Here is a 72,089-nt window from a genome sequence, read left to right as displayed (position 1 = left end):
GTCAGTGGGAAGAATGTCCCATACATTGGTGGTCAGTGGGAAGAATGTCCCATACATTGGTGGTCAGCGGGAAGAATGTCCCTTACATTTGGGGTCAGTAGCATTGGCCCTGGAACTATCAGATGGGAGGCCAACCAGCCCCAGGTCAAGGAACCCCTGGCAACCTCTGAAGGAACCCTGAGCTTCCACAGAACCCATGCTAAGAATGGCTCTTTGGGATTGTCATTAGTGACACCTGGAGAGATCGTAATAAAAATGTTCTCTATATTTTTAATTCCCATCTCGTGAGTTGCCAGTAAAGTCCAGTAATTTTTTGTTTGGGGGGGGGGGGTGTTTTCCCACATTCTAATTTTTTTTTTTTCTTTTTATTATTTTATTTTTATTTTATTTCAATTTTATTTTATTTTATATTTTAATTCGATTTATTTTATTAAATTTAACTTTAGTTTTTTGTTTTTCTTTCCTTTGCCCAAGCGATGACATTGCGAGACATTCACGTACAAATCCACCTACGACAGATTCAAACGCCAACAAACGTTTCACATTTCCTCGTCACCAACTCTGATGTTCAAAAACATTTGAGAACTGCAGCCTTGCGTTAATCCCATCCCCCGTTCAGTCGCGCCGAGCTTTTTTGTTCTAAGTACAATTTCTTTAAAAAAAAAAAAAAATAAATAAAAATGCAGCAAGAGCACAAGTGGCTATAAATCGGCCTTAAGGCGATAAGCTGCAATTAAAACACATTTGAGGAAAGATGGATTTCAAGGAATTCCGACATCAAAAGAAGCTTCTGTCCCGGTATGATGTGCGGAGATGCGCGGTGACTCAGAAAGCCGATCCCTAATCCTCCTGCGACGGGTGCGCTCACTCCAAAATCTCGCAATGTCATCGCTTGGGCAAAGGAAAGAAAAACAAAAAAGGAAAGTTAAATGGAATAAAATAAATCGCATTAAAATATAAAATGAAATAAATCAAAATATAAAATTAAATGAATTAAAATATAAAATAAATCGAATTAAAATATAAAATGAAATAAATTAAATTATAAAATGAAAAAAATTTAAATATAAAATAAATCGATATAAAATATAAAATGAAATAAATTAAAATATAAAATGAAATAAATTAAAATGTAAAATAAATCAAATTAAAATACAAAATGAAATAAATTAAAATATAAAATGCATCGAATTAAAATATAAAATTAAATCGCATTAAAATATAAAATTAAATAAATCAAAATATAAAATTAAATGAATTAAAATATAAAATAAATCGAATTAAAATATAAAATGAAATAAATTAAAATATAAAATAAATCAAATTAAAATATAAAATGAAATAAATTAAAATATAAAATGAAATAAATTAAAATATAAAATAAATCGAATTAAAATATAAAATTAAATCGAATTAAAATATAAAAATTAATCAAATTATAATATAAAATTAAATAAATTAAAATATAAATAAAATAAAAATAAAAGAATAAATAATGAAAAACCAAGAGCTCCGCCGTGCCTCATCCAGTTGTACGCAAACAAAAAAAAAAAGGATGTGGGAAAACACCCCCCCCCCCACCCAAAAAAAAATGACTGGACTTTACTGGCACTTCACCAGACGGGAATTAAAAATATAGAGAACATTTTTTATTACGATGTCTCCATAAAATATACAAAGAACAAAATTCATAAAAGTGAACACCTAAAAGGTGTCACTAATGACAACATCCCAAAGAGATTAGGATGCAGTACCCTATATATTTATATACAGTACAGGGCAGCCATCGGACATTTTGGATCCCTTTACATAGCTTTTGGCCTGGGCCCCACCAGGCTTGACCACCAACATTCCCCGGGGCCCGACCACTGGCCGTCCCACCGAATTCGCCCAATGGCCATCCCACCACTTCCTTCTCTGCATCCACTTTTATTGTAACACTTTTACAACTTAATATATGAACATGAAATGTGTACTCCAAGTTATCAGTGCTTTCACGATTTAACAGTAAGGAATTTTATTTTGGTCAAAAAATATGAAGCCCGCCACCATAAAAGGCTCAAGACTCTTTTGAACCCTACACTAACACTAACTGCACTACCTTTTCAAAGAGACAGCCCAATCCAGCAAAGAGACAGCCAAATCCAGCAAAGAGACATCCCAATCCAGCAAAGAGGTATTCCCATATATTCAGCAGAGACATCCCCATATATTCAGCAGAGACATCCCCGTATTTTCAGCAAAGAGACAGCCCATGTATTCAGCAAAGAGACATTCCAATCCAGCAAAGATACATCATATTCCAGCAAAGAGACAACCTAATCCCGCAAAGAGACATCATAATCCAGCAAAGAGACATCCCCATATATTCAGGAACGGCTTTCAAATCCAGCACAGAGACATCCCCATATATTCATATATGATGGGAATCTCCCGTTCCACCACATCCCAAAGGTGCTCTACTGGATGGAGATCTGGTGACTGTGGAGGCCATTGGAGTCCAGTGACCTCATTATTGTGTCTGAGAAACCAGTTGGAGATGATTTGAGCTTTGGTGCATTATCCTGCTTGAAGGAGCCATCAGAAGATGGGGACACTGGAGTCATGAAGGGGTGGACATGGTAAGCAACAATACTCAGGCCGTGGTGTTTAAATGATGCTCAATTGGTACTAAGGGGCCCAAAGTGTGCCAAGAAAATCTCTCCCACACCATGACACCACCGCCACCAGCCTGAACTGTTGATACAAGGCAAGATGGATCCACCACACCATGACACCACCACCACCAGCCTGAACCGTTGATACAAGGCAGAATGGATCCACCACACCATGACACCACCACCAGCCTGAACTGTTGCTACAAGGCAAGATGGATCCACCACACCATGACACCACCACCACAAGCCTGAACCATTGCTAAAAGGCAAGATGGATTGACCACACCATGACACCACCACCACCAGCCTGAACTGTTGCTACAAGGCAAGATGGATCCACCACACCATGACACCACCACCACCAGCCTAAACCGTTGCTACAAGGCAAGATGGATTCACCACACCATGACACCACCACCGCCACCACCCTGAACCGTTGCTACAAGGCAAGATGGATCCACCACACCATGACACCACCGCCACCAGCCTGAACCGTTGCTACAAGGCAAGGTGGATCCATGCTTTCATGTTGTTGACCCTACCATCTGAATGTTGCAGCTGAAATCAAGACTCATCAGACCAGGCAACATTTTTCCAGTCTTCTGCTGTCCAATTTTAGTGAGCCTGTGTGAATTGTAGCCTCCAATTCCTGTTCTTAGCTGACAGGAGTGGCCCCCGGTGTGGTCTTCTGCTGCTGTATCTGCTTCAAGGTTGGACATGTCGTGCTTTCAGAGATGGTAACGTTGGATGTAACGAGTGGTTATTGGAGTTACTGTTGCCTTTCTATCATCTCCAACAAGGCATTTTCCTCCACACAACTGCCGCCCACTGGATATTTTTCTCTTTTTTCGGACCATTCTCTGTAAACCCTAGAGATGGTTGTGCATGAAAATCCCAGTAGAGCAGCAGTTTTGGAAATACTCAGCCCGTCTGACACCAACAACCATGCCACGTCCACTGTCACTGGAATCACCTTTCTTCACCATTCTGATGCTCAGTTTGAACTTCAGCAAGTTGTCTTCACCACGACTAGATGCCTAACTGCATTGAGTTGCTGCCATGTGATTGGCTGATTAGAAATTTGAGTTATCGAGCAATTGAACAGGTGGACCTAATAAAGTGGCCGGTGAGTGTATATAGGGCCCTGTAATGAAGGAGTCCCAAAGCCTAAAGTAAAAATAATGGGATGGTATATTAACCAGAGACAAACCTTTTACCCCATAGTATGCTCTAAAGCAGGGGTGGGCAACTGTGGCCCTCCAGCTGTTGGTGAACTACAAGTCCCATCATACCTCTGCCTTTGGGAATCATGCTTGTAACTGTCAGTTTTGCAATGCCTCATGGGACTTGTAGTTCTACAACAGCTGGAGGACCACAGTTGCCCACCCCTGCTCTAAAGGAAATACACAGCATGCCTATAGACATATATCTTTTAATTACCCTCAGAGGAAATGGCTGTAAATCATTTAGAACAGCGGTGTCAAACTGGTGGCCCTCAAGCTGTCCCATGAGGCATTGCAAGGCTGAAAGTTACAAACATGACTCCAAAGGCAGAGGCATGATGGGACTTGTAGTTTCGAAACAGCTGGAGGGCCACCAGTTTGACACCCCTGATTTAGAGGGAATGAACATAAGTGTATCCCTCTTTCCCGTGTAGGACTTCCACTGGTCCACACGTTACTTGTCCTTTAAGACCAAATGCACCAAAGTTGACAGCCAGTCAAGCCCACAGAGGCCTTGATAGCAAACCATCCATCCGAACTTCTGTAAAACTACCTGACCTGAGTTCCGCCAGTATGTCTCCTAGGACCACTGACCATTTGGAAACTCGGGCACTGCCCGAGGGCCCGGGGTCAGTAGGGGGCCCCATGAGATGCTCCTAGTACCTTTTTCATAGGCTTTGTGAGTTTGGGCAAGGACACAGGGGCCCCTTGATCTCCTATTGCCCAGGGGCCCCATGAGTTGTCAGTCCACCCCTGCCCAGGACTGTCCCGAAGGGGACCTAATATACCCCCACGAATGCCGATTATGGCAGCCCAATATGGCGCTGGCAAATGACGTCAACACATTATGTGAAAGATGGCACCTGGCAACGATTCACCCAGAATTCACCCTCCATAAGAGCCAATGGATCACGCCCCACCCAAGTAGGGGCAGCTGTGGACACCTGAGAACCCCCAAATGCCAAAGGGGCACTCCACCTGAAGTAGAAACCAGTAGAGTTCCCCAGAGCAGGGGCAGACTGACCATTTGGAAACTTGGGCACTGCCCGAGTGCCCAGGGTCAGTAGGGGGCCCTATGAGATGCCCCTGGTACCTTTTTCATAGGCTTTTTTGAGTTTGGGCAAAGACACAGGGGCCCCATGATCCCCTATTGCCCGGGGGCCCCATGAGTTTTCAGTCCGCCCTTGCCCCAGAGCATAAGCGGCGAGCAAAACCTCACACCCCCAGGGAGCAGAAGGGAGAAGGACGTGTATGGAGAGCATGTGCCCACCCCCAGACAAGTCCACCGATACCAAGTGGTCATTTTGTAGAAGACCAAAAACAGTACCATACACGTATGATATCACATAGTTTGCAATCCAATGGTAGTGCATGCAGACTGATCTCCAGGAGATAACATGTTTGATTTTCATATATCCAATCACGGGAGTTACAAGATCCACGTTTCCAAGTGCCACGAGAGGTTTGAGTTTGCCTCATTCATATTACTAGTTTCAAGACAGCTTTTAGTGACCCTATCCTCGACCGACCGAGCCCTACGGTAAGTAATTTCAGGTTAGTCTTTCACATATTTTTTTTTTGGTAGGATCATTGGTCAGCAAGTACCAATGCTTTTGCAATACGTGGCAAACATGCGCACACAGTCTTTTGAACGAGCTAATGAGCCTGTGTCTGGTGGACTTTTTGTTTTTGAACACTATTTCCTCATGCATCACCTTCTGGACTTTGTTAAATGCCTTCCTTCCTCGACATCGCTCTAGAACAGCCCCTGGTTCAGCTGCCAATTTTTACCGCCCCCTGATGTCCGTGTAAACTGGGGGGTGGGGTAGTAGAAATAAGATGTCATGGTTGTTTTACCATCCCCTGACCACCACTGCTTAATCTAACGCAATGGCTGGGGGGAGTTGTACACAAGCTGTAGCTGTGGTGCTGTGCTTTGTGGCCATGCCAAAAAATTATGGCCCCTGTGGCGTTTGCTGGGGAGTGCCACCCCCGAACATGCATGACCCATTCAGGTGAGTGCAATGCAGTAGGGCTGAGTGGTCTTTTCCCAGCCCCGTCAATCCACTGCAGAGTGCTTTTCATAGGGGTGGCATGGGCTGCTGCAAGTGTGAACGAACCCTGACAGAGAGCATGCATACCACTGACACATAAATCCCTTATAAAACTTGGTGCAAAAAATCCTGTTTTTTGTTAAATTACTTTACAAATCCTCCGGCAAGTGTTATTGGTTTTGGCACCTTGTGAGAAATTCCAGAATTTTGGTTTAAAGGTTAAATTTCTTCCAAAAGACAAACCACTGATTCCTGGAAATGTTTTCAGCATTTGTTCGACACTTCATTAGTACGTGATACGTCCATACAGGTCGATCTACTGGTCACCGATCCATGTCACCGGACAGAATAATATAGAAGAATATGAATCACAGGACGAGAGAAGAAAATGTTCTGCAACAAAGTATCGAAATGTTCACCCTTAGAAGATTCTAGAAATGTTTAAGCCTTCAGCCAGAGTGATCCTCAATGGGGCCTTCCGATAATTCCTCGAAGCTGAGCCTGGTCAAAGAGGTATGATACTCACCTTCAAGACTGCCTGACTGTTTCTGACCTGGTATGTTTTTGACTTCCCTCTTTTGTCTGCTGCTCGCCTCAACCTCTGCTTGACCCTTTGCCCAGACATAGACCACTCCCTTGCCTGGCCCTCTCTTCAACCTCTGCTTAACCCCTTGTCTGGACACAGACCACTCCCTTGCCTGGCCCTCGTTTCAACCTCTGCTTGACCCTCTGCCCCAACATAGACCACTCCCTTGCCTGGCCCTTGCTTCAACCTCTGCTTGACCCTTTGCCCAGACATAGACCACTCCCTGCCTGGCCCTTGCTTCAACCTTTGCTTGACCCTTTGCCCGGACATAGACCACTCCCTTGCCTGGCCCTCGCTTCAACCTCTGCTTAACCCCTTGTCTGGACATAGATTACTCCCATGCCTGGCCCTCGCTTAAACCTCTGCTTGACCCTTTGCCTGGATATAGACCACTCCCTTGTCTGCTGCTCGGCTCCATCTCTGCTTGACCCTTTGCTGGACATAGACCACTCCCTTGCTTGCCGCTTGCCTCGACTTCTGCTTGACCTTGTGCCGGACATAGACCACTCCCTTGCTTGCAGCTTGCCTAGACCTCTTCTTGACCGCTTGCCCAGATATAGACCACTCCCTTGCCTGCTTCTTGCCTCAGCCTCTGCTTGACCCTTTACCCAGAGACAGACCACTCCTTTGCCTGACGCTCATCTCAACCTCTGCTCTACTCTCTGCCTGGACATAGACCACTCCATTGCCTTCCCCTCGCTTCAACCTCTGCTTCACCCTTTGCCTGGACATAGACCACTCCCTTGCCTGCCGCTCGGCTCCACCTCTGCTTGACCCTTTGCCAGAACATACACCACTCCCTTGCTTGCCACTTGCCTCTACCCCATGCCCAGATATAGACCACTCCCTTGCCTGCTGCTTGCCTAAGCCTCTGCTTGACCCTTTATCCAGACATGAACCACTCCTTTGGCTGCCGCTCACCTCAACCTCTGCTTGACCCTTTGCCTAGACACAGACCACTCCCTTGCCTTCCCCTCGCTTCAACCTCTGCTTTACTCTTTGCCGGGACATAGACCACTCGATTGTCTGCTCCTCGCATCAACCTCTGCTTGACCCTTTGCCCACACATAGACCACTCCCTTGCTTGCCGCTTGCTTTGACCTCTGCTTAACCCTGTGTCCAGATATAGACCACTCCTTTTCCAGCTGCCTGCCTTGACCCTTAGTTGTCCTTACTATGCTGGGGTCTGCTGTCTCTGCACTGTAGCCTTCATGTTCCCGCTCACCCCTTGGTGCGGCAATCCTAAGGGATGTGACTTGGTACCAGCATACTGTAAAACCCATCTCTGACATCTGAAGCTCTGGTGAAAAATGGCTGGTGCTTAGACACCGTACCTTGGATGATCCCTTGGACAAGATCTCAGCTCAAGAGGTTCAAAGAGACTACTTCTACCTGGCCAAATGGTATGACAACGCACACTGAGCCGCTGACTCCACTGTATGCAATCCCCATCAGGGTCAGAGACCTGTGGAAGAATACATTTAAGATTTCCATAAAAGGAGCATGGATACCCAATGGAATAATGCCACACAGAGTTTGCCTCGGCATTTCTGAGCAGTTAAAAGAAGAGGTAGCCAGAGTCGATACAGCTGACATTTTGAATTAACTAATCAATCTTGCTACAAAGATTGGCTACCACCTGAAGGAATGCAAGCTGGAAAATATTGGGGTCTACTGCTCCACCTAGGTGCTCAGTGATTTACTACCTGTGTCTTCACCAGCTCCAGTATCCTTGACTCCTCAGAATGGCCAATGACCCGAGCAGTTGAGCCTAGCCCAACCCTCCTTGTCCTCAGAAGAACATAAGCATGGTTGACAAACAAACCTTTGTTTCTACTGTGGGGCTCTGAGCCAATTGCTTTGGAAGACTGTAGACTGTCCAGGAAAACAGTTCAGGAAGGAAAATTCCTATGCCCTTGAGCTTGCCTATGTCCCATTAGTGTCCTCAGCTCATATTTCCTTGCCTTAAGGGGCCCTGACAAAACATCTGAAGCAGTAACCATTGTGGAATCAGGCACCTGCACTTGTTTTCTGGATTCTTCCTTAGCCCAAAAGCTCCACATTCCTTTTCGCACCAAGGCCCAGTCACTGCCTATTCAATTGGCCAATGGCTCAAGCGAGGGCCTACCAAACAAGAAACTTTTTCAATTCTTACCACAATTTCTCCAGATCATCAAGAGAATGTATGTCTTGATATCATCCCATCATTCCAGTTTTCTGTCATTTTAGGTATGCCCTGAAATCCAATCATTAAGTGATCTTCGGGTAAATCTCCTTCCCTTCATACAACTGTTACCAGCTCTGTCTAACCCCAGAAGCCTTCTCCTCATGGATGTGGAAAAGAAAATAATATACCCCGGACATACGATGACTGCCTCAATGTCTTCGATAAGGAAGGGGCAGATACTCTTCACCCTCACCACATCTATGATTGTCTGATTGAGTTTGGACATCTCATTGGTGAGAACCTGAAGAAAAGGTTCATCCATTCCTCTACCTCTCAGGAGTATTATCTTCTTGTAAAAAAATATCACTCCTTTGACCCACCATCAACTACCGGGCCCTTGACAAAGTGACTATTAAGATTAATATCTACTTGTAAGCAAGGGCTCCTAAGAGGGTTCTGAACAGTTCTCCTCTACTATGTTCACGTTCTGAGGTTAGTCGGGTCAACTATGTTCATTTGTCAAAGCATATTACAATGTAGATTTGTTGTACTGTGTCCTTAGGTTGACCTGCTGAACTGGTGGTTCCTGAGAATGAAGGGTTAACGCTGAAGGACAGGTTTCCTCACTCTTTTCAGGAAGGTCACTGTCCCCTGCAGGTCACACCATATAAATAGGGGCTTACTGATCCCCTGTGAGTTTCGCTTGAAGTCGCCTAGGGGAAGCCAAAATGTAGCCATTCAGCTGTTGGCCTAAATCACCCCTTGGGGGGGTTAGCCTAGTCAGGGTTGGTCTGGAACCCTTTAGACTTTTATGGACTTGTGCTACCCTACGCGGGACCCTGTTATGGATTATTGCTACCTCTCATGGATTTACTGCCTGTTATAGACTCTTGCCTTGAGAACAAGTCTTTTGACAACCTCATGGGGAACTATTCAGGGGCACTAGAGAACTTTGTACAGGAAAGAACTGTCTGTTTGTTACCTTTAACTACCTATGTGAAAGTTTTTCGTTCATCTAAAATATCTGGTCTGAAGTCTCTCAATGGGTGCATGTAAGGTGCACCAAAGAACAGGGCTTACAATGGTACAGTACAGAGTCTAACGAGCAGAAAGTTGTCCAGAGGAGGCTATATTGACTGTATGTGCGTCACTTGCTAAGCAGCCAGCCAGTCAGGAAATGGGTGACATGGCAGAGGTGATGGATACTCTGGTAGCAAGGCTGGTGCTAGACTATTTGGCGCCCTAGGCAAGACCAGCTACTTGCACCCCACCCCCCATCAAAAAAAAAAAAACCTGCAAAATTTTTAAAAACAGTAGAAAATTATCTCATATAAGCACACTCCATGCATTCCCCATATACCCCCTATAATCACAACACACACTATGCATTTCCCAAATACTCACTGCACACTCTATATATCCCTAGTCCTCCATTCTCCTTGTTTTTCTGGGGTCTCTCCATGCCCCCCCTGTTCTGTACATTATTCTCTATGATATTTGGGATGTAGCCACTTCGCCCTGACATGGGACCCGCCAGTCACACTCCGCCATTCTGCTGAGCAACTCACAAACTTTTGGAAAGTTTTCCGCTGTTGGAATAAAGTTTTCCCTATACAAACCCTTGCATTCTGGGAAGTGTTGTTCGGAGCTGTGCTGGCCGCCCCTACCCAGAGGAAGATGCAGGCCATGGAGAGCTACATCTCCCAGAGTGCAGTGCGTGGCCCCATGTGGACTGGGTGAGAGAGAAGTCGGTGTCTCTGTGCCAGGAGGGAGTCAGATCTTCTGCCCCGGAGCTAGTGTGCAGAGCTGATTGACTTTTTTTTTGAATGAGTAGGGGTACTATCACTCATTCATCTTAAAGCAGATCTTTGCCTGCCCGCCCCCCCCCCCCATTTTATTTATCCCCCCTTAACGGGTGGTCCATTGTGCACATTTCAAATGCTCAGCAACCCAGAGGATCTGCTTTAAATGGGGCTTCCAGATTCCAATAAGGCCCCCTGCACCCCCCTACAAACACAGGGCCAGGGTTGTGGGAAAGAGGTCCTTGTCTTTATCAACATGGGCCCCTCATTCCATGTTGAGGGCACGTGGCCTGATATGCTTCAGGATTTGCCAGACCGCATGGATTAAGGGCCTGGCAAAGATTTTTTCTAAAGGGGGGGGGGGGCTGTCAGTTTGACAGATTCAGCTCCCATGGACTTCAATGGGGTTCATATTCAGCATCCAAACTTTTCATATGCTATACTGCCAAAAGTAGTGGGTCCGCCCTCCCAATCATGTGATCCAGGTGTTCCAATCCCCTCCATGGACACAGGCGTATAAAATCATCCCCTAGGCATGCAGACTGCTTCTACAAACATTGGTGAAAGAATGGGTCGCTCTCAGGAGCTCAGTGACTCCAAGCGTGGTCCCGTGATAGGTGGCCACCTGTGCAACAAGTCCATCTGTGACATTTCCTGGCTACTAAATATTCCACGCTCAACTGTTAGTGGGATTATAACAAAGTGGAAGCAACTGGGAACAACAGCCACTCAGCCACTCAGCGGTAGGCCGCGTCACATGACAGAGTGAGGTCAGCGCATGCTGAAGCGCACAGAAGTCACCAACTGTCTGCAGAGTCAATAGCTAAAGACCTCCAAACTTGGTGTGGCCTTCAGATTAGCCCAACAACAGTGCGTAGAGAGCTTCATGGAATGGGTTTCCATGGCCAAGCAGCTGCATCCAAGCCTTCCATCACCAAGTGTAAGGCAAAGCACCAGATGCCGTGGTGTAAAGCACGCTGCCACTGGACTCTAGAGCAGTGGAGATGTGTTCTCTGGAGTGACCAATCACGCTTCTCTGTCTGGCAATCCAGTGGACATGTCTGAGTTTGGTGGTTGCCCGGAGAACGGTACTTGCCTGATTGCATTGTGCCAAGTGTAGAGTTTGGTGGAGGGGGGATTATAGTGTGGGGTTGTTTTTCAAGGGTTGGGATTGGCCCCCTAGTTCCAGTGAAGAGAACTCTTAAGATGACATTTTGGACAATTTCATGCTCCCAACTTTGTGGGAAGAGTTTGGGGATGGCCCCTTCCTGTTCCAACATGACTGCTCACTAGTGCACAAAGCAAGGTCCATAAAGACATGGAGGAGCCAGTTTGGGGTGGAGGAACTTGACTGGCCTGCACAGAGTCCTGACCTCAACCCCATAGAACACCTTTGGTATGAATTACAGCGGAGACTGTGAGCCAGGCCTCCTCCCCCGACATCAGTGCCTGACCTGACAAATGTGCTTCTGGAAGAATGGTCCAACCTTCCCATAGACACCCTCCTAAACCTTGTGGACGGCCTTCCCAGAAGAGTTGAAGCTGTCATAGCTGCAAAGGGCGGGGCCAACTCAATATTGAACCCTACGAACTAAGACTGGGGGGGCCATTAAAGGTCATGCGTGTGGAACGGCCGGCCAACTCAATATTGAACCCCACGGACTAAGACTGGGGGGGCCGTTAAAGGTCATGCGTGTGGAACGGCCGGCCAACTCAATATTGAACCCCACGGACTAAGACTGGGGGGGCCATTAAAGGTCATGTGCGTGGAACGGCCGGCCAACTCAATATTGAACCCTACGGACTAAGACTGGGGGGGCCATTAAAGGTCATGTGCGTGGAACGGCCGGCCAACTCAATATTGAACCCTAAGACTGGGATGCCATTAAAGTTCATGTGCGTGGAAAGGCAGGCGGCCTGATACTTTAAGCAATATAGTGTATGTTCGACCAAACCGCCCCAAACTTAGCCTAGGTGTGTTCGACTTATCACCAGGGGCGGACTGACAACTCATGGGGCCCCCGGGCAATAGGGGATCATGGGGCCCCTGTGTCCTTGCCCAAACTCAAAAAAGCCTATGAAAAAGGTACCAGGGGCATCTCATGGGGCCCCCTACTGACCCTGCGCCCTCGGGCAGTGCCCGAGTTTCCAAATGGTCAGTCCGCCCCTGCTCATCACTAGTGACTACCTGCTACTAGATATACCATGACCTGGATAGATGAGAACCTTCACAGACAAATTCATACTAATAATACATGTTTCCATAGGGAAACCAACAACAGTCCATTCACCCCTCTCTGTCGTATAGCACGTCCTTCCTTGTGTGCGTTTCTGTATACTGGAACAAATATTGGATGCCATGAGGTTCCATGCTTCGTTCTCTTTACCTCTTTGCACAGAGGCACACCAGCTAAAGATCAAACCAGGACAATCCGGGAAGAGGGATGACTACCTTGTATCGATGTTCTCTCCTCATTCAGCGATAATGATGTCGGTGGCAGGTATGGGTGAGATGATAGAAGCAGACGGGAAATGCTGATTTATTTATAAAGGTGTCAGAACACTCGGGGAGGAAAGCCCTGAGAGTCGCCGGTACTCTGCGAGGATTTACACCTTTGCCGGAAAGCCTAGTCAACCTGTGACTTTATAGTGGGGGAAGGATCGCACTTCCATCGCACATCAGCCGGGGAGCTGCAAATGATCGTTCGGTGTATTTCAATACTTGGGCAACATGTGAAGCCAGGGGCGGACTGACAACTCATGGGGCCCCCGGGCAGTAGGGGATCATGGGGCCCCTGTGTCCTTGCCCAAACTCAAAAAAGCCTATGAAAAAGGTACCAGGGGCATCTCATGGGGCCCCCTACTGACCCCGGGCCCTCGGTCAGTCCACCCCTGTGTGAAGCATTGGTTGTTACTAATGCAACTAGGATGTTGCAACTCCTCCTGGGCGGTCCTTGGCTCTTCCACGCCGTTAGGGTGCCCATTGACATGGCCTTCAGCCTTGCTTTAACTCTTTCACTGCCAGAGCATAATTTTGCTCTTTTGCATTTTTTCTCTTTTAATAATATTTGAACACTTTAAAAAAAAAAAATCATTTGAGGGCCGGCTCATGCCACGTGCAGCCCAGGGCGTTTTTCAATCTGCATGCTGCATCAAAATCGCATGGACATTGCTTAATATGGATTCCAACGACATGGTTCACACCCGTGCAGTGTGTTCCAGTGCAGTCAACAAAAGTAGACATTGTTTTTCGGCAGTAAAACGCATCAAAACACATTGAAGTGTGTTTTTTCCTGAGATTTTTGTTGGTTGTTATGAGCCGGCACCCACCAGCATCCTAACGACGAGTCATCCCTGCGGTCGGCAGCAAGAATGAGTCATCGGTTGTTAAGCCGGCACCCACCAGCATCCTAACGACGAGTCATCCCTGCGGTCAGTAGCAGGAATGAGTCATCGGTTGTTAAGAAGCTGGCACCCACCGGCATCCTATTGACGACGAGTCATCCCTGCGGTCAGTAGCAGCAATGAGTCATCGGATGTTAGGAAGCCGGAACCCACCAGCATCCTAACGACGAGTCATTGCTGCGGTCAGCAGCAGCAATGAGTCATCGGTTGTTAAGAAGCCGGCACCCACCGGCATCCTAACGACAACGAGTCATCCATGCGGTCAGCAGTATCAATGAGTCATCGGTTGCTAGGAAGCTGGCACCCACCGGCATCCTAATGAGTCATCTCTGCGGTCAGCAGTAGGAATAAGTCATCGGTTGTTAAGAAGCTGCCACCCACTGGCATCCTAACGACGATGAGTCATCCCCGCAGTCAGCAGCAATGAGTCATCGGTTGTTAGGAAGCCAGCACCCACCAGCATCCTAACGACGAGTCATCCCTGCGGTCGGCAGCAGCAATGAGTCATCGGTTGTCAAGAAGCCGGAACCCACCGGCATCCTAACGACAACGAGTCATCCCTGAGGTCAGCAGTATCAATGAGTCATCGGTTACTAGGAAGCTGGCACCCACTGGCATCCTAACAAGGATGAGTCATCCCCGTGGTCAGCAGCAATGAGTCATCGGTTGTCAAGAAGTCGGCACCCACTGGCATCCTAGCAACGACAAGTCATCCCTGCGGTCAGCAGCAGCAATTAGTCATCGGTTGTCAAGCAGTCGGCACCCAACGGCATCCTAACAACGAGTCATCCCTGTGGTCAGCGGGGATTCCCAGAATCTTAACAAAAGAGCTGGGAATAAAATAAAAAATGTGGGGGTCCCCCTCAAATCCATACTGGTCTGCAATGGATTTTGAAGGGGGCCCCACGCAAAAAAAAAAAACGCATTCCCCTCCCCCAAAATCCATACCAGGCTCTTCAGTCTGGTATGGATTTTGAGGGGAACCCCACAGCGAAAATGGCATGGGGTCCCCCCCAAAATCCATAGCAGACCCTTATCCAAGCATTGCAGCCTGACAGGCCTAGAAAGAGGGGGGGAGCGACTGACCACCCCCACCCCCAAACCATACTAGGCCATGTGCGTTCATAATGGGTGGGGCAAAGCACCTTGTCCCCATGTTGATGAGGACATGGACCTCTTTCCCAGGCTGGTGCTTGTGGGGGTGCCGGGGGTTAGCCTATCGGAAGATCCCTAGATCCTGCCGCCCCTCCATGTGAATGAGTATGGGTGTACCTAGTACCCCTACTCATTCCCCCCCCCCCCCCCGAAAAAATGTCAAAGAAAACCAAAAATGCCATTTTTTTGCTAAGTCCTTTATTAAAAATATATGAATAAACATGTTCCCCCGAAGTAAATCCAATGCCAATGATGATGAATGGCGGACACCGACCCGAACGGAAAAAAAAGACCCGCCTCCCACTGAACATAACCGCGCCCCTTGCCGCTCACTGAATGACAGCGCCACTCCCCCTCGCCCAAAAATGACGACAAACGTGCTTTTCCATAGGCGGCGCCTTAACAGCTCCTGCAGGTTGTCACCTGGGAGGTAACAGGCCAAGGATTACTGACCCCAATTCTCTGTAGTGTAATCATGATTTCATTCGTAGCCCCCCCCCTTAACACGTGTGTTTATGTTCATAGGTGGATGTCCGTGTTTTGAGGAAGCTATGTACAGCACCCTAATGGACCCCTCCCACCAGCCATGATCTGCCTGAGTTGGCTAGAGGTGCACAGAGACCCAGTGATGATGTCATTTGGTCTAAAAGAATGGATGGAATAAAAAACGGAAAGGTTTCATCTGTATATACCGTGTCATAGAATATCATTATGGTGGTCGTGTGAGGCAAATAACGGGGCGTTTTGAGGGCGAAGAAGACACGTAACAGCCACGTTTTCGGCTGCCAGTTCTTAAAAATAAAAAAGTAGTGTGCCAATGTGCTCTATGGACCGACCACCCCTATGCTGGTGGGAGGGAGCCTTCAGGGTGCTCTACAGAAAGAGAAATGTTGTGCCTGTGCCCCTCCCTCCTCATCACAACAGCAACCAGATTGAAGCATACACTATACAATCTGATTTTTCAACTCCTCCTTTAGAGTAATATGACGACAAGGATGAACAACATATTCAATTCCTATCTGAACAGGCAGGCTTTTCGCTGTATAGTGGATGGTAGACCTAAAGGAGATGGCACAATCAGATTGTATAGTGTATGGTCATGTTTAAGGAGATTGCACAATCAGATTGTATAGTGCGTGGTCATCTTTAGGGAGATTGTCCAATCAGATCCTGATATCCCATCCTATACCCCATCCTATACCCTCATATCTCATGCTATATCCTGACATCCCATCCTATACCCTCATATCCCATCCTATATCCCAACATCCCATCCTATACCCTCATATCCCATCCTATATCCTCATATCCCATCCTATATCCTCATATCCCATCCTATACCCTCATATCCCATCCTATACCCTTATATCCCATCCTATACCCTCATATCCCATCCTATACCCTTATATCCCATCCTATACCCTCATATCCCATCCTATATCCTCATATCCCATCCTATGCCCTCACATCCCATCCTATATCCTCATATCCCATCCTATGCCCTCACATCCCATCCTATACCCTCACATCCCATCCTATATCCTCACATCCCATCCTATGCCCTCACATCCCATCCTATATCCTCACATCCCATCCTATATCCTCACATCCCATCCTATATCCTCACATCCCATCCTATATCCTCACATCCCATCCTATATCCTCATATCCCATCCTATATCCTCACATCCCATCCTATATCCTCACATCCCATCCTATGCCCTCACATCCCATCCTATGCCCTCACATCCCATCCTATGCCCTCATATCCCATCCCATGCCCTCACATCCCATCCTCTATCCTCACATCCCATCCTATGCCCTCACATCCCATCCTATATCCTCACATCCCATCCCATGCCCTCACATCCCATCCTATATCCTCACATCCCATCCTAGATCCTCACATCCCATCCTATATCCTCACATCCCATCCTATACCCTCACATCCCATCCTATACCCTCACATCCCATCCTATACCCTCACATCCCATCCAATACCCTCACATCCCATCCTATACCCTCACATCCCATCCTAGACCCTCACATCCCATCCTAGACCCTCACATCCCATCCTAGACCCTCACATCCCATCCTATATCCTCACATCCCATCCTAGATCCTCACATCCCATCCTATACCCTCACATCCCATCCTATACCCTCACATCCCATCCTAGATCCTCACATCCCATCCTAGATCCTCACATCCCATCCTATATCCTCACATCCCATCCTAGATCCTCACATCCCATCCTATATCCTCACATCCCATCCTAGACCCTCACATCCCATCCTATACCCTCACATCCCATCCTAGATCCTCACATCCCATCCTAGATCCTCACATCCCATCCTATATCCTCACATCCCATCCTAGATCCTCACATCCCATCCTGGATCCTCACATCCCATCCTATATCCTCACATCACATCCTAGATCCTCACATCCCATCCTAGATCCTCACATCCCATGCTATATCCTCACATCCCACACTATATCCTTATGACCTATGCTATAGGATGCCTTCATGTCTGAAGGACACCTATCCGAAGTCCCCGGTTCAATATTCCATCCGGCCGTCCAGCAGGAGCGATCAGAAGGGCTCTATACCCATTTTTCTTGGTTTTTGGCCGGGCAGAGAGGACTCAATGGATTAAAGATTAGCAGGGATGCTCTGCAGGACTCCTGGTGGTGTAGGATGCTCTGCGGGGACTTAGAGGTAATGAATGACATTTCTCTCATTAGGAAGGCGACTTGCGAATGATGAATCTGTGGAATCAAAGACTTCCGCTTCCAAAGCCGATACGTCCAGGCCGGTGAGGCTGAGAAGGAGACAGATTAATGGAGCGTCCTCTGTACCGAGACCCAGTGCTGGTTCCTGAATGATGCCAGGGGAGGGATGGAGCCGTATCCCTGCGAACATCCGGAGCCGACAAGTCATCCGGCTCCTGTATCCATGGCAACTAGAGGCGGATACCTCCCCACCATCAGCATCCCCCCCCCCAACCATCCTCCCTCCCTTCTCCATCTCTATCCTTCGCTCCCTGCCTCCCCCTCCCCACCATGTAGAAGATGGCTGGTTCCCTTTTGCTGGAGTGGCCTGGAAGGAAAAATCAGACGGGCACCCCCAATAGACCGTTTCCTGGTGCCATCTCCAGCTGGGTCACCGCTAACGCCCAGCAGCCGAGCAGGTAAGGCTGGGATCATTTCCTGCGTTGCTTGTCACATACCTGGAAGGGGTCAAGAGGGACAGGCTTTTCCCCATCTGTGTGTCCGTCTGTCTTCCACCGTCTCCTGTCTAATGAGATCCCTCGTAGACCACCTCTCATCTAGTCCTCCTTAATCGTTACCGGATCACTCTACGGCTAAGATGTGTATGCCTGGGTACCCCTCCCCCCACTCTCCATCGTTTTCTCCATCTACTCTCCGTATCCCCAAGCAGTCTTGTCTACCATCCTTTATTCCGTCTGTCACTCCACAAATGGCAGGAGAGATGGTGTAGCCATACAGTAATGGGGACACCAGGTAGAACGCCATCCTATCCTCCGTCTGGTCAAACACCTTTATTGGTAGCTCGGGGGGCTTCCGTCTGCTGCCCCTAGCCTTCACCCTTTCTCCACCAAAAGGGCCTTGGTGGTGGTCTGGCTTTCTGGCTGTGAAAGGGTTACCGCACCTATGTGTAAGGAGGCAGAAGAGGCTCTAGGCCTCCTTTGTGTGTGATGATGGTCCCAAGCCTGGCCATTGTCTAGGCAGTATTATTGTTGCAGATACATAAAAGCTTCCTCGGAGACACAGGCCTTTCGATTGAATGTGTTACTGCAGCTTCTGCTCCGCTTATTAGCCCCCCACCCCTTGCACGACATAGCCCCCTGTGCTCTATGGTGACCCTCCTATGGGGGCTGTTGACTCTAATGCCCACTTGGAATGGCAAGGCCTTGGAGATTGCAGCCAAGCCAGGGGGGTGTCGGACTTGTTTCTCCGAGAAAGGAATCCAGATCATATAAAAAAGGGGACGTGGCACTGACAGCTGGCATGTGTCTGTGTGCCAAGCATGCTACAGGAGAACTTAAGGGGTAGGCATCCACTGCTTCGGCCTTTGTCACCCATAATGAAGGCAAGCTGCATGGACAGCACTTAGCAGAGATAGGTATTCATTGCTTGCTATGGACTTTGTCACCGACGGTGAAGACAAGCAGCATATACAGCCCTTGGCAGAGGTTGGCATCCACTGCTATGGCCTTTGTCACCAACATTGAAGGCAAGCAGCAGGTATAGCCCTTGGCAGAGGTAGGCATCCACTGCTATGGCCTTTGTCACCAACATTGAAGGCAAGCAGCAGGTATAGCCCTTGGCAGAGGTAGGCATCCACTGCTATGGCCTTTGTCACCAACATTGAAGGCAAGCAGCGCGTATAGCCCTTGGCAGAGGTAGGCATCCACTGCTATGGCCTTTGTCACCAACACTGAAGGCAAGCAGCAGGTATAGCCCTTGGCAGAGGTAGGCATCCACTATTACGGCCTTTGTTACCACCAATGAAGGCAAGCACCACATACAGCCCTTGGCAGAGGTAGGCATCCACTGCTATGGTCTTTGTCACCAACGTTGAAGACAAGCAGCAGGTATAGCCCTTGGCAGAGGTAGGCATCCACTGCTATGGTCTTTGTCACCAACATTGAAGACAAGCAGCAGGTATAGCCCTTGGCAGAGGTAGGCATCCACTGCTATGGCCTTTGTCACCAACATTGTAGGCAAGCAGCAGGTATAGCCCTTGGCAGAGGTAGGCATCCACTATTACGGCCTTTGTTACCACCAATGAATGCAAGCAGAACATACAGCCCTTGGCAGAGGTAGGCATCCACTGCTATGGTCTTTGTCACCAACACTGAAGACAAGCAGCAGGTATAGCCCTTGGCAGAGGTAGGCATCCACTATTACGGCCTTTGTTACCACCAATGAATGCAAGCAGCACATACAGCCCTTGGTAGAGATAGGCATCCTCTGCTATGACCTTTGCCACCAATATTGAAGGCAAGCAGCATATACAAGCCATGGCAGAGGTAGTCATCCACTATTATGGCCTTTGTCACCGCCAACTGAGGCAAAAAGCGCATACAGCCCTCGGCAGAGATAGGCATCCTCTGGTACGACCTTTGCCACCAATATTGAAGGCATGCAGCATACACAAGCCATGGCAGAGGTAGTCATCCACCATTATGGCCTTTGTCACCGCCAACTAAGGCAAGCAGCACATACAGCCCTTGGCAGAGACAGACATCCCCTATTATGGCCATTGTCAGCACCAACGAAGGCAAGCAGCATATTCAGCCCTTGGTAGAGATAGGCATCCACCATTATGGCCTTTGTCACCAACATTAAAGGCAAGCATCACTACAGCCCTTGGCAGAGATAGGCATCCACTATTATGGCCTTTGTCACCAACACTGAAGGCAAGCAACACTACAGCCCTTGGCAGAGGTAGGCATCAACTGTTATGGCCTTTGTCACTGACAATGAAGGCAAGCAGCACGTACAGCCCTTGGCAAAGATAGACATCCACCATTATGGCCTAAGTCACAAACATTGAAGGCAAGCAGCACATAGCGACCTTGGCAGAGACAGACATCCGCTATTATGGCCTTTGTCACCAACACTGAAGGCAAGCATCACTGCGGCCCATTTTAGAGGTAGGCATCCAATGTTATGGTCTTTGTCACCAACATTGAAGGCAAGCATCACATACCACTCCGAAGCCCAACCTAAATCCCAAGGGCTGCATGTGGCTCTTTGTTACTTATTGGCCCTTTGGTACACAGACCCCTCTACTGAATGTGTTAGTACAGCTTCTGCTTGGCTTCTTAACCCTTTTTGCCTACTATCCCCCCTGCATAGAAATAACCCCCTGTACTCCGCAATGACCCTTCTATAGGGACAGCTGGCCATGACTCTCTTGCCCACTTGGAATGTCAAGGCCTTGGAGATCACAGCCAGGCCAGGAGGGGGTATTTGACATGCTTATCCACAAAAAACGTTCAGATCTTATAAAAAAGGGGACATGGCGCTAACAGCTGGTGTGCGTGCCAACCAAGAGAAGGCAAGCAGCACATACAGCCCTGGTTTCCAACCTGCGGCACAGGCGCGGCATGTGGCTTTTGGTACTTATTGTGCCTAACAACCAGTACTGGGAACATTGTAAAGGAGCTGTAATGAAACTGATCTCTACCAATCTAATGTTACAAGTCCCCAGTCTCTAGAGGCCACCATAGTCAAATTTCATCCGAACAATTAGCAGTCAAAGAAAAAATGTGATGGGGCCTCCCAGCTAACTCTGCAGCAACTGGCATTGTCAATTGTGACAATACATATCACTGATCTTGATATAAAGTAAGTCTAAATCAAGGACAGGCAGCAGGAGAGCTGTCAGCATAGTCAGTACATTACTAGGGAGCTGTGCTATGGATAAAGGTTAGAGCTGTATTAGCAATAATAATATTTGATATGACACGACGGTTAATCCTCTTGTACACAAATTTTCTATCACTGTAAGACTTCTTTAAACTTGTTTGAAGAAATACATACTTCAGCTGTCCTATCAGGAGAAACTCTGGGATTGGGGCTGCATTGGGCATATAGAGGTATAGCAGATAGAAACTCAAATATTAGATATACAGGATTATAGTAGAGGAGAAACTCTGGGATCGGGAATGCATAAAACATACAGGGATATAGAAGAGGAGAAACTCTGGGATCAGGAATGCATTAGACATACAGGGATATAGCAGAGGAGAAACTCTGGGATCGGGAATGCATAAAACATACAGGGATATAGAAGAGGAGAAACTCTGGGATCAGGAATGCATTAGACATACAGGGATATAGCAGAGGAGAGACTCTGGGATCAGGACTGCATTGGGCATACAGGGATATAGCAGAGGAGAAACTCTGGGATTGGGACTGCATTGGGCATACAGAGTAGTAGCAGATAGAAAGTCAAAAATTGGGACTGCATTAGACATACAAGATTATAGTAGAGGAGAAACACTAGGATCAGGAATGCGTTAGACATACAGGGATATAGCAGAGGAGAAACTCTGGGATTGGGACTGCATTGCGCATACAGGGTTGTAGCAGATAGAAACTCAAAAATTGGGACTGCAATAGACATACAGAATTATAGCAGAGGAGAAACTCTGTGATTGGGACTGCATTAGACATACAGGATTATAGCAGACAGAAACTCAGGGATGAGGATTGCATTAGACATACAAGGATATAGCAGAGGAGAAACTCTGGGATCGGGACTGCGTTGGGCATACAGAATTATAGCAGAGGAGAAACTCTGGGATTGGGACTGCATTGGGCATACAGATTTAAAGCAGAGGAGAAACTCTGGGATTGGGACTGCATTAGACATACAGGATTATAGTAAAGGAGAAACTTTGGGATTGGGACTGCATTAGACATACAGGGTTATAGCAGAAGAGAAACTCTGGGATTGGGACTGCATTGGGCATACAGGATTATAGCAGATAGAAACTCAAAAATTGGGACTGCATTAGACATACAGGATTATAGTAAAGGAGAAACTTTGGGATTGGGGCTGCATTAGACATACAGGGTTATAGCAGAAGAGAAACTCTGGGATTGGGACTGCATTGGGCATACAGAGTTATAGCAGAGGAGAAACTCAAAAATTGGGATTGCATTGGACATACAGGATTATAGCAGTGGAGAAATTCTGGGATTGGGACTGCATTGGGCATACAGGATTATAGCAGACAGAAACTCAAAAATTGGGACTGCATTGGGCATACAGATTTATAGCAGTGGAGAAAATCTGGTTTTGGGACTGCATTGGACATACAGGGATATAGCAGAGGAGAAACTTTAGGATTGGGAATGCATTAGACATACAGGGATATAGCAGAGGAGAAACTCTGGAATTGGGATTGCATTGGACATACAGGGATTATAGCAGAGGAGAAACTCTGGGATTGGGACTGCATTGGGCATACAGGATTATAGCAGATAGAAACTCAAAAATTGGGACTGCATTGGACATACAGGATTATAGCAGAGGAGAAACTCTGGGATCAGGAATGCATTGGACATACAGGGATATAGCAGAGGAGAAACTCTTGGATCGGGAATGAAAATCTACATAAAAAACAAACAAATGCTACTTCCTGCACACAGGGATCTGTGACTCGGCCAACTTGTCATTGCCCACTGGTCATTTCCCCACTCTCGCCATGCTGTGACTTGTACTACTGCTGCTGTCATGCCAGGCTTGGACTGGTCCTTTGGAGGACTGAAGGATCCTCTGATGGACCCTCCACACCTGCAAAGTCACCTAAAAAGCTGGGGTACCACTACTACTTTTTATGAATGAGAGCACCCTGGCTGATCTACACCCAACAGATCTGAAATAATTGTGGTGCTGCTGTGTCTGGAGCAGGGGCGGACTGACAACTCATGGGGCCCCCGGGCAATAGGGGATCATGGGGCCCCTGTGTCCTTGCCCAAGCTCAAATAAGCCTACCAGGGGCATCTCATGGGGCCCCCTACTGACCCCGGGCCCTCGGGCAGTGCCCGAGTTTCCAAATGGTCAGTCTGCCCCTGGTCTGGAGAGATGCCATTAGAAGTACTGGCAGGCAGTGCGCTATCCTCATCTGGCTCCTGTCCTAAGGGAGTACCGCCACTGAAACCAGTGATATGGGGGGTCAGTCAGCCATGGGGGGCAATATCCCACTCACACCAGAGATATGAGGGCCATTGTCCCCTGAGGAACACTATTCAATTGATACCAGTGATCTGAGAGGCCACTTTCTCCTGGGAGGTGCTGTCCCACTGATGCCAATGATATGAGGGGCTATTCTTCCCTGGGGGACACAATCCCACTGACAACAATGAAATGAGGGACTCAGATCCCCTGGGGGCCACTATTCCACTGACATCAATAATTTGAGAGGCCACTCTCCCCTGAGGGCCAAAATCCCACTGACCCCAATGAAATTTGGGTCTGTTTTCCCTTCAGGGCCATTATACCATTGATAGTAATGGGGGGCTTTTCTGCCCTGGGGGGACACTTTCTGCCCTGGGGGGACACTTTCCCATTGATTCCAATGATATGAGGGGCTAATCTCCCCCTTGCAGCCGTCATCCAACTGACACCAATGAATCTAGGGTCTGTTTTTCCCAGGGGTCACATTCCCAATGACACCAATGCCCTGGGGACTGCAATCTCACTGATACTAAATGATTTGGGGAGCCATTTTCCCACAGGGGCCACAATCCCACTGACATCATTAATTTGGGGAGCTATTCTCCCCTGGGGTCCACAATCCCAGTGACACCAATGAATTGTGGAGCTGTTTTCTCCTGGGGGCCACAATCATACCGACACCAATGGATTGAGGAGCCATTTCCCCTAGATGCAATAAGCCCACTGACACCATTATTTAGAAAGATATTCTCCCCTAGGGGCCACAAGCCCCCTGACACCATTATTTAGGTAGATATTCTTTCTTGGGGGGCCACAAGCCCACTGAAACCATTATTTGGGGAACTATTCTCTCCTAGGGGGCCACAAGCCCACTAACACCAATGATGTGGGGAGATATTCTCCCCTAGGGGCCACAAGCCCACTGACACTATTATTTGGGGAACTATTCTCTCCTAGGGGGCCACAAGCTCACTAACACCAATTATTTGGGGAACTATTCTCTCCTAGGGGGCCACAAGCTCACTAACACCAATTATTTGGGGAGATATTCTCCTCTAGGGGCCACAAGCCCACTAACCACAATGATCGGGGAAGATATTCTCTCCTGGGGGCCACAAGCCCACTGACACCAATGATATGGGGAGATATTCTCTCCTGGGGGCCACACACCCACTGACACCAATGATATGGGGAGATATTCTCCCCTACGGCCCCTAGCCCACTGACACCAATGATCTGGGGAGATATTCTCCCCTAGGGGCCACACACCCACTGACACCAATGATCTGGGGAGATATTCTCCCCTAGGGGCCTCTAGCCCACTGACACCAATGATCTGGGGAGATATTCTCCCCTAGGGGCCACACACCCACTGACACCAATGATCTGGGGAGATATTCTCCCCTAGGGGCCACACACCCACTGACACCAGTGATCTGGGGAGATATTCTGCCCTAGGGGCCACACACCCACTGACACCAATGATCTGGGGCCTATTCTCTTGCATTCCCATTATTTTATAGTATGAGTATCATTTTCTTTTTTAACTGTTGGGGAATGGAGGGTTTTGAAAGCGTTAATCGGGCCCCGGTCCCACGAAGACTGAGAGCCCCTGGACTAAGCGACCCCGAGGTTTGCCTGGAAGCTTCACGGTTTGGTTTTCCTTAATAGCCTCCCTGAAGGCCCCCTCCCCCCATTCCTCCTATCCCCGGTCCCATAGCAGCCATGTGGGCTGCTATAGCTATTCTGACACCACTGTCCCCCATCTCTGCCAGACAGGGTTGTGGTATGTGGCGGGGCTATGTAAATCTCAGGACCGGATGGACAGAAACACAACTCTTCTGGGAGATGAAACCGCTCCCTCCCATGGATTTCCGCCGCGTATTGAGCATTTTGCCAGAACTTTGGATTTGAAGCCCCCCCATCAACATAATGAAATGTTTCAATGAAATCTTCCGCTTTTTGGGGGGTTTTTTAGACCCAGTGATGTCACTGGGTCTCTGTTCTTCTCTATGCAAACGTGGCTGGTGGGAGGGGCCAGCAGGGTGCAGTATATCGCTTCTTAAAAACGTTGCAACATCTGTCCTAGTGGGTGGGCTCCTGGGAGGAGTCATACAAAGATCAAAATGCCTGGATGGGTGGGTCTGCCAAAGTGGGTGTTCTTAGGTAGGCCTTGGTATCACCCCACATGTGATGCTGAGCCTCCACGATTTGTAAGAACTGAAATCCAACAAAAAGGGAAGGGGGGGGGCAGGGACAGTTCGGCTGGGGAGGAAAGTGCAGGATGAAGCTGGGCGTCCTACAGCCAGAAAAGGAGGCGGAGCTCTATCTGGCTTGCTGCAGCTTCTACTGAACAATAGAAGAGAAGCTCACAGTGTGCAGTGACATCAGAGGAAGCTCTTTCAGTCCAGGGGAGGAGCCGGTACACCTGTGCAAGACTGAAGGGGAGGAGCCGGTACACCTGTGCAAGACTGAAGGGGAGGAGCCGGTACACCTGTGCAAGACTGAAGGGGAGGAGCAGGTACACCTGTGCAAGACTGAAGGGGAGGAGCTGGTACACCTGTGCAAGACTGTAGGGGAGGAGCCGGTACACTTGTGTAAGACTGAAGGGGAGGAGCTGGTACACCTGTGTAAGACTGAAGGGGAGGAGCCGGTACACCTGTGTAAGACTGAAGGGGAGGAGCAGGTACACCTGTGCAAGACTTAAGGGGAGGAGCCGGTACACCTGTGCAAGCCTGAAGGGGAGGAGCCGGTACACCTGTGCAAGACTGAAGGGGAGGGGCCGGAACACCTGTGCAAGCCTGAAGGGGAGGAGCCGGAACACCTGTGCAAGACTGAAGGGGAGGAGCCGGTACACCTGAGCAAGACTGAAGGGGTGGAGCCGGTACACCTGAGCAAGACTGAAGGGGAGGAGCCGGTACACCTGTGCAAGACTGAAGGGGAGGAGCCAGTACACCTGTGCAAGCCTGAAGGGAAGGAGCAGGTACACCTGTGCAAGACTGAAGGGGTGGAGCCGGTACACCTGTGCAAGACTGAAGGGGAGGAGCCGGTACACCTGTACAAGACTGAAGGGAAGGAGCAGGTACACCTGTGCAAGACTGAAGGGGTGGAGCCGGTACACCTGAGCAAGACTGAAGGGGAGGAGCTGGTACACCTGTGCAAGCCTGAAGGGGAGGAGCCGGTACACCTGTGCAAGACTGAAGGGGAGGAGCCGCTACACCTGTGCAAGCCTGAAGGGAAGGCTGGAGGGGTTTCCACGTTGACCTTCAGGCTCTCAACTCTACAAAAGAAACCCATTTTGCTGATTGACACTCAGAGTTGAACTAGGCTTTGATCATAACTGCCCCGACCGGTGCTTTTGATGTTCTCCAGGCGCTCTCCCTAGACGCCAGAAGGGCGGCGTATCATCAGGGGGGACGAAGGTACAAAAAGCAGAGAATCCCGCCGGAGGAACTTCAAAGCAAAGGCATCTAGGCGTAGAGATGAACACAACTGCAGCTCGCTGGATATTTTCTCTTTTTCGGACCATTCTCTGTAAACCCTAGAGATGGTTGTGAGGGAGAATCCCAGGAGATCAGCAGTGTTGGAAATACTCAGCCCATCTGGCACCAACAACCATTCCTTGGTCATAGTCACTTAAATCCCCTTTTCTTCCCCATTCTGATGTTTGGTTTGAACTTCAGCAAGTTGTCTTCACCACGTCTAGATGCCTAAATGCATTGAGTTGCTGCCATGTGATTGGCTGATTAGCAATTTGTGTTACCGAGCAATTGAACAGGTGGACCTAATAAAGTGGCCGGTGAATGTATACTTCGATGTTCTATAGCAGGGTCTCCAAACCTTCTAAATAAAGGGCCAGTTTATTGTATTTCAAACTTTAGGGGGGGCCGGACTGTGGCCAGCAATAGTGGAAATTGTCCTGGTATCAGTGGGAGTAAACATTTCTACATTTGGTATTAGGGGGAGGAATAGTGCCCCATCATTGGTGTCAGTGGGAGGAATAGTGCCTCATCATTGGTGTCAGTGGGAGGAATAGTGCCCCATCATTGGTGTCAGTGGGAGGAATAGTGCCCCATCATTGGTGTCAGTGGGAGGAATAGTGCCCCATCATTGGTGTCAGTGGGAGGAATAGTGCCCCATCATTGGTATCAGTGGGAGGAATAATGCCCCATCATGGGTGTCAGTGGGAGGAATAGTGCCCCATCATTGGTGTCAGTGGGAGGAATAGTGCCCCATCATTGATATCAGTGGGAGGAATAGTGCCCCATCATTGGTGTCAGTGGGAGGAATAGTGCCCCATCATTGGTATCAGTGGGAAGAATAGTGCCCCATCATTGGTGTCAGTGGGAGGAATAGTGCCCCATCATTGGTGTCTGTGGGAAGAATAGTGCCCCATCATTGGTGTCAGTGGGAGGAATAGTGCCCCATCATTGGTGTCAGTGGGAGGAATAGTGCCCCATCATTGGTATCAGTGGGAGGAATAGTGCCCCATCATTGGTATCAGTGGGAGGAATAGTGCCCCATCATGGGTGTCAGTGGGAGGAATAGTGCCCCATCATTGGTGTCAGTGGGAGGAATAGTGCCCCATCATTGATATCAGTGGGAGGAATAGTGCCCCATCATTGGTGTCAGTGGGAGGAATAGTGCCCCATCATTGGTGTCAGTGGGAGGAATAGTGCCCCATCATTGGTGTCAGTGGGAGGAATAGTGCCCCATCATTGGTATCAGTGGGAGGAATAGTGCCCCATCATTGGTATCAGTGGGAGGAATAGTGTCCCATCATTGGTGTCAGTGGTAGGAATAGTGTCCCCTCATTGGTGTCAGTAGGAGGAATAGTGCCCCATCATTGGTGTCAGTGGGGGGAGGAATAGTGTCCCATCATTGGTGTCAGTGGGAGGAATAGTGCCCCATCATTGGTGTCAGTAGGAGGAATAGTGCCCCATCATTGGTGTCAGTGGGAGGAATAGTGTCCCATCATTGGTGTCAGTGGGAGGAATAGTGTCCCATCATTGGTGTCAGTGGGAGGAATAGTGTCCCATCATTGGTGTCAGTGGGAGGAATAGTGCCCCATCATTGGTGTCAGTAGGAGGAATAGTGCCCCATCATTGGTGTCAGTGGGAGGAATAGTGCCCCATCATTGGTGTCAGTGGGAGGAATAATGCCCCATCATTGGTGTCAGTGGGAGGAATAGTTCCCCATCATTGGTGTCAGTGGGAGGAATAGTGCCCCATTATTGATGTCATTGGGAGGAATAGTTCCCCATTATTGGTGATATTGGGAGGGAAAGTGCCCCATCAGTGGGAGGAATAGTGCCCAATTATGGGTGTCATTGGGAGGAATAGGGCCCCATCATTTATATCAGTGGGAGGAATAGTGCCCCACCATTGGTGTCAGTGGGAGGAATAGTTCCTCATCATTGGTGTCATTGGGAGGAATAGTTCCCCATCATTGGTGTCAGTGGGAGGAAGAGTGCCCCATTATTGGTGTCATTGGGAGGAATAGTGCCCCATTATTGGTGATATTGGGAGGAAAAGTGCCCCATCAGTGGGAGGAATAGTGCCCAATTATGGGTGTCATTGGGAGGAATAGGGCCCCATCATTTATATCAGTGGGAGGAATAGTGCCCCATCATTGGTGTCAGTGGGAGGAATAGTGCCCCATCATTGGTGTCAGTGGGAGGAATAGTGTCCCATCATTGGTATCAGTAGGAGGAATAGTTCCCCATCACTGGTGTCAGTGGGAGGAATAGTTCCTCATCATTGGTGTCATTGGGAGGAATAGTTCCCCATCATTGGTGTCAGTGGGAGGAAGAGTGCCCCATCATTGGTGTCAGTGGGAGGAATAGTGCCCCATTATTGGTGATATTGGGAGGAAAAGTGCCCCATCAGTGGGAGGAATAGTGCCCCATCATTGGTGTCATTGGGAGGAATAGTGCCTCATCATTGGTGTCAGTGGGAGGAATAGGGCCCCATCATTTATATCAGTGGGAGGAATAGTGCCCCATCATTGGTGTCAGTGGGAGGAATAGTGCCCCATCATTGGTGTCAGTGGGAGGAATAGTGCCCCATCATTGGTGTCAGTGGGAGGAATAGTGCCCCATCATTGGTGTCATTGGGAGGAATAGTGCCCCATCATTGGTGTCATTGGGAGGAATAGTGCCTCATCATTGGTATCAGTGGGAGGAATAGTGCCTCATCATGGGTGTCATTGGGAGGAATAGGGCCCCATCATTTATATCAGTGGGAGGAATAGTGCCCCATCATTGGTGTCAGTGGGAGGAATAGTGCCCCATCATTGGTGTCAGTGGGAGGAATAGTGCCCCATCATTGGTGTCATTGGGAGGAATAGTGCCCCATCATTGGTGTCATTGGGAGGAATAGTGCCTCATCATTGGTATCAGTGGGAGGAATAGTGCCTCATCATGGGTGTCATTGGGAGGAATAGGGCCCCATCATTTATATCAGTGGAGGAATAGTGCCCCATCATTGGTGTCAGTGGGAGGAATAGTGCCCCATCATTGGTGTCAGTGGGAGGAATAGTGCCCCATCATTGGTGTCATTGGGAGGAATAGTGCCCCATTATTGGTGTCAGTGGGAGGAATAGTGTCCCATCATTAGTGTCAGTGGGAGGAATAGTGCCCCATCATTGGTATCAGTGGGAGGAATAGTGTCCCATCATTGGTGTCAGTGGGAGGAATAGTTCCCCATCATTGGTGTCAGTGGGAGGAATAGTTCCCCATCATTGGTGTCATTGGGATGAATAGTGCCCCATTATTGGTGTTAATAAGAGAAATGGTACCCCATTGTTGGTATCAGTTGGCAGAGTAGTGTGTCGTATAATTGGGAGGAACAGTACCTCAAGGGCCAGATAAAGGCCGGCAAAGGGCCACATCCGGCCCCAGGGCCGCACTTCGAAGACCCCTGCTCTATATCATAAAAAAGCCTAAAATGATTGTAAACCTTTATTTTCTAAGCATTTTCGGCAGCAGATTTGATCAGTGCAGCTTCCTTATCTTTTGTTCCTTGTCTCTGTTCCATGACCGCTGCCCCAGGCTTCCCATATCAGGGTGGCTCCTTTCTCCTGCAGCATCCTATGGAGCCACCCTTGTATGCAGCGACTAGACTTGTGCCAGCCATTCTCCTCTGAACCGTGGGGCTCCTCCAGACGTTGTTAGGGGGTTCCTTGTGGCTGATTGACCTTCCATGTGATGATGCCGGCATAGTTCCAGCAAGGGTGTGGGCGGGGTTTAACGCTCCCGATCGGGGACACTGTGAACTACGCTCGCTAATGCCTGGACAAGCAGGCGGAGATCGCGGCCATGTGAATTCAGCATTGAGGCGGTACTCCTCCCTTCGAAGCATGCAGAACAACGAACTCCATACCCCAGTTTCTATACTGCTCAGGATCCTCTTTTTCTCCAATGACATCCAGGCTAGATATAGTTGTACTCAAAAGTTTGCACCCCCTGGAAGAAATGTCGAAAATTTGGTATTGATATTGAAAATATGACTGATCATGCCGAAAAACGTTCGACTTTTATGGAAGGATAGTGGTCATAGGAAGCCATTTAATTTGATGCAACAAAATAATCCCAGTGAGGTGTGTCAAGGTGATGTCGGGCATATTGTAACCGGGCTTTCTTGTGGCATTGGTGCAGTAGAGGCTTCTTTCTGGCAACTCGGCCATGCAGCTCATTTTTGTTCAAGTATCGTATTGTGCTCCTTGAAACAACCACACTGTCCTTTTCCAGAGCAGCCTGTATTTCTCCTGAGGTTACCTGTGGGGGTTTTCTTTTTGTAACTCGACCATGCAGCTCATTTTTGTTCAAGTATCATCATAATGTGCTCCTTGAAACAACCGCACCGTCTTTTTCCAGAGCAGCCTGTATTTCTCCTGAGGTTACCTGTGGGGGTTTTCTTTGTAACTCGACCATGCAGCTCATTTTTGTTCAAGTATCGTCATATTGTGCTCCTTGAAACAACCACACCGTCCTTTTCCAGAGCAGCCTGTATTTCTCCTGAGGTCACCCGTGGGGTTTTTCTTTGTAACTCGACCATGCAGCTCATTTTTGTTCAAGTATCATCATAATGTGCTCCTTGAAACAACCGCACCGTCTTTTTCCAGAGCAGCCTGTATTTCTCCTGAGGTTACCTGTGGGGGTTTTTCTTTGTAACTCGACCATGCAGTTCATTTTTGTTCAATTATCGTATTGTGCTCCTTGGAACAACCGCACCGTATTTTTCCAGAGCAGCCTGTATTTCTCCTGAGGTTACCTGTGGGGGTTTTCTTTGTAACTCGACCATGCAGCTCATTTTTGTTCAAGTATCATCATAATGTGCTCCTTGAAACAACCACACTGTCCTTTTCCAGAGCAGCCTGTATTTCTCCTGAGGTTACCTGTGGGGGTTTTTCTTTGTAACTCGACCATGCAGCTCATTTTTGTTCAATTATCGTATTGTGCTCCTTGAAACAACCACACTGTCCTTTTCCAGAGCAGCCTGTATTTCTCCTGAGGTTACCTGTGGGGGTTTTCTTTGTAACTCGACCATGCAGCTCATTTTTGTTCAAGTATCATCATAATGTGCTCCTTGAAACAACCGCACCGTCTTTTTCCAGAGCAGCCTGTATTTCTCCTGAGGTTACCCGTGGGGTTTTTCTTTGTAACTCGACCATGCAGCTCATTTTTGTTCAAGTATCATCATAATGTGATCCTTGAAACAACCGCACCGTCTTTTTCCAGAGCAGCCTGTATTTCTCCTGAGGTTACCTGTGGGGGTTTTTCTTTGTAACTCGACCATGCAGCTCATTTTTGTTCAAGTATCATAATGTGATCCTTGAAACAACCGCACCGTCTTTTTCCAGAGCAGCCTGTATTTCTCCTGAGGTTACCTGTGGAGAGGTCTACTGGCTAGATGAGTTAGGACCCGTCTCTTCTCCGGTTACTCATGCCAATAGCAGTGTAGCCTTTACTTTCTAAGACTTCACCGCATGTTAGTTTCTTCCTGAACCCCTCTTCATCCCCAATATAAGCCGTGCTCTTTTCTTCGACTTGCACGCACCCCTTTTCTTGAGAACGTCAGACCAGGCATCCTCTCGAAAAGTTGTGCAGATTTACAGTCAAACAGAACGGTCTCCCGGTACCGAATCCTCCTAAGTCAGGCCGCTCAACTCGGAGCTTCCCGACCGGGTGCCCACAAAAGGGAGGCCACAGAACAACGTTACATCTTTCTGCATCCCTACCAGGGGCGGACTGACAACTCATGGGGCACCCGGGCAATAGGGGATCATGGGGCCCCTGTGTCCTTGCCCAAACTCAAAAAAGCCTATGAAAAAGGTACCAGGGGCATCTCATGGGGCCCCCTACTGACCCCGGACCCTCGGGCAGTGCCTGAGTATCCAAATGGTCAGTCCGCCCCTGATCCCTACATAAACTTTCCCATGCAAGGACCCTCAACAGTCGCCTCCCCTTGAGTTAATAGCCCAGCCAAAGGGGGCAGAGTTATGACTTACCGGGAGTCCCGAAAACAGTTGACCCTTCATTAGCCCCTGGGCACCCTGCTAGCAAAAGACATTGTAAACAGCTTTAACCAGTACAACACCATGCTGAATCAGAAATACAAAGGGTGGAATTCTCCCCACTGACCCCCAATGTAAGGGACATTCTTCCCACTGACCCCCAATGTAAGGGACATTCTTCCCACTGGCCACCAATGTAAGGGACATTCTTCCCACTGACCCCCAATGTAAGGGGCATTCTTCCCACTGATCACCAATGTAAGGGACATTCTTCCCGCTGACCTCCAATGTAAGGGACATTCTTCCCACTGACCACCAATGTAAGGGACATTCTTCCCACTGATCACCAATGTAAGGGACATTCTTCCCACTGACCCCCAATGTAAGGGACATTCTTCCCACTGACCCCCAATGTAAGAGACATTCTTCCCACTGATCACCAATGTAAGGAGCATTCTTCCCGCTGACCGCCAATGTAAGGGACATTCTTCCCACTGATCACCAATGTAAGGGACATTCTTCCCACTGACCCCCAATGTAAGGGACATTCTTCCCACTGATCACCAATGTAAGGGGCATTCTTCCCACTGACCCCCAATGTAAGGGACATTCTTCCCACTGATCACCAATGTAAGGGACATTCTTCCCACTGACCCCCAATGTAAGGGACATTCTTCCCACTGATCCCCAATGTAAGGGACATTCTTCCCACTGACCTCCAATGTAAGGGACATTCTTCCCACTGACCCCCAATGTAAGGGACATTCTTCCCACTGATCACCAATGTAAGGGACATTCTTCCCACTGACCTCCAATGTAAGGGACATTCTTCCCACTGACCTCCAATGTAAGGGGCATTCTTCCCACTGATCACCAATGTAAGGGACATTCTTCCCACTGACCTCCAATGTAAGGGGCATTCTTCCCACTGATCACCAATGTAAGGGGCATTCTTCCCACTGACCCCCAATGTAAGGGGCATTCTTCCCACTGACCCCCAATGTAAGGGACATTCTTCCCACTGATCCCCAATGTAAGGGACATTCTTCCCACTGATCCCCAATGTAAGGGACATTCTTCCCACTGACCTCCAATGTAAGGGACATTCTTCCCACTGACCACCAATGGAAGGGACATTCTTCCCACTGACCCCCAATGTAAGGGACATTCTTCCCACTGATCACCAATGTAAGGGGCATTCTTCCCACTGACCCCCAATGTAAGGGACATTCTTCCCACTGATCACCAATGTAAGGGACATTCTTCCCACTGACCCCCAATGTAAGGGACATTCTTCCCACTGATCCCCAATGTAAGGGACATTCTTCCCACTGACCCCCAATGTAAGGGACATTCTTCCCACTGATCACCAATGTAAGGGACATTCTTCCCACTGACCTCCAATGTAAGGGGCATTCTTCCCACTGATCACCAATGTAAGGGGCATTCTTCCCACTGACCCCCAATGTAAGGGACATTCTTCCCACTGACCTCCAATGTAAGGGGCATTCTTCCCACTGATCACCAATGTAAGGGACATTCTTCCCACTGACCACCAATGTAAGGGACATTCTTCCCACTGATCACCAATGTAAGGGACATTCTTCCCACTGACCACCAATGTAAGGGACATTCTTCCCACTGACCCCCAATGTAAGGGACATTCTTCCCACTGACCTCCAATGTAAGGGACATTCTTCCCACTGACCACCAATGTTAGGGACATTCTTCCCACTGATCACCAATGTAAGGTACATTCTTCCCACTGACCCCCAATGTAAGGGACATTCTTCCCACTGACCACCAATGTAAGGGACATTCTTCCCACTGACCTCCAATGTAAGGGACATTCTTCCCACTGACCACCAATGTAAGGGACATTCTTCCCACTGACCCCCAATGTAAGGGACATTCTTCTCACTGACCACCAATGTAAGGGACATTCTTCCCACTGACCACCAATGTAAGGGACATTCTTCCCACTGACCCCCAATGTAAGGGACATTCTTCCCACTGACCTCCAATGTAAGGAGCATTCTTCTCACTGACCACCAATGTAAGGAGCATTCTTCTCACTGACCACCAATGTAAGGGACATTCTTCCCACTGACCCCCAATGTAAGGGACATTCTTCCCACTGACCCCCAATGTAAGGGACATTCTTCCCACTGACCCCCAATGTAAGGGACATTCTTCCCACTGACCCCCAATGTAAGGGACATTCTTCCCACTGACCCCCAATGTAAGGGACATTCTTCCCACTGACCACCAATGTAAGGGACATTCTTCCCACTGACCCCCCAATGTAAGGTACATTCTTCTCACTGACCTCCAATGTAAGGTACATTCTTCCCACTGACCTCCAATGTAAGGGACATTCTTCCCTCTGACCACCAATGTAAGGGACATTCTTCCCACTGACCACCAATGTAAGGGACATTCTTCCCACTGACCCTCCAATGTAAGGGACATTCTTCCCACTGACCACCAATGTAAGGTACATTCTTCCCACTGACCTCCAATGTAAAGAGCATTCTTCTCACTGACCACCAATGTAAGGAGCATTCTTCCCACTGATCACTAATGTAAGGAGCATTATTCCCACTGACCACCAATGTAAGGGACATTCTTCCCATATAGTCTTACAAACTTTTGAGGGCCTAACTCTCCCACAAGAGCTCCAATCAGATCTCCATTATGTTCTTCAAACTACTCAAGACTCTTCCCCACTCTGCCCTACCCTTACACTGTAGGCACTGATCCCATCTCAAATACACCTATGGCTTCACCAACCACACCCGAGCTATACCTATGACTTCCAATGTGGCTTTACAAACTATTGAGGACCTAACTCTCCCAACAAGGGCTCCAATCAGACCTTATCTTCTCTATCCAAACTACTGTTGACTCCTACCAACTCCACCTCACCCTGACACTGTAGGCACCTACCCAAACCCAGATACACTCACGGCTTCCCATATGGCCTTACAAACTGTTGAGGGCCTAACCCTTCCACAAGGGCTCTGATCAGACCTCCTCGTCCCTCTTCAAACTACTCTTGACTTTTACTCACTCTGTCCTACTCTGACACTGTAGGCACCAACCCCATCCAAGCTATACCTATGGTTTCCCATGTGGCCTTACAAAACACTGAGACCCTAACTCTCCCGCTGAGACCCTAACTCTCCCACAAGAACTCAGATCAGACCACCTCTTCAAACTACTCTTGACTCTACCCCACTCTGCCCTACCCTGACACTGTAGGTACCAACCACAACGGAGCTATACCTACGGCTTCCAGTGTGGCTTTACAAACTGTAAAGGGTCAATCTCTCTCACAAGGGTTCAAATCAGATCTTCTCTTCTCCATCTAAAATACTCTTGAATCCTCCCCACTCCACCCTACCATGACACTGTAGGCACAGACCCCACCCCAGCTGCACCCATGGCTACCCATGTGGTCTTAGAAACTATTGCGGACCTAACTCCCACAAGGGCTCCGATCAGACCTCCTCTTCTCTATCCAAATTACTCTTGACTCTGGTCCTCTCTGCCCCACCCAAACACTGTAGGCACTTACCCCACGCAAGCAATACTTATGTCTTCCCATGTAGCTGTACAGACTGTTTAATTCCTAACTCTTCCAAAAGGGCTCCATTCAGACCTCCTCTTCTCTCTTCAAACTGCTCTTGACTCTTGTCCTCTCTGCCCCACCCAAACACTGTAGGCACTTACCCCACCCAAGCAATAGCTATGTCTTCGAATGTAGCTGTATAGACTGTTTAAGTCCTAACTCTTCCAAAAGGGCTCCATTCAGACCTCCTCTTCTCTCTTCAAACTGCTCTTGACTCTTGTCCTCTCTGCCCCACCCAAACACTGTAGGCACTTACCCCACCCAAGCAATAGCTATGTCTTCGAATGTAGCTGTACAGACTGTTTAAGTCCTAACTCTTCCACGAGGGAAGAGGAGGTCTGATCAGAGCCCTTGTGGAAAGGGCTCCATTCAGACCTACTCTGGGGTGGGGACTGAGAGTTCATCAGAAGGGCCAGTCCAACACTGTTGCCAATTGAGGCCTACAAGAAACAGCCCTGAACTTCTAAGCTCTTTCAAACCTTCAGCAAAAAAATCTAAAAGGTCCTAACAGGTACATCTAATGGGTAAATGATAGTACATGGACAGTTGAGTGCCGGGAAGATATGTTTTGACTTTGACTACGCCACGGCATCCATCTACCACAGTTACTCCCCATGAAGCCATCATAGATATGTGACGTTAATCAGGCTCCTATCGGGTTCTTACTGTCAGAGAATGCTTTTTTTTGCAATATATATAGTTCAGACACCTGTGTGGAATCATCGAGCATGTAATTATTGTGTACCATGCGGTGTAGCTTTGTTGTTCTACGGTTTTTGGTGTGTAGGCGTAATATTATCAATGCGCATGAATGGGGAAGTGGCGCAGCGTGGGCCCTTTAGTTTCTAGTATACTTCCAGATGAGTCGATCATTAAAAATACTTTTCACCTTTCGTTTGCCCAGTCGGTTCTTGGATTTCTCTGCATTCAGATACAACATGGAGCCCGCTGGGGTTTTTGTATTTATTACGTGGTTGGCTGACGTCAAGACTCTTGAGAGGTCCCAACTTTTATGTCGTGATCCACCCAGAGGCCGGGACCAGCAGCTGGCTCAGCCTCTCACCAAGCCACTGAGAACCTGAGCCAGCTGTTCCCACCCCCTGCACAGCCTGGCGCTCCAGTGAGGGCTGGAAGGAAAGAGCAGAGAGCCAGAGACTGGCAGTCACCGGCTCGCTGCTCACTGAAGACCGAGAATGGAGCGATCGGCTATCTTTGATCACTCAGTTCTTGATATAGAGGTGACTGGGGACAGTTGCAGCGTCGGATCGATCCACCTTGGCGAGATAAAATGTTCGGGGTTTTTTTATGTGAGAAATAATACCATACCTAGTCCAGCGTCCACTCTAGAAGATCTGCTAGGATATGCCATAATGTCCTCTGAGAAGTAACTCATTGCCTAAACCAGGGGTAGGCAACCGTGGCCCTCCAGATGTTGGTGAACTACAAGTCCCCTCATGTCTCTGCCTTTGGGAGTCATGTTTGTAACTGTCAGTTTTGCAATGCCTCATGGGACTTGTAGTTCTACAACAGCTGGAGGGCCACAGTTGCCCACCCCTGGCCTAAAAAATGGATAAAGGTCTCATTAGCAGCTGTCAAGGGCCAGTCTTTAGTCCTAACTCTTCAGCCGGCTATTGTTGGGGCCCGGTTGTAATGTTGGTGCGCATGAGAATAGTCTCAGTCAAGCCTGCAGGCAGCAGTAAGGATACTAGCTTGCTGTGGGGTAATTGCCGAAAAAAAGGCTCAATCTCTCCAGCAGGAGATAGTAAATTCCCACAGCAGCAGCTCACCAGTCCCAGCAATGTTGCAGCTCACCACCCGGTCACGCAGAGTGATTAGTCCATTCTCTGCTCTGCACCCAGGTGACTCTGGCGGTCAACACCCCCAAACTCGGCACTCCGGATCCCGCTCGGTTCTTTGATAGGCAGCAGTGATGGTGCACATTGCAGCCTCCATCATGGCAACAGGAAGCATTGTCCTGTACAGCTTGCGAAAATGCAGCTTTTTCCCTTCCTCCTGGCAATCTGTCTGGGAAATGAAGTTCACAGGCTCTTGAGGGGAGGGCTCCTCCTTGATGCGTTTCGTACTATGGTACATTTTCAAAAGGGGTGTGCTCCGTATCTATATATATATATACATACTGCATGTTAAAATTACTTTTTTATAGATTAAAAAAATCTGAAGAATATATTTTAAAAAATATATATTTTTACAATATTTTCCATATATTTTGTAATATATATAAAAGACGCATTTCAACATGCAATATATATATATATATATATATATATATTGAATACGGCCAAAATTGTAGCATTTCAAATATTTGTCAATATATTTGGTACGAATATTTTTAAAATATATTTCAAATATATTTTTCTTCCATGTGGGACAAACTGCAGACTATTCTCAGATTTACTTTAAAAATACCGCAATAACAGCTAAAAAATATGGACCCTCTGATAAAACACTATACAAGGTAACCGAGGTTCCCGAAGTGACAGTTACACTTTTGGTCAGGTATAGTTCTAACACGCTGCCGTCCTACAAATCCTAGTGTCTGTTGAAAATTTTTTTTTTATTACAAAATATATGAAAAATATTTTTAAAAATACATTTCAATTACCCTGTATGTATTTAAAAATACAAATCTGCATTTTTGGAATGCATTTACAAATATAGGTAAAAATATATGTTAAAAATTATTTTTTTTTATTAAAAAAATAAATAAATAATATACACTATACAAGGTAACCGAGGTTCCTGAAGTGACAGTTACACTTTTGTTCAGGTATAGTTCTAACACGCTGCCATCCTACAAAAAATCCTATTGTCTGTTGAAATGCGTTTTTATTACAAAATATATGAAAAATATTTTTAAAAATACGTTTCAAATATACTGTATGTCTTTAAAAATACAAATATACTTTTTTTTGAAAGCATTTACAAATATAGGTAAAAATATATGTTAAAAAATGACTTTTTTATATTTAAAAAAAAAAAAAAAAATATATATATATATATATATATAAAAAATAACAAGCAGAAACAGCCGAAGAATTTAGACTACATTTGACCTCATTTCAAGCAGGAGAACCTTTTCTATAAATAACAACCCCCCCCCCCTTACACATTTAACTGCAAGAAAGGTAAAAATATATGTTAAAAATAACTTTTTTATATTTAAAAAAAATAATAATAATATAAAAAAAAAATAAAAATAAAAAATAACAAGCAGAAACAGCCGAAGAATTTAGACTACATTTTACCTCATTTCAAGCAGAAGAACCTTTTCCAAAAATAACAACCCCCCCCCCTTACACATTTAACTGCAGGAAAGGTAAAAATATATGTTAAAAATTACTTTTTTATATTTAAAAAAAATATATATATAAATAATAATATAAAAAAAAAAAAATAATAACAAGCAGAAACAACCAAAGAATTTAGACTACATTTGACCTCATTTCAAGCAGAAGAACCTTTTCCAAAAGTAACAACCCCCCCCCCCCTTACACATTTAACTGCAAGAAAGGTAAAAATATATGTTAAAAATGACTTTTTTTATATTTAAAAAAAAAAAAAATAATATTAAAAAAAAAAAAAAAATTAACAAGCAGAAACAACCAAAGAATTTAGACTACATTTCAAGCAGAAGAACCTTTTCCAAAAATAACAACCCCCCCCCCTTAGACATTCAACTGCAAGAAAGGTAAAAATATATGTTAAAAATGACTTTTTTATATTTAAAAAAAAAATAATAATAATATAAAAAAAAAAAAAAAAATAACAAGCAGAAACAACCAAAGAATTTAGACTACATTTGACCTCATTTCAAGCAGAAAAACCTTTTCCAAAAGTAACAACCCCCACCCCCTACACATTTAACTGCAAGAAAGGTAAAAATATAAGTTAAAAATTACTTTTTTATATTTAAAAAAAAATAATAATAATATTAAAAAAAAAAAAAAAAAATTAACAAGCAGAAACAACCAAAGAATTTAGACTACATTTGACCTCATTTCGAGCAGAAGAACCTTTTCCAAAAATAACAACCCCCAGCCCCCTACACATTTAACTGCAAGAAAGGTAAAAATATAAGTTAAAAATTACTTTTTTATATTTAAAAAAAAAATAATAATAATATAAAAAAATAAATAAAAAATAACAAGCAGAAACAGCCGAAGAATTTAGACTACATTTGACCTCATTTCAAGCAGAAGAACCTTTTCCAAAAATAACAACCCCCCCCCCCCTTACACATTTAACTGCAAGAAAGGTAAAAATATATGTTAAAAATGACTTTTTTTATATTTAAAAAAAAAAAATAATATTAAAAAAAAAAAAAAAAAAATTAACAAGCAGAAACAACCAAAGAATTTAGACTACATTTCAAGCAGAAGAACCTTTTCCAAAAATAACAACCCCCCCCCCCCTTAGACATTTAACTGCAAGAAAGGTAAAAATATATGTTAAAAATGACTTTTGTATATTTAAAAAAAATAATAATAATATTATAAAAAAAAAAATTAACAAGCAGAAACAACCAAAGAATTTAGACTACATTTGACCTCATTTCAAGCAGGAGAACCTTTTCCAAAAATAACAACCCCCCCCCCTTACACATTTAACTGCAAGAAAGGTAAAAATATATGTTAAAAATTTCTTTTTTATATTTAAAAAAAAATAAAATAAAAAATAATATAAAAAAAAAATAAATAATAACAAGCAGAAACAACCAAAGAATTTAGACTACATTTGACCTCATTTCAAGCAGAAGAACCTTTTCCAAAAATAACAACCCCCCCCCCCTTACACATTTAACTGCAAGAAAGGTAAAAATATATGTTAAAAATGACTTTTTTTATATTTAAAAAAAAAAAATAATATTAAAAAAAAAAAAAAAAAATTAACAAGCAGAAACAACCAAAGAATTTAGACTACATTTCAAGCAGAAGAACCTTTTCCAAAAATAACAACCCCCCCCCCCCCCCCTTAGACATTTAACTGCAAGAAAGGTAAAAATATATGTTAAAAATGACTTTTGTATATTTAAAAAAAATAATAATAATATTATAAAAAAAAAAATTAACAAGCAGAAACAACCAAAGAATTTAGACTACATTTGACCTCATTTCAAGCAGGAGAACCTTTTCCAAAAATAGCACCCCCCCCCCTTACACATTTAACTGCAAGAAAGGTAAAAATATATGTTAAAAATTTCTTTTTTATATTTAAAAAAAAATAAAATAAAAAATAATATAAAAAAAAAATAAATAATAACAAGCAGAAACAACCAAAGAATTTAGACTACATTTGACCTCATTTCAAGCAGAAGAACCTTTTCCAAAAATAACAACCCCCCCCCCCCTTACACATTTAACTGCAAGAAAGGTAAAAATATATGTTAAAAATGACTTTTTTTATATTTAAAAAAAAAAAAATAATATTAAAAAAAAAAAAAAAAAATTAACAAGCAGAAACAACCAAAGAATTTAGACTACATTTCAAGCAGAAGAACCTTTTCCAAAAATAACAACCCCCCCCCCCCCCTTAGACATTTAACTGCAAGAAAGGTAAAAATATATGTTAAAAATGACTTTTGTATATTTAAAAAAAATAATAATAATATTATAAAAAAAAAAATTAACAAGCAGAAACAACCAAAGAATTTAGACTACATTTGACCTCATTTCAAGCAGGAGAACCTTTTCCAAAAATAGCACCCCCCCCCCTTACACATTTAACTGCAAGAAAGGTAAAAATATATGTTAAAAATTTCTTTTTTATATTTAAAAAAAAATAAAATAAAAAATAATATAAAAAAAAAATAAATAATAACAAGCAGAAACAACCAAAGAATTTAGACTACATTTGACCTCATTTCAAGCAGAAGAACCTTTTCCAAAAATAACAACCCCCCCCCCCTTACACATTTAACTGCAAGAAAGGTCAGGTAATCCTATTCTAGACCAACATGTCAGCTACATAAAAATGTGATATTTTAAAGCGCGGCGCTAAGCAGCCGTGGCAAATGTCACCGTGAAGTATTTTACACTCCACATTATGTCGGGGGTTTTTTTTAAAGCGTCAGAAGAATGTTAAAAAAATACAAAATAGACGAGAATACAAATATCAGCCAGACAGGAAGCAGTCGCAGATGTCGGTGGAATTCAAGGAACCAAAACGACGTAGAGAGGCACGAGGCTCAGCACCGGCCCTACTCAACCTTTTCACCCTCGAGGAACCCTCAAAAACGTTTTAAGATCTCTGAAATAATGTTCTCATCGACAGATCGCAGGACGTGATCAGTGAATGGTAGATGTAGCAGTAAATACATCGAACTCTACATATCGAATATAAAAACGCTTGAAGGGGGAAAAGACCACATTATGGCCACCAGACCCCACCCCACTGGCGGTCCCCGGATCGCTGAAGACCGAAAATTGAGTGATCAGTTATGTTTGATCGCTCAGTTCTTGGTGTAGAGGTGGCGGGGGACAAGTGGAGCATCGGATCAATGCTGCATCCGCCTAAGTGAGAGAAAATGTTTCGTTTTTTTTTTTTTTATCCTGAACATCTCTTTTAACTGCATTGAATAATAATACATTGACTAGTCCAGAGTCCACTCTAGGAGAACGGCTAGGATATGGTGTAATGTCCCCTGAGAGGTAAGTCGTTGCCTAAACAATAGGTAAAGGTCTCGTTAGCAGCCGTCAAGAGCCAGTCTTTAGTCCTAACTCTTCAGCCGGCTAGCGTTGGGGTCCAGTTGTAATGTTGGTGCGCATGAGAATAGTCTCAGTCACGCCTGCAGGCAGCAATGAGGCTACTAGCTTGCTGTACGGTCAGTTCCTAAAACGTACTGCCGATAAGCGGCAGTTGTCAGAGGAGGGATCGGCACTGATCATCAGTGCCCAGCAGTGCCACCCACCTGGGCCCATCAGTGCCTAGTAGTGCCACCCACCTGTGCCCAGCAGTACCACCCATCAGTGCCCAGCAGTGCCGTCAGTCAGTGCCACCCATCAATGCCACCTATCAGTGCCCATCATTGTTGATATCAGTGCCAGCTCATTCCTGCCGTACAGGTGGTCCTCTCTCAGAGGGCCAGTGGGTTCCAAGCTTTCCACCTTTCCAGCTCCAGGCTCGCAGGCAGGCCTCATCCCACTAGGCCTCCTTCCTCAGAACCTCACATCTTCCTCTCTCCGTCTTCCACCCAACTCCTCTCCCATACTCCACCCTCTTGCCACTAAGCAGGCTCCAACACTATCCAACACTATTTAAGGGTGCCCAGCCCCTTGACGGCATCTTGTTGGGGATTGGTCAGGATCCCTCAAGAGTGCAGCCAGCCACTCCTCAGATCCACCCACTGCCTCTAAGGCCTTCCTCCAAAAGCCCTAGAGCAGGGGGAAATTCCTGCAGAGTCTCTCAGCCCTGACCATCCTCAGGTCCATCCACTGCCTCTAAGGCCTTCCTCCAAAAGCCCTAGAGCAGGGGGAAATTCCTGCAGAGTCTCTCAGCCCTGACCATCCTCAGGTCCATCCACTGCCTCTAAGGCCTTCCTCCAAAAGCCCTAGAGCAGGGGGAAATTCCTGCAGAGTCTCTCAGCCCTGACCATCCTCAGATCCATCCACTGCCTCTAAGGCCTTCCTCCAAAAGCCCTAGAGCAGGGGGAAATTCCTGCAGAGTCTCTCAGCCCTGACCATCCTCAGATCCATCCACTGCCTCTAAGGCCTTCCTCCAAAAGCCCTAGAGCAGGGGGAAATTCCTGCAGAGTCTCTCAGCCCTGACCATCCATCCACTGCCTCTAAGGCCTTCCTCCAAAAGCCCTAGAGCAGGGGGAAATTCCTGCAGAGTCTCTCAGCCCTGACCATCCTCAGGTCCATCCACTGCCTCTTAGGCCTTCCTCCAAAAGCCCTAGAGCAGGTGGAAATTCCTGCAGAGTCTCTCAGCCCTGACCATCCTCAGATCCATCCACTGCCTCTTAGGCCTTCCTCCAAAAGCCCTAGAGCAGGGGGAAATTCCTGCAGAGTCTCTGAGCCCTGACCGTCCATCCACTGCCTCTAAGGCCTTCCTCCAAAAGCCCTAGAGCAGGGGGAAATTCCTGCAGAGTCTCTCAGCCCTGACCATCCTCAGGTCCATCCACTGCCTCTTAGGCCTTCCTCCAAAAGCCCTAGAGCAGGTGGAAATTCCTGCAGAGTCTCTCAGCCCTGACCATCCTCAGATCCATCCACTGCCTCTTAGGCCTTCCTCCAAAAGCCCTAGAGCAGGGGGAAATTCCTGCAGAGTCTCTCAGCCCTGACCATCCTCAGGTCCATCCACTGCCTCTAAGGCCTTCCTCCAAAAGCCCTAGAGCAGGGGGAAATTCCTGCAGAGTCTCTCAGCCCTGACCATCCTCAGATCCATCCACTGCCTCTAAGGCCTTCCTCCAAAAGCCCTAGAGCAGGGGGAAATTCCTGCAGAGTCTCCCAGCCCTGACCACTATTACACCTGGGCTGCTGCTCAACCCCTGTCTCACCATTGGAGTCTAGTTCCTCCTAGCTAAACCAGGGGGGCACTACACTAGAATAGGGGCAGCTTCTTCCACTTGGTGTCCTTCACAGACGGCTCTTGTACGCCAACTGAATACATTTTCGTTGTATGCCATAATCATCTAAACGATAGAAGAAAGGCCTACAGGGTCAAATACGATCCATGGATACAGATCTGAACACAGCTGCATGCATGAGCACTCATCCACGCTGCACGGCCAGGCTGGCGACACCGCTTCTTCTTGTTTCCATCTTGCAGCTGGCCATTTCCCTTCACTGCCTCTAGCTTGTTCACCGGACAATGAATTAGCACAATTGATTGGCTGTCCAAGCAACGCAAGAAGGTGACTGGCTATTCAGGGCTAAGTAATATCATGCAAAATCCATCTGCAGGTCATACCATCCAAATACGTATGAATTTCAGTTTTGTATTTAGATATCTGCTTGATGTTCCTCACTAAATATTGATGTTCCTCGCTAAATATCGGTCCTCAGTGTGCTGAATGACACCTTATGATAGGAAAAAAAAAAACAGCCCTCTGTGGGAATTTCCGTTTCACATTTGAAATCTGTGTGGAGATGACAGGTCCACTTTCAATTTGCTCTGCAAGTCTGCCAAGGTATGTGCGTGTGTCTGCGGGGAATGTAAATCTCCGACCATTCATGCCTCATCCATTTTCATGTCGTCTGATCGCATCACAACGCAGGGAAGCGAAAATGAAATGTTTTGTGAGATTATGCAGACGGTGAGCGACTTCTAATGAGAGGTTATAGACTTCACATACGTAGGTGACGTTCTAGAATGTTTCTGTGTACAAAATTCTAAAAAAATAAATAGTCAATGGAAGACCAGAGGGGTCATTATCTAAAGGGTAAGACTGCAACCACAAGGGAATGTTACATGAAAGTAGATAATGCCGTGAAGAAATACACCAAACCGCCTGTGGTCACCTGACCATCACATCTATATGAGCTTGGTGGACATCCATTTCCAAAACCATGGCCAATAATATGAAACCCTATGGACCCTCTTTGTGGCTACAAGATCCTCCACTCTTCTGAGAAGACTTTCCACAGGAAAGTCTTTGGAAATTTGTGCTCATTTGTGAGGTCAGAATAAGTGCTCATGTGTTGGATGAGAAAACCTGGTTCCACTGTTTTGGATGAGAAGACCTGGTTCCAATGGCGTTCCACATCATCCCAGTGGTGTTCAGTAGGGTTGAGGGCAGGGCTCAGAGCTTGTTGGATATCTCATTACAAAACCGTGATCATTATTATAGAGTTTTCCCTTCTTGTGGCTTTAACATCCTCCACTCTTCTGAGAAGACTTTCCACAGGAAAGTCTTAGGAAATTTGTGCTCATTTGTGAGGTCAGAAGAAGTGCTCATGTTTTGAATGAGAAGACATGGTTCCACTGGCGTTCCACATCATCCCAGTGGTGTTCAGTAGAGTTGAGGGCAGGGCTCAGAGCTTGTTGGTTATCTCATTCCAAAACCGTGATCATTATTATAGAGTTTTCCCTTCTTGTGGCTTTAACATCCTCCACTCTTCTGAGAAGACTTTCCACAGGAAAGTCTTTGGAAATTTGTGCTAATTTGTAAAAGTCTTTGGAAATTTGTGCTAATTTGTGAGGTCAGAAGAAGTGCTCATGTGTTGGATGAGAAGACCTGGTTCAACTGGCATTCCACATCATCCCAGTGGTGTTCAATAGGGTTGAGGTCAGGGCTCAGAGCTTGTTGGATATCTCATTACAAAACCGTGATAATTATTATAGAGTTTTCCCTTCTTGTGGCTTTAACATCCTCCACTCTTCTGAGAAGACTTTCCACTGGAAAGTCTTTGGAAATTTGTGCTCATTTGTGAGGTCAGAAGAAGTGCTCATGTGTTGGATGAGAAGACCTGGTTCCACTGGGTTGGATGAGAAGACCTGGTTCCACTGGCGTTCCACATCAACCCAGTGGTGTTCAGTAGGGTTGAGGGCAGAGCTCAGAGCTTGTTGGATATCCCATTCCAAAACCGTGATCATTATTATAGAGTTTTCCCTTCTTGTGGCTTTAACATCCTCCACTCTTCTGAGAAGACTTTCTACAGGAAAGTCTTTGGAAATTTGTACTTATTTGTGAGGTCAGAAGAAGTGCTCATGTGTTGGATGAGAAGACCTGGTTCCACTGGCGTTCCACATCATCTCAGTGGTGTTCAGTAGGGTTGAAGTCAAGGCTCAGAGCTTGTTGGATATCCCATTCCAAAATCGTGATCATTATTATAGAGTTTTCCCTTCTTGTGGCTTTAACATCCTCCACTCTTCTGAGAAGACTTTCTACAGGAAAGTCTTTGGAAATTTGTGCTCATTTGTGAGGTCAGAATAAGTGCTCATGTGTTGGATGAGAAGACCTGGTTCCACTAGGTTGGATGAGAAGACCTGGTTCCACTGGGTTGGATGAGAAGACCTGGTTCCACTGGTGTTCCACATCATCCCAGTGGTGTTCAGTAGGGTTGAGGGCAGAGCTCAGAGCTTGTTGGATATCCCATTCCAAAACAGTGATCATTATTATAGAGTTTTTCCTTCTTGTGGCGTTAACATCCTCCACTCTTCTGAGAAGACTTTCCATAGGAAAGTCTTTGGAAATTTGTGCTCATTTGTGAGGTCAGAAGAACTGCTCATGTTTTGGATGAGAAGACCTGGTTCCACTGGGTTGGATGAGAAGACCTGGTTCCACTGGCGTTCCACATCATCCCAGTGGTGTTCAGTAGGGTTGAGGGTAGGGCAGAGAGCTTGTTGGATATCCCATTCCAAAACCGTGATCATTATTATAGAGTTTTCCCTTCTTGTGGCTTTAACATCCTCCGCTCTTCTGAGAAGACTTTCCACAGAAAAGTCTTTGGAAATGTGTGCTCATGTGTGAGGTCAGAAGAAGTGCTCATGTGTTGGATGAGAAGACCTGGTTCCACTGGCGCTCCACAGAGAGTTTTCCCTTGTTGTGGCTTTAACATCCTTTACTCTTCTGGGAAGACTTTCCACAAGACTATGTGGGATTTTGTGTCCATTTGTGAGGTCAGGTACTGATGTTGGATGAGAAAACTTGGCTCACAATTGGCTTTCCTATTCACCCCAAACATATTCAGAAGGGATGAGGTCAGAGCTCTGAGCTTGTTGGGTATCCTATTTTAAAACTATGGCCATTCCCCCCATGGCCATTGATATGGAGTTGTCCCCTTTATGGTTTGGGCATCCTCCAATCTTCTGGGGAGATTTTTCCACAGGGCGTCTGTGGGAATTTTTGCCCATGTGTGAGGACAGGAACTGATGTTGGATGAGAAGATCTGGCTCACAATAGGGGTTCCATTTCATCCCAAAGGTGTTCAGTAGGGTTGAAGTCAGGACTCAGAACTTGTTGGGTATCCTATTCTAAAACCATGTCCGTTACAATGGAATCCCCCTTCCCCTCCAAAGATCTTAATAAATTTATAGTTGCCCCCCTTTATGGCTATAACATCCTCTACTTTTCTGGGAAGACTTTCCTCAAGATTTTGAATGGAGTCTGTGAGAATGTGCGCCCATTTGTGATATGGAGTTGTCCCCTTTATGGTTTGGGCATCCTCCAATCTTCTGGGGAGATTGTTCCACAGGGCATCTGTGGGAATTTTTGCCCATTGGTGAGGACAGGAACTGATGTTGGATGAGAAGATCTGGCTCACAATGGTGTTCCACATCCTCCTAATGGTGTTCAGTGAGGTTGAGGTCAGGGCTCGGAACTTGTAGGATATCCCATTCCAAAACCTTGGCCATTATTATGACGTTTCCCCACTTTGTGACTAAGAAAAAACTTTTTTTTTTCTTCAAAATTTTCAGTTGTTTTTGGTTTGTTTAGCAAAAAATAAAAACCCCAGAGGTGATTAAATACCACCAAAAGAAAGCTCTATCTGTCTCAAAAAAATAATAAAAAATGTATCTGGGTACAGTGTTGCATGACCGCTCAATTGTCATTCAAAGTGTGACAGCGCTGAAAGCTGAAAATTGGCCTGGGCAGGAAGGGGGTATATATTTTTAAAAATATTTTTCATATATTTTGTAATGCGTTCTTTATATATTACAAAATATATGACAAATATTTTTAAAAATATATATTTTTTTAAATATATTCTTCAGATTTTTTTAAGATATGAAAAAGTCATTTTAACATATATTTTTACATGTGTGTAGATGCGTTCCAAAAATGTAGATTAAATGTTATTTTAAAGATATACGGTATATTTGAAAATGTATTTTTAAAAATATTTTTCATATATTTTGTAATAAAAACGCATTTCAACATACAGTATATATATATATATTTTTTTTATTTTATTTACTGAAATATATATATATATATACTGAAATATATTTTGAAATATACTGAATACGGCCAAAATCGTAGCATTTCAAATATATGTCAATATATTTGGGAAGAATATTTTTAAAATATATTTACAATATATTTTTCCTCCATGTGGGTTTGGAGGGATTTCCTCTCACTTCCTGTTTTGCCTATTGGACAGGAAGTGAAGGGAAATAATAACCTGTTTTTTTTAATTTTTTTTTTAGATGTTTCGATTAAATGATAACCTCTGTTTTTTTGGGATTTTTTTAGATGTGTTGATGATTAAATAATAACCTCTGTTTTTTTGGGATTTTTTTAGATGTGTTGATGATTAAATAATAACCTCTGTTTTTTGGGTTTATTTTTTTTAGATGTGTTGATGATTAAATAATAACATCTGTTTTTTGGGGGGTTTTTTTTTAGATGTGCTGATGAATAAATAATAACCTCTGTTTTTTGGGGGTTTTTTTTTAGATGTGTCGACGATTAAATAATAATCTCTGTTTTTTTGGGATTTTTTTAGATGTGTTGATGATTAAATAATAATCTCTGTTTTTTTGGGATTTTTTTTAGATGTGTTGATGATTAAATAATAATCTCTGTTTTTTTGTTTTTTTTTAGATGTGTCAATTAAATAATAACCTGTTTTGTTTTTTATTTTTTTAGATGTGTCAATGATTAAATAATAACCTGTTTTTTGGGGGTTTTTTTTAGATATGTCGATGATTAAATAATAACCTCTGTTTTTTGGTTTTTTTTTTAGATGTGTCGATTAAATAAAAACCTGTTTTTTTGGGATTTTTTTAGATGTGTCGATTAAATAATAACCTGTTTTTTTTGTTTTATTTTTTAGATGTTTCGATTAAATAATAACCTCTGTTTTTTGTTTTTTTTTAGATGTTTCAATTAAATAATAACCTCTGTTTTTTGGGGTTTTTTTTAGATGTGTTGATTAAATAATATCTGTTTTTTTGGGATTTTTTTAGATGTGTCAATGATTAAATAATAATCTCTGTTTTTTGGGGTTTTTTTTAGATATGTCGATGATTAAATAATAACCTCTGTTTTTTGGGGGTATTTTTTCGATGTGTCGATTAAATAAAAACCTGTTTTTTTGGGATTTTTTTTAGATGTGTCGATTAAATAATAACCTGTTTTTTTTGTTTTTTTTTAGATGTTTTGATTAAATAATAACCTCTGTTTTTTGTTTTTTTTAGATGTTTCAATTAAATAATAACCTCTGTTTTTTGGGTTTTTTTTTTAGATGTGTTGATTAAATAATAACCTCTGTTTTTTTGGGATTTTTTTTAGATGTGTCGATTAAATAATAACCTGTTTTTTGGGGTTTTTTTTAGATATGTCGATGATTAAATAATAACCTCTGTTTTTTGGGGGTATTTTTTCGATGTGTCGATTAAATAAAAACCTCTGTTTTTTTGGGATTTTTTTTAGATGTGTCGATTAAATAATAACCTGTTTTTTTTTGTTTTTTTAGATGTTTTGATTAAATAATAACCTCTGTTTTTTGTTTTTTTTAGATGTTTCAATTAAATAATAACCTCTGTTTTTTGGGTTTTTTTTAGATGTGTTGATTAAATAATAACCTCTGTTTTTTGGGATTTTTTTAGACGTGTCGATGATTAAATAATAACCTGTTTTCTTTTTTGTTTTTTTTTTCCTTTCTCACTCCCGTATTTTCTCCTCCACCATTCTGTCGCTGATCACCCATGTGCTGCACAGTCATTCTCATAGTTTGGTCTTCCCACACAACCCTTGCCTGTTTCTTCTCATTTTCTCCCGTTCCCCTTTGATTCCATCTCATCCCCTTGGCGAGCCCTCACCCCCGGCCCTCCCGAAACCCACCGTTCTCGGATATGGAGCAGCAGAGAAGGAGAAGGGGCCGCTGACCAAAGGCTAGTTGGAGCCAGCCTCCAACATGGCTAATGGCAGTGAGTCGGAGGAGCTGTCTGGCTCTCTAACCCAGTCAACAGCCATCTCTACCCACCTCAAGCTGGTTCTTCTGGGTTTCATCATCTGTGCCAGCTTGGCGGGCAACCTACTGGTTTCCCTCCTCGTGTTGAAGGACCGCTCCTTGCACAAGGCCCCTTACTATTTTCTGTTGGACCTCTGTCTTGCCGATGCCGTCAGATCATCTGCCTGTTTCCCATTTGTCCTGCTTTCCATCCGCAACGGCTCGGCCTGGGCCTACAGCCTCCTGAGCTGCAAAGTGGTGGCCTTCATGGCCGTCCTGTTTTGCTTTCATGCCTCATTCATGCTCTTCTGTATCAGTGTGACTCGCTACATGGCCATCGCCCACCACCGATTCTACTCCAAGAGGATGACGCTGTGGACGTGCATCGCGGTCATCTGCATGGTCTGGACACTTTCGGTCGCCATGGCCTTCCCGCCGGTCTTCGATGTGGGGACTTACAAATTCATCCGCGAGGAGGACCAATGCATCTTTGAACATCGCTACTTCAAAGCCAACGATACCCTCGGATTTATGCTCATGTTGGCGGTGCTCATCGTGGCCACTCACATTGTCTACGCCAAACTACTCCTCTTCGAGTACCGCCACCGCAAAATGAAGCCGGTGCAGATGGTTCCGGCCATCAGCCAGAACTGGACATTCCACGGACCTGGAGCTACAGGGCAGGCTGCTGCCAACTGGATTGCTGGATTTGGAAGGGGGCCGATGCCGCCCACTTTGCTGGGTATACGTCAGAACACCCATACTGCCAACAGGCGTCTCTTGGGGATGGATGAGTTTAAAAGCGAGAAAAGGTTGGGGCGGATGTTTTACGGGATTACCCTCAGCTTCTTGGTGCTTTGGTCACCCTATATCGTGGCCTGTTACTGGAGGGTGTTTGTCAAAACCTGTAGCATCCCTCATCGCTACTTGTCCACCGCGGTGTGGATGACTTTTACTCAGGCTGGGGTGAACCCTATCATGTGTTTCCTACTCAACAAAGACCTGAAGAGCTGCCTTCAGCTCCACATCCCCTTTTGGAGGACGAAAGCCTTGCTACCTAGGGAGCCTTACTGCGTAATGTAAGAGGGAAACCCATCCCAACGTCACGCCAACCTCAGCGATTGGGAAATATTATAGATTTACGTGACGAAGCGGGCATGATCAAGAAGGATTTCATAAATTGGACCATCGTAACAGTCAAGAAGACCTAGAGTTGAAAGACCATAGCTTTTTTTTTTTTAAAGTTACTTTTTCTAAAGATACAATTGGTGAAAGAAGGACTCGGCGGGAGGGAGGGGGAGGGGTGCGTGAGAATTTCTTGGATGTCTCCTTTTTTTTTTTTTTTTTAATTCCAGCTAATGCATTTAAAGGGATGACGGGGCGAAGCTCGGGTGGGAGGGGTGGTGGTGACGAGAGGGAGCGCAAAGTTGGTCTGACGAGAGGGGAGGCTGGTGGGAATTTATGTATTTGTTTATGGACATATTTATTGACGTGGCGGAAATGCCATCACTTGTATTAATGTCTTTTGATTGATACAAACATGAGGGAGTTCGCTTTCCAGTTTGTCTGTTCTTTAAAAATTCTTGGAATGTGCGCATCGTAAGGAGGACCACCGTGGTAAGAACATTGCCTGAGCTCTTCACACACAAAAAAAACGGTCCCGGTTCTCCTTCAAACCTCCACAAATACTGCACCGTTCCAGACATGGGTGTCTATGGCTCGAAAAGGCCCGCTTGTTGTCCAAAAATACAGATGAACAGGAGCCACCAGAGATCTCTTCCTTCTAAATCAAGGTTTTCTCAACCAGGGTTCCTCCAGAGGTTGCTAGGGATTCCTTTAGCAAGCTCCTACTGACACCATTGATCTTTTTAGCTATCTGTAAGGACGTAAATCCTCCCAATGACTACAAGTCACCCACATTATCGTGTCATGAGTTGTATCTATAATAATTCTTATCAGGGGTTCTCTGAGACCGGAACCTTGTTTCAAGGGTTGAGAAAGGCTGGTCTAGGTGTTCCTAATTGAACCATCCATGATGACCGTGGGCAAGGATCACCTTGCCTTTAATGACTTGATCAGAAGGACCGCACTTGCGATCACTCCATCTTGGTGAAACGTGTTAGGACGAGGTGATCCTTGGGCAGGGACATCATGGAAGCATCTACATTATGGATGGTTGCTAGGGATTCTATGAGCAATTTCCACCTCTCAGATAAGTTCCTACTGACACCATTGATCTTTTTAGCTATCTGTAAGGGCGTAAATCCTCCCAATGACTACAAGTGTAAGGAACATTCTTCCCACCACATTATCGTGTCACGAGTTGTATCTATCGTAATTCTTATCAGGGGTTCCCCAAGACCGGAAAGTTATTTCAAGGGTTGAGAAAGGCTGGTCCAGGTGTTCTTAATTGAACCATCCATGATGACCGTGGGCAAGGATCACCTTATCTTTAATGACTTGACCAGAAGGACTGCACTTGCGACCAATCCATCTTGGTGAAACGTGTTAGGACGAGGTGATCCTTGAGCAGGGACATCATGGAAGCATCTACATTATGGATGGTTGCTAGGGATTCCATGAGCAATTTCCACCTCTTAGATAAGTTCCCACTGACACCATTGATCTTTTTAGCTATCTGTAAGGACGTAAATCCAAAGACTACAAGTGTAAGGATCATTCTTCTCACCGTCCACCACATTATCGCGTCATGAGATGTATCTATAGTAATTCTTATCAGGGGTTCTCCGAGACCGGAACCTTGTTTCAAGGGTTGAGAAAGGCTGGTCTAGGTGTTCCTAATTGAACCATCCATGATGACCGTGGGCAAGGATGGAAGCATCTACATTATGGATGGTTGCTAGGGATTCCATGAGCAGTTTCCAGCTCTCAGATACTGTAAATTCCTACTGACACCATTGATCTTTTCAGCTATCTGTAAGGACGTAAATCCTCCCAACAACTACAAGTGTAAGGACCATTCTTCTCACCGTCCACCACATTATCGTGTCATGAGATGTATCTATAATAATTCTTATCAGGGGTTTCCCGAGACCAAAAAGTTATTTCAAGGGTTGAAAAAGGCTGGTCTAGGTGTTCCTAACTGAACCATCCATGATGACCGTCGGCAAGGATCACCTTACCTTTAATGACTTGATGAGAAGGACCACACTTGCGACCAAGCCATCTTGGTGAAACGTGTTATGGACGAGGTGATCCTTGGGCAGGGACATCATGGAAGCATCTACATTATGGATGGTTCAATAAAAGGACACTTAGAAGAAAGAGATCTCTGGTGTGCGGCTCCGATTCGTCTAGTTGTAGGTAGGTGCAGCCTCCACTGAAGGTGGTGCGCATCCATAGCAGCATTGCAACTTGGAAGAAATTGGGTTTCTCTATGGTCTTCTCAGTCCCCTGGAGCAATGGAAGCGCTGGATCCAGGTGACCCTGGTGACCATCTTGGGTCAAGCAGAGTCTTTTTAAGCCTCTGCCCCCGGGTTTTGGCACCCAACAATAGTTCTCTTATCATGTCACATCTAAGCAGAATACAAGTAGGCAAAGCCAAGGGTACCCAACTGACCTACCTATTCCCAATTTTCCTATCCTTCATACCACCCAAAACAACTGTCTGCTGCAGCCATCACATTCGTGTTTATTAATGTTCTATAACTGCTACCGAAAACCTCCATGTAGACTGTCCCAAAACCAGCCGTGACTGAGAAATGAGATTTAGAATGTGGAGGTCACACGGAGGTCCAAGAGGTTTGAGCCCAATGGGGTGACCGGAAGTCTCTGGGGTGTCCATTGGAAAAGAAAATGAGGGAGGTGGGAGCACCTTTATAGTGTAGTAGTTTGGTCCAAGAAGGTAATTAGCTCAGAAGGTTCAACCAAAAAAATCCTTACGTCAGTTTTTCATCCGGTTTTCATCAGTTTACATCCATTTTTTTAATCTGTTTACGTCAGTTTTTATCAATTTTTCATCAGTTTACATCAGTTTTTCATTTGTTTATATCAGTTTTACAGAAATTTTTCATCAGTTTACATCAGTTTTTCATTTGTTTATATCAGTTTTACAGAAATTTTTCATCAGTTTACATCTGTTTTTTATCAGTTGTTCATCCGTTTTTCATCAGGTTTCATCCATTTTTCATCAATTTACATCTGTTTTTCATTAGTTTTTCATCTGTTTACATCTGTTCATATCAGTTTTTCATCCATTTCCGTCAGTTTTTCATCCGTTTTTCATCAGTTTACATCCATTTTTTTTATCAGTTTACATCTGTTTACGTTAGTTTTTCATAACTTTTTCATCAGTTTACATCTGTTTTTCATCAGTTTACTTCAGTTTTTCATCAGTTTATATCAGTTTTTCATTTGCTTATATCAGTTTTTCATAAATTTTTCATCAGTTTACATCCGATTTTCATCAGTTTATATCAAATTTTCATTTGTTTACGTCAGTTTTTCATCAATTTTTCATCCGTTTACTTCAGTTTTTCATCTGTTTACATCTGTTGATATCAGTTTTTCATCAGTTTACATCTGTTTACGTAAGTTTTTACGTCCATTTTTCATCAGTTTACATCTGTTTTTCATCAGTTTATATCCGTTTTTCATCAGTTTACATCTGTTTTTTTAATCAGTTGTTCATCAGTTTATATCCGTTTTTCATCTGTTTACATCAGTTTTTCATACATTTTTCATCAGTTTACATCCGTTTTTCATCAGTTTACATCTGTTTTTCATCAGTTTTTCATCCGTTTACTTCAGTTTTTCATCTGTTTACATCCGTTGATATCAGTTTTTCATCAGTTTACATCTGTTTACGTAAGTTTTTCAACTGTTTTTCATCTGTTTACATCCATTTTTCATCAGTTTACATCTGTTTTTCATCAGCTTATATCCGTTTTTCATCAGTTTACATCTGTTTTTTTAATCAGTTGTTCATCAGTTTATATCCGTTTTTCATCTGTTTACATCAGTTTTTCATACATTTTTCATCAGTTTACATCCGTTTTTCATCAGTTTACATCTGTTTTTCATCAGTTTTTCATCCGTTTACTTCAGTTTTTCATCTGTTTACATCTGTTGATATCAGTTTTTCATCAGTTTACATCCGGTTTTCATCCGTTTACTTCAGTTTTTCATCCGTTTTTCATCCGTTTATATCCATTTTTGTCTGTTTACATCAGTTTTTCATCCGTTTTTCATCAGTTTACATCAGTGTTTATTCCGTTTACTTCAGTTTTTCATCCGTTTACATCCATTTTTTTACATTTCATTGGGGGTCTCTGCTGATTGGACCAATAATGGGTTCTTTTTTAGACCTCTTCAAACCCGGCAGCATGAAGACATAACTGCTTCCTGATCCAACCCAAATCTATGAGCACCAGGAGACACGCCCGACTGACCAATAAAAAAAAGGAAATGATCTGATGCCGCCCCCTCAAGATGACCCGGTTCTGGGTGTGTCTATTTCTACTCCCTGCTCCATTCACACTTAAGCAACTTCAAAATCGTGCGATTTTCATTGCGACTTTTACAGAGCGACTTGAGTGTGATTTTGGCTTTGACCGAGGATGATTGTTTGTGCTCTTCAAAGGCGCACCCAAGTCACATGTATATCGTTCAGGTGTCGACTTTGGAAGTCTAGGGCCTCAAGGTCAGACCAAAGCAGTGCAGGAACTACTTTCAAGTCGTTGCGACTTGAAGTCGCACAGATATGAATGGTCCTCATTGGGAAACATGGGGTGTGACTTATCATGCGACTTTGGACCCCAAAGTGGCATGACAAGTCGCACAAGTGTGAATGGGCTCTTAGTCACCGGTCATACCGCTGCGATTTAGAATCACGTGATTTGTGTGCGATTTCTGAAGACTTTATTGCAACCTGTAAAGATTTTCAGCGATTTCTTGCGATTTGCAGTGCAATTTCCATTGTATTCTTTGTATGTGAAATCCGGTTACGTCAGTATTTCATCAGTTTACATCAGTTTTTCATAAATTTTTCATCAGTTTACATTAGTTTTTCATAAATTTTTCTGCAGTTGACATCCGTTTTTCATCCGTTTACATCAATTTTTGCATCAATTTTTCATCAGTTTACATCCGTTTTTCATCAGTTTGCATCTGTTTTTCATCCATTTTTCATCCGTTTACATCTGTTTTTCATCCTTTTACATCAGTTTTTCATCAATTTTTCATCAGGTTACATCCGGTTTTCATCAGTTTGCATCTGTTTTTCATCCGTTTACATCAGTTTTTCATCAATTTTTCATCAGGTTACATCCGGTTTTCATCAGTTTGCATCTGTTTTTCATCCGTTTACATCAGTTTTTCATCAATTTTTCTTCAATTTACATCAGTTTTTCATCAATTTCTCATCAATTGTTCATCAGTTTACATCCCTTTACATCTGTTTTTCATCAGTTTACATCAGTTTTTCATCAAATTTTCATCAGTTTACATCTGTTTTTCATCAGTTTACATCTGTTTTTCATTCATTTTTCATCCGTTTACATCAGTTTTACATCCGTTTATATCAGTTTTTCATACATTTTTCATCAGGTTACATCCATTTTTCATCAGCTTTCATTCGTTTTTCATCAAATTTTCATCCGTTTTCATCAGTTTACATCCGTTTTTCATCAATTTTTCATCAGGTTACATCCGGTTTTCATCAGTTTACATCCGTTTTTCATCAATTTTTCATCAGGTTACATCCATTTTTCATCAGTTTGCATCTGTTTTTCATCCATTTTTCATCCCTTTCCATCTGTTTTTCATCTGTTTACATCAGTTTTTCAACAATTTTTCATCAGTTTACATCCATTTTCATCAGTTTACATCCGTTTTTCATCAGTTTACATCTGTTTTTCATCCATTTTTCATCAGTTTACATTCGTTTTCCATCAGTTTATATCTGTTTTTCATCCGTTTACATCAGTTTTTCATACATTTTTCATCAGTTTACATCCGTTTTTGATCAGTTTACATCTGTTTTTGATCTGCATCTGTTTTTCATACATTTTTCATCAGTTTTAGTCCGTTTTCCATCAGTTTCCATCTGTTTTTCATCTGTTTACATCAGTTTTTCATCAATTTTTCATCAGTTTACATCCGTTTTTCATCAGTTTGCATCTGTTTTTCATCCATTTTTCATCCCTTTACATCTGTTTTTTATCCGTTTACATCAGTTTTTCAGCAATTTTTCATCAGGTTACATCCGTTTTTCATAAAATTTTCGTCTGTTTACATCAGTTTTTCATCAATTTTTCATCAGTTTACATCCCTTTTTCATCAGTTTGCATCTGTTTTTCATCCATTTTTCATCCCTTTACATCTGTTTTTCATAAATTTTTCATCCGTTTACATCCGTTTTCATCAGTTTACATCCGTTTTTCATCAGTTTGCATCTGTTTTTCATAAATTTTTCATCAGCTTTCATCCGTTTTCCATCAGTTTACATCTGTTTTTCATCCGTTTACATCCGTTTTTCATCAGGTTACATCTGTTTTTCATCAGTTTGCATCTGTTTTTGATCCATTTTTTATCAGGTTACATCCATTTTTCATCAGTTTACATCCGTTTTTTCATAAAATTTTCATCCGTTTACATCCGTTTTTCATCTGTTTACATCAGTTTTTCATCAGGTTACATCCGGTTTTCATCAGTTTTTCATCAGTTTGCATCTGTTTTTCAGCCATTTTTCATCCCTTTATATCCGTTTTTCATCCGTTTACATCAGTTTTTCATCAGTTTACATTCGTTTTCATCAGTTTACATCTGTTTTTCGTCAGTTTGCATCTGTTTTTCATCTATTTTTCATCCCTTTACATCTGTTTTTCATCAGTTTACATCGGTTTTTCATCAATTTTTCATCAGGTTACATCCGTTTTTCATAAAATTTTCATCCGTTTACATCCGTTTTTCATCCGTTTACATCAGTTTTGCATCAATTTTTAATCAGTTTACATCTGTTTTTAATCCATTTTTCATCCGTTTACATCAATTTTGCATCAATTTTTAATCAGTTTACATCCGTTTTTTATCAGTTTGCATCTGTTTTTCATCCATTTTTCATCCCTTTACATCTGTTTTTCATCCGTTTACATCAGTTTTTCATCAATTTTTCATCAGGTGACATCCATTTTTCATCAGTTTACATCCGTTTTTCATCAAATTTTCATCCGTTTACATCCGTTTTTCATCTGTTTACATCAGTTTTTCATAAATTTTACATCAGGTTACATCTGGTTTTCATCAGGTTACATCTGGTTTTCATCAGTTTACATCCGTTTTTTATCAGTTTGCATCTGTTTTTCATCTATTTTTCATCCCTTTACATCTGTTTTTCATCCGTTTACATCGGTTTTTCATCAATTTTTCATCAGTTTACATCCATTTTTCATCAGTTTGCATCTGTTTTTCAGCCATTTTTTATCCCTTTATATCCGTTTTTTATCCGTTTACATCAGTTTACATTCGTTTTCATCAGTTTATATCCGTTTTTCATCAGTTTGCATCTGTTTTTCAGCCATTTTTCATCCCTTTATATCTGTTTTTCATCCGTTTACATCAGTTTTTCGTCAGTTTACATTTGTTTTCATCAGTTTACATCAGTTTTTCATCAGTTTGCACCTGTTAATCATCTATTTTTCATCCCTTTACATCTGTTTTTTATCCGTTTACATCGGTTTTTCATAAATTTTTCATCAGGTTACATCCGTTTTTCATAAAAATTATATCTGTTTACATCCGTTTTTAATCCGTTTACATCAGTTTTGCATCAATTTTTAATCAGTTTACATCCGTTTTTTATCAGTTTGCATCTGTTTTTCATCCATTTTTCATCCCTTTACATCTGTTTTTCATCCGTTTACATCAGTTTTTCATCAAAAGCTGATGATGCGATTTGGATCCGACATGACAAAGATTTACCCAGCATTCCATGAAAGTCGCTTCAAAATCACACCAAAGTCGCACCAAAGTAGTACTCAAGTCGCCAGGAAGTCGCACCGTTAGTCGCGCGACTTTTTAGGACGCAGTAGCGTGAAACGGAGACTAAGGGCCGGTCATCACTCCATGCATTTCAGCTGCTTTTTTTCCTGCATCCAAAACGCACAGAAAGTCGGTGATACGGTTGTCAGTGTCATCGTTCACAGCAGTGTTTGCAGTTCCAGTCCGTTCCGGTTGCAGAAAAAAAAAACAGAACAGGCGGCATTTTTCCTGCACAGAACTGCACTGGAACGCAGTAAAACGCATCAAAAACGCACCGGAACGCACATGTCCCTTTTTTAAATGATGAAAAAGAGAGGGGAAAATGAACTGCAACGCGTAAAAAATGCATAAAAAGCGCATTGGAACAAGTAAAAAAAAACACATAAAAACGCACTGGAACGGTTATAAAAATGCATCAAAAACGCACCGGAACGCACCTGTCCCTTTTTTAATTTTTATAAAAAGAGAAGGGAAAAATGAACTGGAATGCATTAAAAAACGCACTAAAAAGCGTCAAAAAAGCATAAAAATGCACTGGAATGTGGTCAAAAAAGCATAAAAAACGCACTGGAACACGTAAAAAAAACGCATAAAAAACGCACTGATACGCATCAAAAAAGCATAAAAACGAACTGGAATGCTTAAAAAAAAGCGTTCCAGTGCACAGAACTGCACTGGAATGCGGTAAAACGCATCAAAAACGCACCGGAATGCACCTTTCCCTTTTTGAATTGTAGAAAAAGATAAGGGAAAAAGGAACTGGAATGCATTAAAAAAACGCAGTGAAACGCGTCAAAAAACGCATAAAAAACGCACTGGAACGCGTAATAAAAGCAGAAAAAATGCACTGGAACACGTCAAGAAACGCATAAAAATGCACTGGAACGCGTCAAGAAACACATAAAAATGCACTGGAACGTGTCAAGAAACGCATAAAAATGCACTGGAACGCGTCAAGAAACGCATAAAAATGCACTGGAACGCGTCAAGAAACGCATAAAAATGCACTGGAACGTGGCAAAAAACGCATTAAAACACACTGGAACGTGTCAATAAACACATAAAAAATGCACTGAAACCCCTAAAAAAAAAACGCACTGGAACGAGGTAAAACACATCAAAAACGCAACAGAATATATCTGTTCCTTTTTTAATTAAAAATAGAAGGAAAAATTTACTGAAACACATCAAAAACGCATAAAAAACACACTGGAATGGGTCAAAAAAGCATAAAAAACGCACTGAAACACGTCAAAGCATAAAAAACGCACTGAAACACGTAAAAAAAACGCATAAGAAACGCACTGGAATGGGTCAAAAAGGCATAAAAAACACACTGAAACCCGTAAAAGAAGCATAAAAAATGCACTGAAACGCGTCAAAAAAACGTATAAAAATACACTGGAACGCTTAAAAAAAAGAACTGCACTGAAACGCGGTAAAATGCATCAAAAACGCACCAGAACGCACCTTTCCCTTTTTGAATTGTAGAAAAAGATAAGGGAAAAATGCATTAAAAACGCACTGGAACGTGAAAAAACGCATTAAAAACGCACTGAAACGCGTAAAAAAACATAAAAACGCACTGGATTGTGTCAAAAACCGCATAAAAAACGTACTGGAATGCAGTAAAACACATCAAAAACGCACCAGAATATACCTGTCCCTTTTTTAATTGAATAAAAATAGAAGGGAAAAATTAACTGGAACGCGTCAAAAAAGCATAAAAAACGCACAGAAACACGTAAAAATACGCATAAAAAACGCATTGAAACACATAAAGAAGCATAAAAAATGCACTGCAATGCTTAAAAAAGCATAAAAAACACACTGGAACGCATCAAAAAACACAAAAACACACTGGAACGCTTAAAAAAAAGCGTTCCAGTGCACAGAACTGCACTGGAACGCGGTAAAATGCATCAAAAACGCACTGGAACACACCTGTCCCTTTTTTAATTGTAGAAAAAGATAACGGAAAAAGGAACTGGAATGCATTAAAAAGCACACAAAAACGCACTGGAACGCGTAAAAAAAAACGTATTCCAGTGCGCAGAACTGCACTGGAACATGGTAAAGCACATGAAAAACGCACCGGAAGGCACCTGTCCATTTTTAATTAAATAAAAAGTGAAGGGAAAAATTAACTTGAATGCATTAAAAACGCACTGAAAAGTGTAAAAAAAAAGCATAAAAAAACGCACTGGAACGTTTAACAAAAATGCATAAAAAATGCACTGAAACGCAGACAAAAACGCATTAAAAATGCATAAAAAAGTATAAAAAAATGCACTGGAACGTGTAAAAAAACGCATAGAAAACGCACTGGAACGCTTAAAAAAAGTGTTCCAGCGCACAGAACTGCACTGGAACGCGGTAAAACGCACCGCAACGCACCTGTCCCTTTTTTAATTGAATAAAATGAGAAGGGAAAAATAAACTGGAATGCATTAAAAAACGCATCAGAATGCATAAAAACCGCGCATGCAGAAAGGCATCTGGAACGCACCTGGACTGCGTTTCTATGGGTCTAGGTTCACACCTATACACTTTCTGCTGTGTTTGGCGCAAACGCACAGCAGTCCATTTAACCTGATTTCCTACCTGTCCCGGGTTCACATCTCCGTGTTTTCACCCCGCTGCGTTTTTTTTTGAAAGGGTCGAGGACTTTTATAAACGCAGAACGTTGCGTTTTTGGTTGTGTAGACTTCAATGGAGACGCTGCTGAAAAGCACGTATTAAGTTTTTTTTTTATGCGTTTTGAGTTTTAATCTGCCTAGCAACAAGTTGGGGGAACAAACGCATCAAAAACGCAAAAACAATTTCATTAATTTTTAATATTCAAAGCATTCTCCCCCATCCATCCATCCGCCCACCAATCCGCCCATCAATCCATCCATCCATCCATCCACCCATCCATCCGCCCACCAATCCATCCATCCATCCATCCGCCCACCAATCTGCCCATCAATCCATCCATCCACCCATCCATCCATCCGCCCATCCATCCACCCATCCATCCACCCATCAATCCATCCACCCATCCATCCATCCACCCATCCATCTATCCATCCGCCCATCAATCCACCCATCCATCCATCCACCCATCAATCCATCCACCTATCCATCCATCCATCCACCCATCCATCCGCCCACCAATCCATCCATCCACCCATCCATCCATCCATCCACCCATCAATCCATCCACCCATCCATCCACCCATCAATCCATCCATCCACCCATCCATCCATCCACCCATCAATCCATCCACCCATCCATCCACCCATCAATCCATCCATCCACCCATCCATCCATCCACCCATCAATCCGCCCATCCATCCATCCACCCATCCATCCATCCACCCATCAATCCATCCACCCATCAATCCGCCCATCCATCAATCCGCCCATCCATCCATCCACCCATCAATCCATCCACCCATCCATCCACCCATCAATCCATCCACCCATCAATCCATCCACCCATCCATCCACCCATCAATCCATCCACCCATCCATCCATCCACCCATCAATCCATCCACTCATCCATCCACCCATCAATCCATCCACCCATCCATCCATCCACCCATCAATCCATCCACCCATCAATCCATCCACCCATCCATCCATCCACCCATCAATCCATCCATCCACCCATCCATCCACCCATCAATCCGCCCATTCATCCATCCACCCATCCATCCATCCACCCATCAATCCATCCACCCATCCATCCACCCATCAATCCATCCACCCATCCATCCATCCATCCATCCACCCATCCACCCATCAATCCATCCACCCATCCACCAATCCATCCATCCGCCCATCAATCCATCCATCCACCCATCAATCCATCCACCCATCCATCCATCCACCAATCCATCCATCCATCCATCCATCAATCCATCCGCCCATCAATCCATCCATCCGCCCATCAATCCATCCATCCACCCATAAATCCATCCACCCATCCATCCATCCACCCATCAATCCATCCACCCATCCATCCATCCACCCATCAATCCGCCCATCCATCCATCCACCCATCCATCCATCCATCCGCCCATCAATCCATCCATCCGCCCATCAATCCATCCATCCGCCCATCAATCCATCCATCCATCCGCCCATCAATCCATCCATCCATGTCTCCATGCTTTCTTTAGTTGGGAAATCACTTTGAATAAACACCCCCCTGACATGTGTAGCCATTTTGAGTAAGGGCAGATGATTCATGTAGCATTTACTTTCTGGAATCCATCTGCCCTTAGCTCAGGCATGCAGAGCAATCTCCCCCATCCATCCATCCATCCATCCATCCATGTCTCCATGCTTTCTTTACTTGGGAAATCACTTTGAATAAACACCCCCCTGACATTTCTAGCTGCGGCCATTTGAAGTAAGGGCACGGATTGCAATGCGGTGGGGAAAACTACCAGGATTTGCAGCGTTTCCCGCACCACGTTTTTTTTGCGTTTGCGCTTTTTAGCAAAACTAAACTCCCATAAAAGCTTGAGCCTCATAAACGTAGCCGCAATATTTAGCATTTTTTAGTGTTTTTCTTGCGTTTTCCAAAAACGCTTATAGATGCAACTACTTTTTTAACGTTTTTCAGCGTTTGCGCTTTAAACTATATTACCGCAAGAGCTTGAGGCTCAAAAACGCTCATAAACGTAGCTGAAATTTTTTCCACTCTTTCACATCTTTTAGCGTTTTTCAGCGTTTGCGCTTTTTAGCAAAACTATACTCCCGCAAATGCTTGAGGCTCAAAAACGCTCATAAACGTAGCCGCATTTTTTAGCGTTTTTCAGCGTTTGCGCCTTTCAGCAAAACTAAACTCCTGCAAATGCTTGAGAGTCAGAAACGCTCATAAACACATCCACATTTTTTAGCGTTTTTTACCGTTTTTCAGCGTTTGCGCTTTAAACTATATTACCGCAAGAGCTTGAGGCTCAAAAACACTCATAAATGTAGCCGTGACTTTTAGCATTTTTTACCGTTTTTCAGCGTTTGTGCTTTTTAACAAAACTATACGAGAGATTGAGGGTCAAAAACGCTCATAAATGTAGCCACATTTTTTTTTAGCGTTTGTTTAGCGTTTGCGCTTTTTAGCAAAACTACGCTTCCTTAAAATCTTGAGGCTCAAAAACGCTCATAAATATAGGCGTGTTTTTTAGCATCTGCCAGCGTTTTTTTAGGCGTCAGTGTTAGGATTTTGAATCTGATCCGTTGGGCAATCGGAAGCCAGTGGAGGGATTGGCAGAGGGGGGTGGAGGACACTGAGTGGAGGCCGGTGGAGGGATTGGCAGAGAGGGGTGGAGGACACTGAGTGGAGGTCAGTGGAGGGATTGGCAGAGGGGGGTGGAGGACACTGAGTGGAGGTCAGTGGAGGGATTGGCAGAGAGGGGTGGAGGACACTGAATGGAGGCCAGTGGAGGGATTGGCAGAGGGGGGTGGAGGACACTGAATGGAGGCCAGTGGAGGGATTGGCAGAGAGGGGTGGAGGACACTGAGTGGAGGTCAGTGGAGGGATTGGCAGAGAGGGGTGGAGGACACTGAGTGGAGGTCGGTGGAGGGATTGGCAGAGGGGGGTGGAGGACACTGAGTGGAGGTCAGTGGAGGGATTGGCAGAGGGGGGTGGAGGACACTGAGTGGAGGCCAGTGGAGGGATTGGCAGAGAGGGGTGGAGGACACTGAGTGGAGGTCAGTGGAGGGATTGGCAGAGAGGGGTGGAGGACACTGAGTGGAGGTCAGTGGAGGGATTGGCAGAGAGGGGTGGAGGACACTTAGTGGAGGTCAGTGGAGGGATTGGCAGAGAGGGGCGGAGGACAATGAGTGGGGGTCAGTGGAGGGATTGGCAGAGAGGGGTGGAGGACACTGAGTGGAGGTCAGTGGAGGGATTGGCAGAGAGGGGTGGAGGACACTGAGTGGAGGCCAGTGGAGGGATTGGCAGAGGGGGGTGGAGGACACTGAGTGGAGGCCAGTGGAGGGATTGGCAGAGAGGGGTGGAGGACACTTAGTGGAGGTCAGTGGAGGGATTGGCAGAGAGGGGTGGAGGACACTTAGTGGAGGTCAGTGGAGGGATTGGCAGAGAGGGGCGGAGGACACTTAGTGGAGGTCAGTGGAGGGATTGGCAGAGAGGGGTGGAGGACACTGAGTGGAGGTCAGTGGAGGGATTGGCAGAGAGGGGCGGAGGACACTGAGTGGAGGTCAGTGGAGGGATTGGCAGAGAGGGGTGGAGGACACTGAGTGGGGGTCAGTGGAGGGATTGGCAGAGAGGGGTGGAGGACACTGAACGGTTGGTAAGGTGGATGGGTCTGGCAGAAGCATTCATGATGGACTGGAGGGGGGTGGCCTATGTAAAGGTCATCCAATGAGGAGGGAGAGAAGAAAAATCCAGTCGGCTGGATTTGGATGTGGGCTTGAAAGGACAGTTCAGACTCCAGGGTTACCCCTAGCACCCTGGCATGCGGGGACGGGTCGCTGGTTGTGCCATCGATCTTGACAGAGAAGTCGAAAGGAAGGGACACATGAAGGAGGAATTGTTAAGAGCTCAGTTTTGGACGGATCGACTTTGAGGACGTGATGTGACATCCAGTCTAACCTGTTAGTAAATCGGTGATACACGAGGAAACTGACGGGGTGAGCTAAGGGGTGGAAAGATGGATTTGGGTGTCATCCTCATAGAAGTGGTATTGGAAGCCATGGGAAGCTATCAGGGAAGGAGGTGTAGATCGAGAATAAGAGAGGTCCAAAGACAGAAACTTGGGGGACCCCGACGATGAAAGGAATTGGAGAAGAGGAAGTAGAGTCATAAGTGACTCTGAAGGTGCGGTGAGATAGGTAAGATGAGAACCAGAGAAGAGCACAGTGCCGGAGGCCATGGAAATTGAGTTTTTGGAGGAGAACGGAGTGTTGGAGTAACAAATGGAATGGCTCCACCAATGTCATGCAGTTGCTTCTGCCAAGTGACATTGGTCCCACCACAGGCACCATCAAGGAACCCTTGGTGGAACCCTAGCAGGCTGAAGAACCCTGGTTATGAATAGATAAGGGGTGGAAAGATGGATTTGGGTGTCATCCGCATAGAAATGGTATTGGAAGCCATTGGAAGCTATCAGGAAAGGAGGTGTAGATCGAGAATAAGAGAGGTCCAAGGACAGAAACTTGGGGGACCCCAACGATGAAAGGAATTGGAGAAGAGGAAGTAGAGTCACAAGTGACTCTGAAGGTGCGGTGAGATAGGTAAGATGAGAACCAGCGAAGAGCACAGTGCCGGAGGCCATGGAAATAGAGTTTTTGGAGGAGGAGGGAGTGTTGGAGTAACAAGTGGAATGGCTCCACCAATGTTATGCAGTTGCTTCTGCCCACCACAGGCGCCATCAAGGAACCCTTGGTGGAACCCTAGCAGGCTGGAGAACCCAGGTTATGAATAGCTAAGGGGTGGAAAGATGGATTTGGGTGTCATCCTCATAGAAGTGGTATTGGAAGCCATGGGAAGCTATCAGGGAAGGAGGTATAGATCGAGAATAAGCGAGGTCCAAGGACAGAAACGTGGGGGACCCCGACGATGAAAGGAATTGGAGAAGAAGAAGTAGAGTCATAAGTGACTCTGAAGGTGCGGTGAGATAGGTAAGATGAGAACCAGCGAAGAGCACAGTGCCGTAGGCCATGGAAATGGAGTTTTTGGAGGAGGAGGAGGGAGTGTTGGAGTAACAAGTGGAATGGCTCCACCAATGTCATGCAGTTGCTTCTGCCCACCACAGGCACCATCAAGGAACCCTTGGTAGCCCTTGGTGGAACCCTAGCAGGCTGAAGAACCCTGGTTATGAATAGCTGGTCTACTTATTGCAATGCTTGTTTTGTCCTGTGGCTCCTCGAGGAACATTTTTATTCATGGATTGCACCATCGTAATATTTATTTGTTTATTTCAGATATATTGTACAGTCACATCAGTCCCCGCCCCCGAGGAGCGTACAATCTAAGGTCCCTAACTCACATTCATACATACACATACTAGGGGCCAATTTAGACAGGAGCCAATTCACCTACCAGCATGTCTTTGGAATGTGGGAGGACCCAGAGGAAACTCAGGAAGACACATGCCAACTCCAGGCCGGTGGTGCCGTGGTTGGGACTCGAACCAACGACTCCTAGTACTGCCTCTGTGCTGCCCAATACCCTACTGACCCCGTTACAGGGTGGCCACGCTGTGCGAAAACACCTATATATGTACATGATTTGGGAATTTCTGGGTAGGGGGCGCGCGCACGTGCGCAGCCTTACCCGTGCTGACGTTGCCTCCCAAAGAGGTCAATCACCGGGTTCCAGCCAACGATTCATGGCCGGAGCTCGGTGATTGGCGGAGAGGCTGGCGGGGTGGAGGTGTCGCTGCAAAGCACGTCCCCTAGTAGAACACCACACGGTAATCGCAACATAGTACACGGGTAACCCATTGATGGCCCCGGATGTTAACCCCTTCCTGCCCAGTGCCATCAGTACAGTGTCAGTGCTTTTTATTAGCACCGATCACTGTCAGTTAGTGTCAGATTGCCCACCGCACTGTCCCACTCTAAGTCACTGATCACTGCCATTACTAGTATAACAAAAAAAAAGAAAGAAATACAAATTCCAGTATATACATATTTTGTACACGAGAGAACTTTCACACAAACCAATCAATAAACATTTATTGGGCATTTTTGATTTGTTTGGGGTTTTTTTCTACCAAAAAAAGAAGATCATGGGGCTAAGCAGCATATCTAAGGACAAAACTGTTATATTTTAGTTTAGTATTTATTAAAATCCAATAAAATAAATAGCAGATAAAACAAAGATATGTCAGCTTACATAAAAAGCCACCGCCGACCCGGAATCGTGCAGCGGCGTGACGTCAGCACTGTAAACTCCTCCCCCCTGCTGCACGCACTTTATCGTGGTGGATGGACATTATTTAAATTTCTTTTCACTGATTTTTTTTTTAGATAACACGGACGTTTATTACATTCTATTATTGCTGTTCTTTGTTTTTTGTATCATTTCAGCTTTAGCGGTTTATGTTTTGGCGCTACACTTTATGTTTCACTCGTTTTCAAAATTTTTTTATTTTTTAAAGCGCAAAACATTTTTTTTTTAAACCGCAGAGGTCATCAAATACCACCAAAAGAAAGCTCTATTTGTGTGTGTGTGGGGGGATTACATAAACTTCATGTTGCATGACTGCGCAATTGTCAAAGTAGCCTGGTCGTGAAGAGGAGAGGGCAAAAAAAAAACAAAAAAAAAAACGTTTTAAATAAAATATCAGTGATCTGCATGTAAAAATGTTAGTGAGACTATTTTTTTTTTTTTTTTTTTTGATGCGAGAATGCAATTAATAAAAAATGGCCTGGTCATGATGGGGGAGTATATCTTCCGAAGGGCAAGTCGTTAAAAAAAAACACACAAAAATAATTTTTTTAAAAATAAAATCAGTGATCTGCATGTAAAAGTGTTAGTGAGACTATTTTTTTTTTAATTTTATTTTTTGATGCGAGAATGCAATAAAAAAAAATGGCCTGGTCATGATGGGGGGAGTATATCTTCTGGAGGGCAAGTCGTTAAAAAAAAAACAAAAAACCTTTTAAATAAAATATCAGTGATCTGCATGTAAAGGTGTTAGTGAGACAATTTTTTTTTTTGTTACATTTTATTTTTTGATGCGAGAATGCAATTAAAAAAAAATGGCCCGGTCATGATGGGGGGAGTATTTATTCCGAAGGGCAAGCCGTTAAAAAAAAACTCACAAAAATAATTTTTTTTTAAATAAAATATCAGTGATCTGCATGTAAAAGTGCTAGTGAGACTATTTTTTTTTTGTTTTTTGTTATTTTTTTTATTTTTTGATGCGAGAATGCAATTTAAAAAAATGGCCTGGTCATGATGGGGGGAGTATATGTTCCAGAGGGCAAGTCGTTAAAAAAAAACAATAAAAAAAAAACTTTTTAAATAAAATATCATTGATAAGCATGTAAAGGTGTTAGTGAGACTATTTTTTTTTTTTGATGCAAGAATGCAATTTAAAAAAATGGCCTGGTCATGATGGGGGGAGTATATCTTCCGGAGGGCAAGTCGTTAAAAAAAACACAAAAATATTTTTTTTTTTAAATAAAAAATTAGAGATAAGCATGTAAATGTGTTAGTGAGACTATTTTTTTTTTTTAATTTTATTTTTTGATGCGAGAACGCAATAAAAAAAAAATGGCCCGGTCATGATGGGGGGAGTATATGTTCCAGAGGGCAAGTCGTTAAAAAAAAACAAAAAAAAAACCTTTTCAATAAAATATCAGTGATCTGCATGTAAACGTGTTACTGAGACTATTTTTTTTTTGTTACATTTTATTTTTTGATGCAAGAATGCAATTAAAAAAAAATGGCCCGGTCATGATGGGGGGAGTATTTATTCCGAAGGGCAAGCCGTTAAAAAAAAACCCACAAAAATAATTTTTTTTAAAATAAAATATCAGTGATCTGCATGTAACAGTGCTAGTGAGACTATTTTTTTTTTTGTTTTTTGTTATTTTTTTAATTTTTTGATGCGAGAATGCAATTTAAAAAAATGGCCTGGTCATGATGGGGGGAGTATATGTTCCAGAGGGCAAGTCGTTAAAAAAAAACAATAAAAAAAAAACTTTTTAAATAAAATATCATTGATAAGCATGTAAATGTGTTAGTGAGACTATTTTTTTTTTTTGATGCAAGAATGCAATTTAAAAAAATGGCCCAGTCATGATGGGGGGAGTATATCTTCCGGAGGGCAAGTCGTTAAAAAAAACACAAAAATATTTTTTTTTTTAAATAAAAAATTAGAGATAAGCATGTAAATGTGTTAGTGAGACTATTTTTTTTTTTTAATTTTATTTTTTGATGCGAGAACGCAATAAAAAAAAAATGGCCCGGTCATGATGGGGGGAGTATATGTTCCAGAGGGCAAGTCGTTAAAAAAAAACAAAAAAAAAACCTTTTCAATAAAATATCAGTGATCTGCATGTAAACGTGTTACTGAGACTATTTTTTTTTTGTTACATTTTATTTTTTGATGCAAGAATGCAATTAAAAAAAAATGGCCCGGTCATGATGGGGGGAGTATTTATTCCGAAGGGCAAGCCGTTAAAAAAAAACCCACAAAAATAATTTTTTTTAAAATAAAATATCAGTGATCTGCATGTAACAGTGCTAGTGAGACTATTTTTTTTTTTGTTTTTTGTTATTTTTTTAATTTTTTGATGCGAGAATGCAATTTAAAAAAATGGCCTGGTCATGATGGGG

The 72,089-nt window shown here is 44.4% G+C and overlaps 1 protein-coding gene across 1 annotated transcript; it reads left to right on the top strand.

The window, feature by feature from the left end:
- The first annotated feature begins 17,721 nt into the window (after positions 1 to 17,721).
- On the top strand, positions 17,722 to 53,339 carry GPR173 (G protein-coupled receptor 173). Its single transcript, XM_089679613.1, has 2 exons — positions 17,722 to 18,243; positions 51,548 to 53,339. Exon 2 carries the CDS (start codon positions 51,744 to 51,746, stop codon positions 52,860 to 52,862), a length of 1,119 nt encoding a protein of 372 aa, XP_089535739.1. The 5' UTR covers positions 17,722 to 18,243; positions 51,548 to 51,743; the 3' UTR covers positions 52,863 to 53,339.
- The last annotated feature ends 18,750 nt before the right edge of the window (positions 53,340 to 72,089 follow it).

This window comes from Staurois parvus, unplaced genomic scaffold, assembly GCF_062004578.1.
Source record: "Staurois parvus isolate SC_StPar_1 unplaced genomic scaffold, SC_StPar_1.0 ptg000228l, whole genome shotgun sequence".
NCBI lineage: Eukaryota > Metazoa > Chordata > Amphibia > Anura > Ranidae > Staurois > Staurois parvus.
Note: the sequence above shows the minus strand (reverse complement) of the source record. Positions and strands in the feature narration are given on the sequence as shown.

Excerpts from the sequence above, each read along its gene's own strand:
- GPR173 (XM_089679613.1), top strand. The coding sequence starts at position 51,744 with ATGGCTAATGGCAGTGAGTCGGAGGAGCTGTCTGGCTCTCTAACCCAG.